The following is a 72089-nucleotide window of genomic DNA, read 5'->3' as shown; positions in this document are numbered from 1 at the left end:
GGAAATTCCAGAGGTGGAGGCAGGTGCGCAGTAGGAGTAAGCATCCCCTGTTGACCGGCCACACCCGCCGTGAGCCCTATATGTACTGATCAGGTAGACGGAACATTCATTACTTAAGTTCAGTATAAAAACAAAGGCCTAATAATTAGTATGAAACAAATACGTTAGAAATTTGATATTTATTTTTCCAAAAATTATTAGTTTGACAATTTATAATCAGCATTTCGTTAATCCTATGTTCGTTATAATGACCCTCCTCAACAAATATAACCAATCATTATGTCGTTTTTTTCACTGACATATTTCATACCAATTGTTAGGTCTTTGCTTTTATACTAAATTTAACGACGGAATGTCCACTTGATCAATATATAGTACTCACGGCAGATGTTGGCTTAGTAATGAAAACTATTCTGTGAATTGACTGTAAAATATAAGAATTTCTGTAATTTGTTGAAAAACAGATTGATGTCTATTACAAGTAGATTCAAGAATTTTCTGCAATTTATTTTGTAGTAAACGGAGATGAAGTTAATTGAAAATTATAAAACTGTTTGTTGAACTCCTGATTGCAGTAAGATTTGAAATTAAAATCATAAAAATCAATAACAAATGTTTGGCTACAATAAGTAATTTTGCAATATTTAAATTCCAAATCTTCATGGTTAAAAAGCATAAAATTACATAAATTTGGTTTTGTATACCAGGAAGTATTCCCTATGTTACAAAACTCGCTAAAATATATTTAGAAGATAAAAGTATAAATTAAAGGACATTTTACTTCATGGGACAACCACTCTTAGCAATTACATTCTACTTATTCAAAGACTATTTTTATATTTTTCAGAAATTCAATGTATGTTTATATTCATTGATAATTCCAGCATTTTTTTTTTCACTCTTGACCAAAAGCAATGTGAGACATTTAAATGGAATTGTGAAGCATTTATTACATCAAACATGTTCTGTTCTTTCATTAAAGTTGTGGTGGAATTAAGACAACGGAACATATGCAGCTTACGCCATTTTTATCTGTTACAAGCAAAACATTAGATGATAGATAATGAAATGGATTTGAGATGGATGTCTGGGAAAACATTGGTTTGAAATTTTAGTAGTTAAAAATTCAATTTCCTAGTAGTTAGCAATTCAATTTCAATCCACCTGAGCTATTTTCATATGCAAATTGTAAGTATTTGATCCAAAAGACAAATGATTTCAATTCCCAAATACATTTTTAGCTTGAAATTAATGTATTTCAGAATTTTCCATCCAATATTTTTAAGGAAACACAAATGTTCTAGAAGATATGGATATATTCTTTCAGGGGAACGGTCATTTGATTTTGGAGGAGGGGGATTGGCAAATTTTTTCGAGTCAGATTATTTTTCCTCATGCCTTTCTAGTTATTTCTAAGATGACAAGAGATATTTTTTTTTACTTTCTTCTTCACTGAAAAATGTTTAACAAGCAAAGAGGGGGAGAGGGTGTCCAAACTCAAAAAGCTTTCTTATTTATTTCTAAAACCTTTCAGTCCCTCCCCTAAACAGAAATCAAATGGTCGTCCCCTTTTTATTTATTTAAAAGCACTGAATAGAAAATTGTAATTTTTATAAAATTTCAAACTTTTACAAAATTATTTATCTTTTGGATTAATCACTGTGCTTTACACTGTGCTTACGAGCGTACCTGAGGTGGATTGAATATGAATTTCAATCCAATGTTTCTCAGACGTCAGCGCCTAATTGTACCCAACTATTTCATTGTGCTTCATCGAATGTTTTGACTCTTACAGATGAAAATGATGTAAGCTGCATATTTCTAATCTTGCAAGATAATGTTCCGCGGCCTTATCTGATTTTTTTTAAACAATTTGTCAGTGTTTTTTTTTTCCTAATTCTCGTTTTAAAAAAATGGAAGAAAAGAAAAAACATATATCGATTACTAAAACAGAATAGAGACAGATTTCAATGATAGAACTGTTACTAATGTAGTAATACACTATTCAAATATATGCTAATTGATCAAATGATACTTAGATGTATGAATAAAAATCATTTCTTTATTGAAACGAGAAAGAATTTGCTGCAGTTTCATGACAGTTGAAGTATGGATCTGAAACATAAACAAATCCTGTAATTGATTGATGTATTGAGTAAAAATGTCATTTGCTAATTGTCAAACAGATTTTTAAAATCAGTGTTTTTAGCAATATTACATCTTTTTTCTTTACCGCTCCTTACTTGGTATAACTGTTCTTTCAGCATCAGCAGTAACCAATTAGCTTGATCAAACAAAATTAGTTAAAATTTAATGCTCAATATATTAAATTTTATCAGGAAAATCTTCATTTCCAGTATGAACCAATATTATTTATTTAACAAATCTTAAAAAAATATATAACTTTCATAATTTCACGAAAAAGTGTTGCAATCCTGATATTTTTAGCATCATTTTGGGGTATAACTTTTTTGTGACTTCAGATATCAAGATATGATATATAGAGACGTTACCATATACCGGTGAAGAGCTTCAAATTTAGACCTTTACTCGGACTCAGGGCCATTGAGCAGTGAGGGATCTTTATCGTGCCTACGCCTGCCGAGACATAGGGCCTCGGTTTTTAATGTCCCATCCGAAGGACCCGCAACTTTCAAATCAAAGTGCTGAGCTCTTGGCGAAGGAACAGTTGCTACCTATTCTTTATCGATATAGGTCATTCGCGAAAGAGATTCGACCTCACAACCTTCCGATCACGGAGCGAGCGCTCTACCGACTGAGCTACCGTGACGATTAAATAAAAGTGACTTCAAATTCTCAAATCCTCAACTTCCCTCACAACCATACATTTTCAGTTGGGGGGCGGGGGGGGGGGGGCACTATCATCTACCAAAAATTCCCTGACAAGAAGAAAAAGGTCATCGGACGTTGTTATTGATTATTGAGGGGACACAAGCATATAGTAGCTATGTTTTCTACAGTATTCTGTATATCAGCAAAATTATTGGGGACACCCAACCGCGTGCCCTTCGGTCATGAATATAGTACTCACAATTTTACTTTGGGATATGAATCAACTGCTCCTAGAGAATGAATACCAAGTTTCAATTATTCAAGCATGCATTTATTTAAACATCAAATCGTTTTAAATGCTTCAATATTTATTTTTTGTAATTCTAAAAATTTCTTTTAATAATCTCAAATTTCCTGATGCATTTCTTAAAATAGATCAATGTGTGTGGACCAATCCAAATCATGAGAGAAAACTTGATTGTTTATGCAAGGAACAAATTCTAACTAACTTTGCTGTGCAAACATTTTTGGGTAGTTAATATTTCTTCTCATGCTAAAAAGGACAACTTTAGTTATGGAAGAATTGAACTTCGAAAGACATTTTTCGACATATATAGGGCAGGCAAAATAAGAAGAATGTAGCAGGCATTTAAGAATTAAAAGAACTGATGATCATGCAGAATTAAATTTAATGAATTTCCAGTTAGTTTGAACAGATGAAACATAAAGAATGTTAAAATGCTCCTAATATGAATAAAACTGTATATATTCTATGCCTGTTTGTAGAGCTGACTGTCCTAAAAAATTCCCAAGGCAGTGGACCGACAAAGCATATATGGTAGATTCCTAGCCACAGCTAGGGGACTGACGAGTTATGCAATATATCTTTTGATATTCATACTATAACAAGTCAGGTATTCTACATGAACAGCACTAAAGCTGTATTCAGAGGGAAATTCGAAGCAAAATATTTATATGTGGAATGACAAATGTGTTATGGATTATCATAAGTTTAGAACACACCTGGATAGATATATTCTTTCAAAGAAATTTCATTTATGAAATTGTTAAGATTACATCAATTTTTGGTGTCGGTATATGATACACAGTACACATTTATTGTATACATGTATCTGTTGCTCCTTATAGTATATTTGATGAAATGTGAAGAAAACGAACAGTATGTTTAAACGAGGATAATCGTTTGTAATAATTGCAGAAAAATATTTTAACCCCGCTTGCGCGGGTTGTGTATTTTTTTCCGACGCGTTGCTTGCAAAACCATTTTTAAAGTCATATATGGCGTATTTTTTGGTAAGTTCAGGTAACCAAAATTAAAAAGATCTTTCTATTTGTTTTATCATTTTGTATAAAAATAGGACTTTCCTGTAAACTACACAATTTAAATCAATCGCGTTTCAAAGATATTAAAAATTTAAAACAATAACCGATTTATTTATATAACGACTCCACATTTAAATAACAGACAAATTTAAGTCAATTTAAGGACGACGGACCTAATTAGAAAACCGCGCATATGCCTTAAATCAAATTGACTTAATTATGTATTGCAAAAGATAAAAAAAAAATACATTTTTAATTCTTTAAAAGATATTCAAACGTTTCCTCTCAATTCAAAAATATTGTAAATATTTCGATTTATATTCATTTGTTAATTTTATAAATAAATGATTTATTTGGCCAAGGTATTTTCATTGAAAATTGCCCTACACCTGAGTTTGACATGCCCCCCTGAAAAATCTAAGCCGATGACCGATTTATTTTTTGGCATAATTTACTGGTAAATTCTCTTGTTAATACTGTCCTTTAATATGAATAAAAATTCTATTGCAGAATTTTTTCAATGATCACTCTTATACCCTACACTGGCAATTTCCCATTACTTCCTATAGTAATTATCGATTTCCATCGCCAACTTTTGAAACGCTCCCCATTAAAAATCTATATCGATGACCATATGAATTTTTTTTATTGATTTAACTCACCAAATGTCACTTTACCTCATATTAAAATTTGATTAAAAAATCTATTGCAGAAATGAATTAGGTCCGTCGTCGTTAACTACAGAAACGTGAGGTTATTCAAGCTCAAAATCGGTGAAAATTTTAATTTGAAAGTAAGTAACATATATATGTATATTTACACTCAATCTCGTATTATTATTTTTCAAGCTCAGATACGCCATATATAGCTTAATTTAATAAAACAACTATGCCATTTATAAAAAAAATATAGATACATGTAGCATAAAACCCGTCTTATTACAAATCTTGTATGATTTAGTCAAGGACCATATTTCCTCTTTTCATAACTTGAGTAAATTGCTTAATTCAACTCTTTACAGAATATTTTAGGAAATAATGCATTCATTATATCACTTATGGATTTAAATTAATCAGATCAACATTTGAATTGTCGAAATACATCAATTGCATCCTCTCGGCTTCCGTACATCTTATATAGTCCGGAGTCCAGTGAATGATAACAAAAAAATTCAATATGAGGAAACTCCTTGCCATTAACGCTGATGATTACGGTTATAGTGTGCCACGTAACAAGGGAATGGTGGAGTGTTTCCAGGAGGGGGCCATCAGTGGGGTGACATTGATGGTAAATGGCGTAGCAGCAGAAGATGGAGCGAGACGCGCCAAAGAAGTGGGCATGCCTACAGGTACGATGATAGAGGGAGTTCGGTACGGCGGGCAGATTTCTATAAAATAAGATAAAATCAAGGATATAAACAGTATAAATATACATGTACAATTGAAACACGTGGATTAGTATAAACAATAGTCAAAGAAATTTAAATCTCTGTAGAGTTTAGATGCACGACGGCTAGACTATTGACTTTTTTCCCCATGTCATTAAAGAATTATAAATATTCTTTGATTTCAATTATTTCCGTGAAAAAATTAAGGATGAATGTAAAACGTGTTGTTTTATCCTGATAATTCAAAGTTAGAAAAATTAAGATCAACCATACAAGCTTGCCACTGTGTTAGTTATTTATGCATTTTCAATTAAGACTGAATCGAAGTCAATATTTAGAGTGAAGTTTATGGTTGAGATACGACTTTTAGGATGAACATTTTTTGCTTATCTGAGTTGAAAGCTCAAGTGAGCTTTTCTGATCACATTTTGTCCTTCGTCTGTCAGTCCGTCCGTCTTTTGTTAATTTCGACTTCTCTTCAAGTACCACCTGTCCAATTTCAACCAAACTTGCCACAAAGTATCTTTAGGTGATAGAAATTCAAATATTTCAAAAGAAGCGCCACTGGTGAAAACATGACATCTTTTAAAAATCTTCTTCTCAAGAACCACTGGGCCATAAAAAATGAAACATATCATGAAAGCTTAAGGACAAAGTGTGGATTCAAGTTTGTTAAATTAAAATCCTGGCCTCTGGGGGTAGGTTGGGGCCACAATAGGGAATCAAAATTTTGAAAGACCAGTGTTACAATTACTTTAGGCGTTGAACATCACAACATTGAATAGTTCTTTTCACTTCCAGTAAAGACTAGTAATATTTTTTATTCTCTTAATATTAGAAAGGAAATGTAATTCATTCACATTGTATTGAAATTAGCGAGAGACATATTTTATGAAAAGATAGGCACATAGGCTTCTTGACACAAAAGTGATGTTCATTCTTCATCCTTGTATGGATGTGTAATTTTATTTTATTTTATTTTTTCATCAATGCGAGAAAAAATTCTTATTCGTTTTAAAATATAATATAAATGTCACAGACTAGACCATTTTCGAGATACTTGTCTCCTTGTAATTCTTTTGTAATGAACACAAATCTCATCATCTGCAGCAACAATCATACAACTGTCAAAAACAGTATAAAGTCGATTATATTTGCATGTTTGTCAGAGTTTTGTGATTTGTATAGAAAAAATGGTGGTTCATGGGAATTTTGATTTTGTGGTTGATTATTTAGTGTGGTAGATATACATTATAGTGTAATGCAGGTTTTAATTTTTAACATTCATAGAGATAGAGTGCATGGGTTCGTGGGTCATTTCAAAGGGGAATAAAGTAAAAATCCCCCCAAAATTAGAGATTTAACAATATTTATAGATGTATGTATTTCATTGGTACATTGTATGTACATGTATTTCATTTTTCTATGGTTTTCTTTTGCCAGACATTTTGTCTGTCTGTGTTTTTTTTTTTTTTTTTTTTTTTTTTTTTTTTTTTTTTTTTTTGCATCTTTATTGTTTGTCTTCCTATACAACCTAACCTTGATCAGTATTTAAGGGTGTGTGTAAATTTTTGCATGATCTTCTGTCAGCCATTTTTTATCTTTTTTTTTTTTTGGGGGGGGGGGGTGTTGTTGTAAGGTTAAATATGTTTTATTTATACTTGCACTGTTTATTTTTGTGTCAAGGTATGCATCTAAACATAACGGAAGGGCATCCTATTGGAAAAATGTCCAAAACATTAACTGACGACAAAGGCCAATTTCTTGGAAGCTTTGGGTTTAGAGAAGCTTTAGCGAATGGAAAAATAGATTTGGAAGAGGTGATTGAAACATTAAAAAAATACGTAATACTCAACGAATTTATCTTTCTAACTCTTAAAATGGAATTCGCTTTTACTTTTCATTTTTGTTCTCTTCTTATCATATGAGGAAATACAGAAGGATGATCGACCATTACTAATCATCCAGTTTAATTGAAGGTGAAATGTGAAATGCAGAGCCAGCTTGACCTATTCGAGTCTTTGATGGGTCAAAAGCCAAGTCATGTTGACGGACACCAGCACGCTCATCTTTTGCCAGGTTATATATCGTTTATTTGTTTAGCATGACAAGTTGCTGAAAAGGAATGCATGGAAAACACTCGCAAAAAGTATCATATTGTAAATGTTAAATTTACAAGGTGGAGGTAAATGAAATTACATTGTGGAAAAGCAGAGGCATGAAGATTTATACGTCATTTTGTCTATCTGAAGTAGACGAATACCCCATGGTATCATTTTTTTGCATTCAATATCCCATTACAGGCATCTGCAAAATTTTTGGATTAGTGATGAAGGAAAATGGTGTCCGGAGTACGAGATGCCCGTATGAAGACCTTGAACCTGGTCACGTGTATTCCTGGACAGCGGACGCTGTCAAAGACCTAGACTCGTCTTTTAAAGAAGTTGTTCAACAAGCAGCAAATGCAAAAGTTGTCATGAAGGAAAACAATATTTGGTTAGAGTATTTTAATACTTTATTCATTTGTTTTGCAAATTACTGTAAATTAATGATATTTTGCTCCTCCTCTATTTTATTCAACTATCGTTTTTAGGGCAACTGAACGGTTCTTAGGACTGCAGACAATGGGCTCAGATATGACAGTGGAACGCCTACAACGACAGATAACCAGAGTGTTCAATTCTACAGGAAATGACGTCATAACATGTGAGTTGATGGTGCATCCTGGATACAAAACCGGAATGGAAGGCGGTTGTGGGGACGGCCCGGACGATTTCTCAAGATCACCACAGCGAGAGCACGAAATGTCAATCCTGCGATGCAAAGACATGTTAGAATTCTACCATACACAAGGAATAGAAATTGTCTCGTTTGAGCAGTGTTACAGTGCATAAATTTATTATTTTCTTTAAGAATTTCTTTAAAACAGACTCACTGCATGTCAAGCAATTTTATCTTCCGGCGTCTTTCTAAAGAATATTAAACCATCACAATATGCGGTTAAGTTTTTTTTACTAATACCTATATTAAAATAGAATGCTTTTAAAATTGTGAAAAAGGCAAACTCTGTATCCGTGTTATATATAAATCCCGGGGTGAGACTTGCAATCAAACATAGCATTTCAAAATTATTTTCTTTCTTGAATTTCTTTGATATCCAGTGCATTTGAAAACAATCGGCATGAGTGTGGTATGCAAAAAATTAACTCCTGGATCAGAATTATACACATGCAGGTTCTAAGATGAAAAGACTGATTGATTGCATGTTGTTCTACTTCACATTCGAGAATTTTTCACTCATAGAGAGACGTCACCATATACCGATGAAGGGCTTTAAATTTACACCTTTACTCGGCACCTAGGGCCATTGAGCAGTGAATGATCTTTATCGTACAAAAGCCTGTCGTGACACGGGGGGCTCGGTTGTTAAGGTCTCATTCGAAAGACCCACAACTTTCACTTCAAAGTGCCGAGCGCTTTGTGAAAGAACAATTGCTACCAATTTTTTATCGACTTAAGTCAGTCGAGTTTGAACCCACGAACTTCCGATCACAACAGCTACCGTGACGAAAAGAAACAAATAATATATATAAGGATGTAAGATATGTATTTTAAAGTCTACAAGAAACCTGGGGTCTCACATACTGTAAAATCACGTGTTTTCGTGGGGTCATATTTTCGTGGCTTGAAGAAAGAATATTGGTTTGTGGGGATTCGTGGGTCTCTTCATGCCTCGAAAACAACGAAAATTAAGCCCCCGCGAAAATTAGTGATTTCGCTATATATAGCTTGTGCATTCGGAGTGTTTGAATGAAGCTCCGATGGAGGTTGTTTTTTTTTTTTCTCAAAAGCAAAGTTGGTACAGATTAAAGTAATACATGTTTATATAATTACGATTCCGACGTTGATTAGCTCCAGGATTTTCATAGATAAAATTCATTCTTTGGTGTTAGCTGAATTGTTTATGTGTCCTAATTCAGTCAAAATAACGTTTCGTCTGTTTGGAAAGTTTAATCATATATACTTACTTGTATTAGTTTTACTTGTCAAACATCATAAAAGAGCATTTTTGGTCTATCAACCGTCCGTAAACAACTAAACTAAACATATCGGTTTTTGTCTGCTTTGCTTGCCAAAAAGATTGCAAATGGTCTTTGGATATGTACTGATCTTCGATCATTTGAACAGGGGAAAGGTCATTTTTAAGTCATATTTTTGTAAGGGAGAAACATTGAAAGCTTATTGTGTCACCATTATTTACATGTATGTCCCCGAGGTGCATTATGACCTTGACCCAATGCAAATGTGGACAAGTTCAAGTTCATTTAAACAAAATTCGCTTTTGTATAAAGCTTTGTAAGGCGGAAACATTAGAAGCTCAAATTGCTGATGACCTGAGGATATGTGTCGTGTCCTTAAACTGTAAATCAATTGATAAGTTCATGGTTTGGCAATAAAAGAATGAACTTCACGTAGGGTCCTTAATCTTGAAAATGTAGCTCACACCATCGTCGCAAACCATGGCCAAAATGTACGATCCTCTCCCATGTAGGAGAAAGCTATATGCGGACACCCGTACCGTGGTTTGAGACGATGATCTTACACTTGCTTAAAACATTTTGCATGGCCTTAAGGATGAGTCTTGATCTTGACTTCAATGTCACCGATAGAAAGATAACATGGAACGTTGGTACGTGTATTTCTGTGGAACTCTGGCGGATCGGGTTCGATTCCATTTATTATACCGTATATGGCCAATTTTTAAACCTTAACAAAAGTACAAACCAAATACACAGAATGACATAGAGATAGAATTAACGGAGAAATAACTTATCGAGAAAATAAAGACTTCTTATATTTTATTACTTAGTTTGGGGGGGGGGGGGGGATCCACGCTTCAGGTGCTAATGATTAAATCAACACACTTCATTAGTATAATTATATAAATACTATATGGAGAAATATTGCAGGCCTACATTTTTAATATTTAAAAAAATATATTTACGAGTTAATGATCACGTTACCGTCGACGTTTAATTATTGTTATTTATTGGTTACTTTTGTGATATTGAAACAAAAATAAATTCATTGTAATCTGATCATGAAAGAATCTTTGCGCTATCGGACTGATTTCCCCGCGAATATCAGAATTTGATAATTATATGTAATGTAAGTTCTTCTTTTTTCTTTCCTTTTTTTTAAAAAAAAAAACTTTTGCTACAATCAGGAAAAGGTAAACCGAGCGGTCTAAGTAAATTCCTTCTGTGCAATATTTAGGTAGCGTAAAAATCCAATGTTAACAAAATATTTCTATGGTAATCCTAGTCTATAATTTCATATTAGTTTCTCCTCTTCGTAATTTAATAAAACGCAATAACTGGTTACATATGTTTATTAAATCCAAAGTAAGATAAAATATAATCCAAAGAAAGTAAAACATAGTAAATCCAAAATATGAATGAATGAAAGGCACTACAAAATCACTTAGCAAAACTTCCAAAAACAAATCCTAACCAGTTTCTTCACAACAACAACTACTATATTTCTTTTAATTTTTAAATTATCCCGTTTATATATATTCTATTGACCCCTCTGACTCTCCTTACATTGTAACTCCTGATCTATTTAGCCTAGTCTAGACGTAACAAGTAAAATTGATGCAAAACATCAAATCGGCCGCAAACAAAATTTAGCATTCCAAAAAGTACTTTCACAATTTTAAAAGCATCCATGCAAGGAAAGCACAAGATATTCAAAGCTGAAAGAGTGATGATTTTTATTTCAAACTTTCTTCAAAGAAAATAAATAAATACATAATTTTAAAAATAAAATAAATAGAAATTTTAGTGCATTTGCTCATCAAATTGATTCATCGATGTAAGAAAGTCAATGATAAAAATTATAAGAATTTATTCTCATCAAAATTAAGAAGTGGGCCTATTTATTATTCTCAGATCTCAAGATGAACCATGTGCTGATACCCTGGATCTTTGTTACGTGATAATGCCCATGATTTCTGCAGAGAGTAGGCTATGCTGCACGGCGCGGTGCAAAATGTAGAAAAAATTACCCTTGTGTCATTCGCAGCTGTAGCATATTCAAAACAATTTTTACTAGTTGAGCAACTTTTCAATTTTTATTCACCATGCTTTTACAACTTCATTATTATCCGGAAAATCATATAGCGATTTGCTTTCATATCTTACACACTCCCAGGTTGGGGAGTACCTATTGTAAACTCTTTTTATATAATCATAAATTATCAATTATCTGAGGAGAAATGATAATGAAATTGAAACATAATAACAACAATTAAGACAGTTTAAAGCAAGCTTTTAAAGTATTTTACTCATGATTTTATACATGTTATCATTAAAGAATTATTTACTAACTAATAAAGAAATAACGCCTCATTTCCCCATGTGCACTTTCTAACACAACCACAAATAGATCGGCCGCTGCTGCGGCCGATAATAAATCACTATTCAATCGCATCATCTCGGGTCTTTCCGTCGGAGGTCGGAAAAATAACCTCGAGGTTGTTTTTCCGCTTGTCGGAAAGGCCCGAGAAGTTTCGATTGATCACTATCATCTCCTCGATCCTCCCATTCATTATGATCGGCTAACTTTCTCCTTCTTACCAAATTACAGATAACCCCCTTGACCAGTCCACAATCTGGGTTAAACCTCCAATAAATCTATATGTGTGACCAGTGTAGTAAAATGATACAAATAAACTAAGAATAAGTAAATATGACATAAAAGAAAAATATATAATATATGTACGCTACATTTATTATAGACAATAGAAAATAATCTATATTTCCAATCAACATGATCAACAGCTGCTGATCAAGAGCCTCAAGAGGGGCATGAAAGATACATTAGTAGACAAAGGCAGTAATCAATATAAGGACATTTGTGCATTTATTATTTTCTGAATAAATTTGAATTAATATATGATACATGGATCAAGAGATCAAAAACAGTGCAATATTCTGTTATTGTAATAGATGGGAAAATACACTGTGAAATGTACATGTACACATGTATATACGAGTTTTTACACAGTTAACAAAAACCCACATAAGTTTCCAAATTTATGTCACAGGCATGCAGGATTTCACTTTCTCACTGCGGGTGACACTGTATTACAATAACTCTCGAAACCTCTGTAGATCAGCAACAACATACATTTTCAATTAACTGGCTCATTTGACATCTAATGGCACCTTATTTATTAATTTTCAATGCAGGTACACCATGTCATCTATTCCCCTGATCGTTATATAATTTCTTGCCAACCTCCGTTAGGAAGTTCATTTCTTGATTTGATTGTATCATTGTGTAATATTCACATGCCATTATATATCCACTTGTTTGTTTAACTTGATGATAACAGTCAAAGTGTGCAAATAAAATCAAAAGTATTCGTATTAGCTCTTTGTTTGAATTCAAGCCAAAATACCCTTTTATCATGTATAATTTGGTTCTGTCTGTCCTTCATCCTAGCTAGGATCTTATTAAGATAGAGGGAAATTTTTTTCATAAATATTCAATATTCATTTTTTATTAAAAATCTGTTTACTTGCAAACTGCAAAGAAAAAGAAAAAGAAAAAAAAGAAAGAAAGAAAGAAAGAAAGAAAAAACAAAAAACAAAAAAAAAACAAATAAAACAAACAAACAAACGCATTTTAGTGACTTAGATGGTTGCAGAAGGCAGTTGATTATGAAAAGTAAAGCTGGTGGTCATATTTTTAGCCTTAGAAATCAGAAATAATTTTTCGTCATTTCAAATGACCTTGAACATTCAAAAAGAATTATAATATGATTTCAATTAGTGTTATTTAATGTTGTCTATATAGGTTTTAAGAATAATTTTGCATTCAATTTATATGAAAAATGCATGTGTATGAGGGTTGTTGGGAATGTTCGTGGAGTATGCCAATCTTCGTTATACTATCTTCAAAAAATTTAAAATAAGCACATTATCATATGTAAAAATATTTATTTTGTTTAGGTGTGAAGTTTCATTCCATGTGATCTAATAGAATTCATGTTATTTAATTTTAAAATCAACACGTTTTGTAACCACGGAGCAAACTCAACAACACTGTAACGTCAAAAACATATCGACATAAGGACTTCTAAAAAATACTATCCCTATACATTTCACTCAGTATTGCCCAATACCGGTGCACTCATTAAAAACGTTTCTCTATCACTTGAAATCTATTTAGTCAACAATTGTTCCAGTGGCACCATTTTGCTTTGTCAATATGTTATATTTTTTTCACTGCAAAAGTGTGCTTTCACAAGATCAGCATCTGTGAAGCACCAAACTCTTAACATGACGTTTATTATACTAACTTTTTAGTGTTTTTGATAAAATATTTACAGATAATCCGTTTTCTTACAGATCACCATCCTCTAAGCACAGTAGTCTATCATTCAAATACCGCTTATAACATGTAACACACATGCATGGGTCGTTTTTGACATTTCCTCCGGCATTTTCAGGATTTTTTTTTTTTTAGCTTTTTCAGAGTAAAACATAAAATTGTATGCTTAACTGCTGCTCCGTGTCGTTCTACAACGTCATCTTTTTGCCCTTTTCAATAAAGACAACACTTCTGAAACTGATTTCTTTCAAAGAAGCAAAATAATTAGTGATAATTGGAATCAGAAACGATGAAACAATTCCTAATTTGAACGTGTAGATTTTTTCCGTTTTTGTGTCATTTTACAGAAAATATGACTTCAGACATTATTTTGTGTCTTGATTGTAAATTACAAAATTTTGACCTGCTCCGTGATCCGATTTTCTATATAAGTTTGAATTAAACACGGTAGTTTTAAAAAAAAAATAATACACAACATTTGAATTTACTGTTGAAATATTTCTTCCAAATTTGGATATAATATGACGTTAATTAAAAAAAGTTATGACGGTAGTTCACGAACTTTCCGAACAACCCTCGTATTTGAACAAAAATATCAATGTTTGTTTGTTTGTTTGTTTAACGTTCCTTGGAGAATTTTTCACACATAATGAGACGCCAGCACTTGCCGGTGGAGGGCTGCAAATTTAGACCTGTACTCGGTACTTATGGCCTTTGAGCAGTGAGGGATCTTTTTTTCGAGCCAGCACCTACACTAGACAAAATTGCTAACACACCACCTAAATAAATTAACATTTTTCTTTTCAAAACTTGTTTATGATGTTTTTGATATATAATTATGTTACTTTAATAAAAATTGATACATTTAAATGCTTTAACTGAAAAATAACAACAATGTTTACTGAAGCGTAACCACTTCATAGAAAAAATTAAAATCATATCCATACTTTTTTAGTGGAATAAATTTCTAATTTTTTCTTTGTGGTTGTGTTCTTTATGTTTGTACTAATTAAAAACTCAGAAAAAAAAAGTTACACCGTATGCGGCGTTTGACTCTAGAAGAACGTGCTAAGGCAGCCAGTATGGTGTCTGCGGGGGGTTCCTTTGAAGAAATTTGTGAAAAATTAAAAGAATTAAATGATTATGAATTTCTCTGGTGAAAAATTGTTGAAAATGAATTAACGATCATAAAAATGTTTACAATAGATATCGACGGCGTTAAGTGAGCACCACACAATAATTTCAAGATTGTTCCACAAAATTTGGGCAACCGGAAGTTGGGTGGATTTGGTGGGGACACCAAGGCACTGGATGACTACTAAGCAATATGATAGTCAATCAGAATATATTATTTGATTTTTAAGTGGGAGACTGCTCCCGTCGCAACATCACGGACCACCATCGGTAATCACCAACTTCATATCTTGGCAAAAACGGTGCATAGTGCACGTCGGGAAATTGGTTTTCGGACAAGAGGCTTCTTTAAAGGTCTTGACATGACACCAAGACATTTGTTAATCCAGCTGTTTTGGAAAAGATGAGCTAATTTTATATACTAGTACCAATTAGGAAAATGATCAATTCACAAATGAGAATAATAAGTGGTGCGTTAGCAATTTTGTCTAGTGTACTGCTACAGGGAAATCGGTTTAGACGGTCTTATTCAAAGGACCGGTCTACGCATCCTGCAGTGCATGGGATTTGAACCTGCAACGTAACCATCAACCCGTTACTCTGCGACTCTAGAGCAAACGCTCTAACCACAGCACCACACATATACACAACGGTTGTACTATTCTGTACCATAACTTTTTAACAGTGGAGCTAGGGCTTTCTTATTTCACAGTTGTATTTCTTTGGGTACCATTATTTATAGAACATTGGAACCCAAAGAAAGGTCTAGTCACACGGAATACACCTGAGAAATATGAAAGCCCTACTCCAACCGTTAAAAGTTATGCCCAAGGTCAAGTCAAATCACAAGCTCAAGATCATGCGATCAGTAAATTACTGATCGCTTGATCTTGACCTTGGAGTTTGACTTGCATTTGAGAAACTTTAACCTTCGCTATGAGCTGAAAAAAGGGACATCAATGTTTCACATACACATCTTGGTTGCTTCCTAATGTGAATTTGATGAAATGTGAAGACAAAAAATAGTAATATTTCCCAACTGTCCATTTAAACACTAAAAAATATATTAAGCAATGAAAATAAAGTGTTTGTTTACTCTTGAATAAGTGGTTGTAAAAATTGCAGAAAAAAACAAGCTAATTCAGAGAATTTGTGTCCCCCACTTAGGAAAAAATGGAGAACATGCGCAGTCCTAGGAGGGATTTGCAGAATTATTAAATGTTTACATGTATATTGAAGCAAATAAAAAATGCCAATATGGATATAAAGATTTGATTGCTTATTCTTAAATATTTACATTTCCAATGTCTTTCTCCGAGATAAATCTACAAATAAGGTAATGGCTTTATAACCCCATAAATCGATTTGCTCAGCACGTGACAGAACTGCATGCTTTTTTTTGCTGCGTGTTGCTTAGTAATACACCTGGTGGGGATGCTGAGATTTCTTATTATTGATTTTTTTTAATTGAATCAAGGATCAGGTAAAAATGTAAATATTAGGAATAACTGTCTGTTTTTTTTTTTTTTTTTTGTTTTTTTTTTTGTTGGCTTTATGATGGTGATCAAACAATTTGCTCGCGTGATAATTTTACGCATAAACGCCTTTGGCGTTTATGCAAATTACCACGCGAGCAAATTGATTGATCACATCATAAAACCAAAAAAATAGACAGTTATTCCTCAGATATGTGTATAGAAGATTCTTTTTATATAGAATATTTATCACACTGTAATAAGGATTTTATGAGAAGTTTGATAACGCCAGACGTCATAACTTTTTCATTTCATATGTTTGAATATTATCATTTAGTTAATTAAAAAAAAAAAAAACATTAAAAAAATGAACCCGGGATCTCTCATTTGCTAGGGAAAATCATACCCATAGACTAAAGAGACACTTGATTGTACATCAAATTAAATACAAACATTAGGTCACAAATAGTGTTTATATTCACGTTCGATAATGTCAAAATTTTATATAATACATGGTGTATAATTTAGCCTTAGTTTACTACACAGTTCTATTAGACGTAATTAGAATAAAGTCCGCCGACAACCTGTATTATATGTATAATAACTCTCCACATGCCCCTGTGCTAAATAAAGTGCCAAGCGACTTAAAAAAAACGGGTCGGGACACTTTGAGAGGGGCGAGAGAGACCATAGGGAGTTATGGTATAAAATTGCATTGCAAAACCTCAAAAGCTTCTTGAGATATCGCCCGAAAACGAAAGTGTTACACACAGACAGATTGCATGAATTTACTACCCTGAACTTTGACCTAATGACCTCAAAATCAATAGGGGTCTTCCTAAGGCCACAGGGAGTTGTTATGTAAAATTTCATTCCAAAAGCTCGAAGGCTTCTCGAGATATCTTGCGGAAACGAAAGCGTTAAAACAGACAACATTTATGAATTTATGACCTTGACCTTTAATCTTTTGACCTCAAAATCAATACGGTTCTTCTTTTGGCCCTATGGAGTTGCTATGTAAAATTTCACAGCCAAAGCTAAAAGGGTTCTCGAGATATCGCGCGGAAGTGTTACAGACAGACAGAAATGCAGCTAGACGGACGGACGGACCCAAATTAATATCCCCCCTTTCAGTTGAAGCGGGGGACAAAAAGTTTAACGCGCTTGCGCAGGTTGTGTATTTTTTTCTGAAACGTTGCTAGCAAAACCTTTCAACCCTGTACATGTAAGGAGATGGAAGGCTATTATTTAATTGATTCTGCTTGATTTTTTCGTAGACTGAGGAACTTGGATGTTCTTGTACAATTTATTTCATTATGAAATATGACGACATTTGAAAACATTTTTTTTTAAATATTTCATAAGTGTAATTGTTTTCGATACAAAGATTTTACCTCTTTTCTATTTACTTGATATATTTCATGCTTAAGGCACTATAATGGAAATATTGGTGTATATTTAATTGCATAGAATAAATAGGAATATAATATTTTAAAATACCTCGTTATCTAAATGCCATCTCGTTTAAATTCATTTTCTTGTATACTTTTTCGTGTATTAAATAAGATATATATATATATATACTGTAATTAATAACACGATTTTCTTTGGATTGATATAAAACAAGAAAATGGTTCACTATAGTAATTTCTTTTCAGCCAAAAAAAATTAAACCCTTTTTGTATATTATCCTTTTCAATACCCTTCATGTATGAAATGCAGCACTGATAATACCATTTTCTTTGCTGGACTGATGGTAACATCATCACATGCCAAGATTTTCGGTCCTCTTCTCTCCCGACGGACAGAAAACCCTTGACTTGCGAAAATGATGTAACCTAGATATCATATTCACTTAATCATTAACCAACCCCCACGTCAACCCCCTTTCGCCCCCCCCCCCCCCCCCCACCCACACACACACTCACTATAACAGTCTGTTCAACAACTGAATAAATGCATTTAAAAAATCAAACATTTTAAACATTTTATGATATTTCAATCCGAGCTTAAATTCCTTCGGATCTTAGAAACAGGTCTTTTATCGAAATGCATTAAAGCTCAAGCTTGTTCTAAATGTCATAAATAAAGGCGCAGTGGGTATGAAAAAATTGTTTTTGACTGACATTTTTCTGAATTATAAAAACAAAAATGCATTTAGATAGTATAGGACCGTCGTACGTATTACTAATCATGTATAATTTAGGCCATATTTCCTCTTTTCAATTTAATTGTTCATAACTTGGGTAAATTGCTTAATTCAGCTAAAATCTTTACATTCAAAATAATCAGTAACATTTGAATTGGTGAAATACAGATCGTTTGCATCTTCTCGGCTTCCATATATCCTTTATCAGGGATGATAAAAAAAGGTTCAGTATGAGGAAACTCCTCGTCATAAACGCTGATGATTTCGGTTATAGTGTTGTACGAAACAAAGGAATAGTGGAGTGTTTCCAGGAGGGGGCCATCAGTGGGGTGACATTGATGGTAAATGGCGTAGCAGCAGAAGATGGAGCGAGACGCGCCAAAGAAGTGGGCATGCCTACAGGTACGACGTACAAGGACTTTGGTACGGCGGGCAGATTTCTATAAAATAAGATAAAAAAAGGATGTAAATAGTATACATGTGTACATGTATAAGTGTATGAACAATAGTCGAAGAAATTTTAAAAATCTATAGAGTTTATACATATGTTATATACACGACAAAAAGACTTTTGACTTTTTCATTCCATATTAATAAAGGATATTGAATATTCTTTGACTTATATTATTTCCCTGAAAAAATTAAGGATGAGTGTTAACAGTTTTTGTTTTATCCTGCTACTTTAAATTTTTGAAAGATCTACCATAGACGCCTGCCACCGTTTTATTTATGCATTTTCAGTTAAGACTGAATTCGAAGTCAATACAAAGTGGAGTTTAGTTTAAGGTGAAGAGATAGATCTAGAATTTTTAGGTTGAACATTTTTTGCTCATTCGAGTTGAAAGCTTAAGTGAGCTTTTCTGATCACATTCTGTCCTTCGTCTGTCTGCTGTTCGGCTTTTAACATTTTCGACTAACCACCGGATCAATTTCGACCAAACTTTTAAGGTGATAGGACTGCAAGTTTTTCAAATGAAGAGACCATTAGTAAAATATCATGACATCTTTTAAAAATCTTCTTCTCAAGAACCACTGGGCCAGAAAAAAATATATAATGAAAGCTTATTGACAAAGTGTAGATTCAAGTTTGTTAAAATCATGACCCCTGGGGGTAGGGTGGGGCCACAGTAGGGAATCAAAGTTTTAAAGACCAGTGTTACATTTACTTTAATAGGCGTTGAACATCACAACATTGAATAGTTGTTTTCACTTCTAGTAAAGGCTGGTAATTTTTTTTTAATTCTCTTGATATTAAAAGGAAATGTAATTCATTCACATTGTATTGAAATTAGCGAGAGACGTATCTTATAAAAAAGATAGGCACATAGGCGTCTTGACACAAAATGATGTCCATTCTTCATCCTTGCATGGATGTGTAATTTTATTTAAATGCAAGAAAAAATTCTTATTCGTTTTAAAATATGTCATTTGATTATAATAAATGTCACAGACTAGACCATTTTCGAGATACGTTTCTCCTTGTAATTCTTTTGTAATGAACACAAATCTCAGCATCTGCAGCAACAATCATACAACTATCAAAAACAGTATAAAAAATAGAAAAAAAAATCATAGAAAAAAGTATAGAAACAGAAAAAAAATATAATAATGGTGGTTCGTGGGAATTTTGATTTCGTGGTTGATTATTTAGTGGTATAGACATACATTATAGTGTAGTGCAGGTTTTAATTTTTAACATTCATGGAGTGCATGGGTTCATGGGTCATTTCTGAGGGGGAAAAGTAAAAATATCCCCGAAAATTAGAGATTTAACAGAGATAAATAGGAGTATGTATTTCATTTGTCTTTGGTTTTCTTTTGCCGGCCTTTTTTGTCTGTCTGTGTTTCTGGCATCTTTATTGTTTGTCTTCTTATACAACCTAACCTTGATCAGTATTTAAGGGTGTGTGTAAATTTTTTGCATGATCTTCAGCCAGCCACTTTTTATTTATTTATTTTTTTTTTTTGTGGGGGTTGGGGGTTGTTGTTGTTGTAAGGTTAAATATGTTTTATTTATACTTGCACCGTTTATTTTTGTGTCAAGGTATGCATCTGAACATAACAGAAGGAAATCCTATCGGAAAAATGTCCAAAACACTAACTGACGACAAAGGCAAATTTCTGGGAAACTTTGGATTTAGAGAAGCTTTGGCGAATGGAAAAATAGATTTGGAAGAGGTGATTGTAACATTAAAAAATATTTTAATACGAAAATCTGTCTACATGTACACTCATCTTCGTAACTCTTAAAATGGAATTCCTTTTCATTTTTGTCCTATTCTTATCAATGAGCATTTAAATACAGATGGAAGTTCGACCATGACTATAATTATTCAGTTTAATTGAAGGTGAAATGTGAAATGAAGAGTCAGGTTGACCTATTCGAGTCTTTGATGGGTCAAAAGCCAAGTCATGTTGACGGACACCAGCATGCTCATCTTTTGCCAGGTTATATATTGTCTATTTGTTTGGCATGTCCAGTCGCTGAAAAGCAATGGCAAAAACTCGCAGAAAAGTATCATGTTGTAAATTTTCAGTTTACTAGAGGTAAATATGAGGAAAATCAGGGGGACCCACTGAAAATTTAAACTGTTAAGCAATGAAGGAAACGAAAAGTTTTTTTTCCCCAAAATTTTGTTGCATTCAGTATAAGATTACAGGCATTTGCCAAATATTTGGATCGGTGATGAAGGAAAGTAAACGAAATTTTTTTTCAGAATTTTGTTGCATTTAGTATAACATTTCAGGCATTTGCGAAATATTTGGATCAGTGATGAAGGAACATGGTGTCCGGAGTACGAGATGCCCATATGAAGACCTTGAACCTGGTCACGTGTATTCCTGGGCAGCGGACGCTGTCAAAGACCTAGACTCATTTTTTAAAGAAGTTGTTCAACAAGCGGCAAATGCGAAGGTTGTCATGAAGGAAAACAATATTTGGTTAGAGTATTTTAATACTTTATTCATTTGTTTTGAAAATTACTGTAAATTCATGAAATTTTGCGAGAATGCCTTTTTCCCTGAGTTGGCGTGAAAAGTCTTGTGTACAATAATTCCAACAAATTTTTACTAAGGAATATCGGTTCCGATTCTTCCATTTAAAAACACCCCTGTCAACGAATTAGATTTTACAAATTAAATCATTCTTACAAAATTGACATTTCATTGATAGTGCAAATTTTATTGAAATGGTTTATTTTCTAGATCACCTGAGTCACTCAGGTGACCTATTGCTATCTGTTTTCGTCCGTCGTCGTGCGTCGTCCGTCGAGTGTTAACATTTGAACATTTTCAGCTTCTTCTCTGAAACCGCTCAACCAATTTCATCCAAATTTGACATATAGCATCTATGGGTAAAGGGGAACAAAAAATTTGAATTTCGTGGTCCCTGCCCCTTGGGGCCTGAGGGATAGGGCCAAAACCACCAAAATTTATGCCATCTTTAAAAATCTTCTTCTTTACTCCTGGACATCAAGCAGTCAAACTGTTGGCATAATTGTAATAAGCATTGAGCCCTCTACCAAAACTGTGAAATTCATGGCCCCAGGGTCAGGGATTCTGGTTTTAGGGCGGGGCTCTATTTATTATATAGGGGAAATGCATAAATTCTTTCAAAATTTTCTTCTCTGTTCCTGGGTATTTTTCAAACAAAGAAAGTGCATGGTTATGATAAGGAAGAATGCCTCTTCAAAATGTGTGAAATTCATGGCCCCAGGGTCAGGGGTTCTGGTGAAAGGGGGGGGGGGCTGTATTGATTATATAGTGAAAATGCATAATTCTTTCAAAATATTTTTTTCTACTACTGGTTATAAAGCAAAGAAAGAAGTGTATAGTTATGATGAGCAAGGGTGCTTATTCCAGAATTGTTAGCTAAATATGGCCAATGGGTCAGATGCTCTGGTGTAAGGATGGGGCTTTATTTATTTAATAATAGAGTGAAAATGCATTTCTTTGAAAATTTTCTATGCTTCATGGCATATTTAAAGCAAACAGAGAAAAGTGTTAATATGCAAGGGTATTTGTACCAGAATTTTGAACACCTGGACCATTTAATCAAGTGTTCTGATCCTGGCCAGTGCTCTATTAACTTATGTTCTGCTGAGCAAAGTTATTCCCCTTTGCCATTCACCTTTGTTAACAAATCACTGTAAATAATGTATTTGAATGCTTAATAGAATAAGAGAATTATGCAAGAATATTTATTGTATAATACAAAAAGTACTTTCATAGTTTTAATGATCAGGTAGACTTGGAAATAATAGATGAATAAAATTGGTACAAAAATAACATCTTTTTTAATTGTTCTTCAACAGCTCAAAGGCCAAGAGAGGCCAACGTGAGAAGAAATAATATGGGGTTAAAAAAATAGACAGTTTGATAATAGTTTGGTAATAGTGATAAATGGGGGACAGATTGATACTAAACCAATTATTTTGTTTATGCAAATCATACTGTTTTTCTTGCTTTTGGACAACAAAGCTTCATTTATCAGTTTGTGGATCCTCTAAATTGTTGTATTGTACTCAGGTGACCGTTAAGGCCCTTGGGCCTCTTGTTTCCTTTTGTTTTATAAATATTTCTTAAGCTCTAACAGAGTTAAACACAAAGCGAAGGGCTGTTAACCCTAATGTTTATTAATAAGAGGAATTTTAAACTCTATTGATCTCTATCTTCATCTATCTTTTTATTTAACTATTTTTTAGGGCAACCGAACGGTTTTTAGGACTGCAGACAATGGGCTCAGATATGACAGTAGAACGCTTACAACGACAAATAACCAAAGCGTTCAATTCTACAGGAAATGACGTCATAACATGTGAGTTGATGGTGCATCCTGGATACAAAACCGGAATGGAAGGCGGTTGTGGGGATGGCCCGGACGATTTCTCAAGATCACCACAGCGAGAGCACGAAATGTCCATCCTGCGATGCAAAGACATGTTAGAATTCTACCGTACACAAGGAATAGAAATTGTCTCATTTGAGCAGTGTTTCAGTCCATGAATTTATTTATTATTTTCTTAAAGAATTTTTTTTATTAAAACAGAGATTTAATATATTATATTTAAGATTGAAAAATAACTGCATATATGATAAAGTGTTAATTTACAATTAAATTTTTAATTACAAATTAAAATTATGGAGTTATTAAAATTATACAGTTATAATGAATTTTAAATATAATTTGAAAACAGTTTTCCTCATGACAAATAAGCCATGTACTCATTAACAATTGAAAATTGTCGGTCAATCTTCCGTCCGTAAACAATTGAACAAATCAGTTTTGCCTGTTTTGTTTGCCACAAAGATAGCTTATAGTATGTGTATATGTACTTACCCTTGATCATTATAATTAAAACAAGAGAACGGTTATTTCTAAGCCATATTTTTGTAATGGAGAACTATTGAAAGCTTTTTGTGTCACCTTTATTTGTGTCTTCGAGGTGCATTATGATCTTGACCCAATGCAAATGTGGACAAGTTCAAAACTAGATGCTGTCATAAGACAGTAATACCCGCACTAATGTGTTTGCCTCTAAATGCACATCCCTTCATATATTGGGATAACCAAGGAAAAAGCCAAAATAATTATATAATTTACACAGTACATGTATTTAAAATGCTCAGGTGACCATTTGACCCATGAGCCTCTTATAGGTATTTCATATATATACTTAACTCATTATCAGTATAGAATTACAGAATTTATTTAATGATGTATATAATCATATAATTAGGTTTTGATAAAAAGGGGGATATAAATTTTTGGCCCATAATTGGAACATTTTACATTTATTTTCTAAACAACAAATATTATTTTAGTGCAAAGCGTTTCTGATGAACTTAGATGCCAAATTTCAGAATCGAACAAATCGTGCAAACTTTTTTCAGTATTTGGGTAGGCAAAAACCTGCTCGAAAAGCCACACCCAATCAATTTTGCCCCCCCCCCCACACCCACACACAATCATTTTGCCTGTTTTTGGAAATAGGCTTAGATAGCAAAGTTATGTTAAAAACATTGTTTGTAATGATAATTTTAAATTTGTCCTTATACTATAAATGTGTACACCTTTTTATTTAAATTTCTACATCACATTGGACTTGCGTCACCCTACTAGCACTAGCTTTACCATTATCATTTGGATTGCACATGTGTACACATCATTATGTATACATGTATCAGTAGGAATTAATTCATTGTGTGTTTTAATTGGATTATACTTCATGAAGTTGACAGTACCTATGACAGTCAGTAAGTAGTTTAGGTATAGATTGGGGTAAAATAATCTGAAATGCAAATGCTCAGGTTAAAGTTTAAAAAGGATCAAAGATCATCGGATGCAACAATAGACGAATTTCACATTCTGAAGAGTTGTCATTCTCGTTGTCGACGTTACATTCATTTTTTAGTCCTTTGTAAGTTATAGGCGCAGATCCAGCATTTTTTTTTCCGGGGGTGTGGGGTGTGTGTGTGTGTGTGTGGGGGGGGGGGGTGTAAGTCCACCCCAGTCAAAAAAAAAAATCCAACCAAGAATTTCCTGAGGACCCCCCCCCCCCCAATAAAAAAAAAACAAAAGAAAAAATACAAAATAAGTAAAATCCTTTGCCAACAGATAGCCTAAAAAATCCCATTTCGTGGTGGTGATGGCGGGTCCATGTTTTCTGAAAGGGGGGGGGGGGGGGGAGAGTCATTTTTTATTTGCTTCAGCATATACTTTAAATAACTAATTCCGGGGGGGGGGGGTCCGATCTCACTAGCCACTGCCTGTCCCTGAAATGACAAATAATCATGTGACTCAAAATAGTTGAAAACTTTTCAATTTGACTATAAATAATTTTGTTTCTTGTGTTACTATGCACATCTAATGGTATAAATGTTATGAAGGCCATCCCCACTCTCTTGAACTGGAAATGTTCACAATATACCTGCGTCAAATTTTAAAGTGCATCAATGATAAGATTGCTTGACATTCCATTCATGACTTTGGGTCAGCCCACCCTCCTAGAAGTAGAAATGAAAATCATTCAGAGAGATGCACCATTAAACTATTTGTATATATTCACATTTTTTATGTCAAAACAAAGCATTAGTTTGCATGTATGAACAAAAGGGGGTCTTGGAAGGGGAAGGGGCAAAGGGAAGGAGTTAGCTCTTCGTGTCTTAATTGTTGCAAACTCCTTAAATAAATGTTAACCTCACTTCTGACTTGTCATTATTATTTTTAAATGGCGGTGTCTCCATATGAGTGAAAAATTCTCGACAGGGACGTTTAACAACAAACACAATATACATGACTTGTACATGTTTATTATTCAGACATATATAGTTCTGGTCATATCTCTAGTTTCAAAGCATGCTAGGATTTTTTACCCCTTGACCTTCACGTTTTACTTAATTTTCAAAAATTTTAACTTTGGTGATTACTTTTGAATGACATATGATAGGGCGTGCATATTTGACACAATATGCCATAAATAATGGCATCCCATCCACTAAGACACCGAAAGCAGGGGACCACAATTCTTTGAATTTGCTTGTTAGTCATATTGATATGTAAACATCCTCATATAGTGTAGATTGAAGTTTTTTTTCTTGAAATCATGACCTCCGAGGATAGGGTCAGGCCACAATAAGGGATCAAAGTTTTATATAGGAATAAAAGGAAAACAATCTTCAATTCTTATCAAGAACAACAAGACCATGATTAGACATATTAATATGGAAACATTCTCAAGTAGTGTAGATTCAAGTTTGTACAAATCATGACCCCAAGGGTTAGGGCCATACACATGAAAATGCAAATTTTGAAACCATTTTGCATATCCACAGGACAAAACCAATCATCTTCCAAATGATTAGGCTAATGCATAAAATATAAGGGAGGTTCTGAGAACCAGGGTGTTTTAATATTTAAAAAAAACACAATTTTTGACCCCATTTGACCCTTAGGGTGGAAATGAAAATTCTGAAACCATATTGCACATCCACGGGACACCACCAACCATCTCCCAATAGATGATTAGGCTGCTTTGTAAAATGTAAGAGGAGTTCAGGGAAACAGGTGCTTTTTGCATACAAAACGTCATTTTTCGACCCCCATTCGACCCTAGGGTGAAAATGAAAATTCGGAAACCTTACTGCACATCTACAAGACACCACCAAACTTCTCCCAGAAGATAATTAGGCTACTTTGTAAAATGTTAGAGGAGTTCAGGGAACCAGGGGCTTTTTGCATAAAAAACGTCATTTTTCGACACCCATTTGACACCCAGGGTGAAAATGAAAATTCCGAAAACTGAACATCTACAGAACACCACCAACCATCTCCCAAAAGATGATTAGGCTACTGTGTAAAATGTAAGAGGAGTTTGAGGAAGAAGAAAGTGTGACAGACGGACGAACGGACGGACATGAGTAACAACAATATACCCGAACTTTCTTTAGAAAGTGCGTGTATAATCATTTTAACAAAATATGTATGTTGTATAAAGTTTTGTAAGGTGGAAACATTAAAAGCTCAAATTGCTCATGACCTGAGGATGTGTCGTGTCCCTAAACCATAAGTCAATTGATAAGTTCATGGTCTGGCAGTAGAAGAGCGAAATACATGTACGGTCCTTAATCTTGAAAAGGTAGCTTACACTTCCTTGAAGTTTGCTCTAGAGTCGCAGAGTAAGGAGTTTCGCAATCCTTACGTCGTGGGTTCGAATCCCACTGTGGGACGTGGAGACCTGTCCTTCGGATGAGACCGTTTAAACAGAGGTCCCGTGTTGCAGGAGGTGCTGGCACGATAAAGAACCCTCATTGCTCAATGGCCCTTAGTGCCGAGTAAAGGTCAAAATTTGCAGCTCTCCCCCCGGCAAGTGGTGGCGTCTCCATATGAATGAAAAATTCTCGAGAGGGACGTTAAACATCAAACAAACAAAACAAACACTTGCTTGAAGCATTGTGCATGGCCTTAAGGATGTGTTTTGACCTTGAGATAACGTCTATGTCACCGACAGAAATATAACATATGCATGGTAAATTTGTGTTGAACTTTGGCGAATCGGGTTCGGTGCAATTTCTGAGTAGAAGGAGGAATAAAAACTTGTCTAAAAAAAAGTAACACTGTCAAAAAATATAATTTTTCATTCATAAATGCATGCTGCCTTAGTCAACAAAATCTGAACCGACAGTGTTATATTCAGTATTTTGCTTTTCTGAAATACGAGCTCCCCTTCCCCCTCCCCCTTTTTTTCCTTCGTCTTCTATAAAAACTTGCATATGCAGAAATTGTTCAAATTTTGCCAATTTGCACAGTGGCCATATTGTTTTCAATATGGCGAATTTCTGTTCAAGAGATTATATAAGAAAAAGAAAAACAGTGAGAGTTTTAAAAAAATCACCAATTCGAAATAATTTCTTCCTTATTTGGTTTATATTTAGTGTCCTGGATCTGTTTGCAGAATAACAGAAAGTTAAATATTCTTTTGAGAATAAAATATAAATACTGAAGCGGAACTTCATTAAATTGATATAGAAAATGTGTTGAAATGCTAGGAACGCCTTTTCCAAGTATACAAATTTAAAAAAAAAAAAATGTCATTTTCTGGCAGATTTCTTCTTCATCTTGAGCGATTTCGAAGATACTGAAGTTGTCCTTTCAGTTTCCAATTAAATATGATGAGATAGTTCCTTTTGGACTCGAAAATCACATTAAATTTAAGCCAGAATTTTGAAAAAAAAAAAAAAATAAATAAATAAAAAAATAAAAAAAGAACGATCGAGACTTTCAAGTGGGAAAAATACTGCTGTTTTCGCCGTTCTGGAAAAATAAAACACTTGTGGCGTATACTTGGTGTGTGATCTGCAGGAATCAGATGTACATGTACGTTATACGAAACATTTTTAGTGCTGACCACAGCTGGACATAGTTTACAAGTTACGCAGATAGGAAAATGTAAAATTTTCATCAATACCTTGCCAAATTGTAATATTTAATCCGCTTATTTTAATAGATACCTATAGGATAATAGGTTATATAATTATGCAAATTATCATACTGGAGTTTCAGTAGATAAATGGAAGAATTGCTTTCGCTCACGGTGCACTTCAACTATAATTTATCTATTTTTAAATTTTAATAAATCAGTAAATAAAAAAAATATGCGACATATCAATGATTTTTTTTTTACTTTTCCAGATTCCTATCGAATGCGACTCAAATTTAAATTCTCCCTCGATCTTTACCTGTCCAGTATTTATATAACACGTACACGTACCAATGCATGGTCAAATATTCTCCGATCCATGGTGAATTCTGGCTTGTTCCAAAAAATATCGTTCTTTTAAGGTAGTCCGATCCTCATGTTCTAAAAATCAGTCGTCGAATAATTGAAAATGCTCATAAAAATGTCTCTGAATTCTCAAAGAAATATGTATTTACCCACGGTAATTCTTCAAACTTCATCTTTAGAGTTAATCATATTATATAGGGAAAATTAGTAAATATCCAATAAATTTTCAGGAAATGAGAATAAAAACACCTACTATGCATTTTCTAATTAAAAATTGATCAACAACTACGTATTAGGATGAAAAATTATAGGTATCCAGGCTTTTGAGGAAAATTGCATCATTTTTATACTTAATATACGGTACTTAAATTCTTCTGTTTACTTCAATCATTTTATAAAGCATAGTGTATAAACATTTCCTATCACTGCAAAACGCTATAAATCGCTTCTAATTTCACTTCATGCTAATAATTGTTGGTATCTAAGGCTAGATTAAAGAATATTTGATTTCTTTAAATATGTAATTTTTGAAATATACTTTTATGGGACACAAATATCAACTTTTTATAAATCTGATTCTAAGAACTTTAAAGAACATTGAATCACATTGAGACGCACAAAATAAAAATTGTTGCATAAAAAGATTTCAATTTCAAACTTCATTTTAAGACTTTTTTAATTAAATTATAAATTAAAGAATTATCCTTCCTGGCTGACGATCGGATATCCTTAATGATATCTAACTAAATAGCTTAAAATCGTGTTACATTTTCATATTTTAACCACATTATACATGTTAACAGGGACGCATATACTAACATTTAGTATAATGTTTTGCACCGTTGGTGAACTCACCCTTAATTTGTAATTCACGGGCTACGAGTGGAATCCTATAGCTAGTTCTTTCGTCAAATCCGCGAAAAAGTTTCCCCATATTGGGAAAATTCCTCGAGGGGTTTCCCGGAATTAAGCGTTATCTACATGTATGATACATTATGATAATGATTAACTCAAATCAGAGACGTATACGTCTCTGCTCAGACAACATTAAAAATGTTCACGAATTAATGATCACGTGACCGTCGTCGTTTTATTTATTGCTTTTAATCATAGGCGCTCCCCAGCTTAATTGTTAAAAAAATATATATCTACTATACTATAAACATGTTTATAGTATAGTAGATAGATAGATAGATAGATATATATATATATATATATATATATATATATATATATATATATATATATATATATATATATATATATATATATATATATATATATATATATATATATAATATTTTTTTAACAATTAAGCTGGGGAGCGCCTATGGTTCTTATAGACTTAAATGAAATTTAAAAAAAAAATTATTGTAATCTCTCATCATGAAATAACCGTCGTATCGGACTGATTTCCCCGCTAATATCAGAATAAGTAAGTTCATTCACTGCATGTGTCATTTGTTTTCACTTTTGCTACAATCAGGAAAAGGTAAATTTGCCCCCAAAAGAGGGTAGGCAAGCACAAAAGCATAACACAGATCTATGCAGACCCTGTATTTTTTTTTAATTATAAGGTACATGCATGTAGCTGTGTGCGTGCGTATGTGGGGAGGGGGGGGGGGGCATTCTAGATAAATAATCTTTAAGCACTCACCTTAATTGATTTCAAGTATGTACATTTTCTTCCGATTTTTTTTTTTTTTTTTTTTTTTGAATAGATGATTCTTCACACAAAACTTAAATGTTTCTTTGTATATCTAATATCCTCACATGCAGTAATTAGGCCTATAAATCCTTTGTAACTTGTAACTTTGTAACTGGTTTGTCACTTTGTAATTATTGTTTTAAGATTCATCTTGAATATTATGAAGCTACCCATAAATTGAAATATATTTTTTAAACTACAGAAAGACTGTGGCATGCCCATATTAGTTAGGAGAAAAACATATTAAACGTTGATGACCGAGAAAAGGGACACAACTCAATTTATTTTCGACCCATTTACTGGTCTCATCCTCTGGTAACTTGAAGAGTACCAGTCAAGTGTCGACCTAACGGTGAACCTAGCGCTCCAGGCTAGTTAACTAATAAAACATGAGGTATGTATAAATTTTCAATGATGTACCTTTTAATTATTCATTCTATGGCTTAGATTAACATAATGCATCAATGCTGATAAAGTATTGAATTAAAAAACACCTTTGCATTAACGGAAGTGGTCAGCATCATCGCAGTGACCGACGGACAACTTCCGTCTGGTATCTTGATCAAAATCGAAGCAAACATGCAAAAATGGCACTTTGTTCCAGGAAAAATGGTTTCTTAATACTATTCACATCAATGTATCAAAGCTTGTTTTGCAATTGCGAAATAATGGATAGGCGTTTAATCAATGCATTCGAAAATTTTCTTGATCCGCTCCTAGAGTGCATACCCTTTACTTGTCATGTGATAGTCATATGACTAGGGAGAGAAAAATAGACACACGAGGAAGTATGTAGAGAAAAACAAAATGTCAGAAAAAACACCATTATTAAGGTAAATTCTGTTATATCTTCTAATCTGAACTACAAGCTGGTCACCCTTGCTTTAAAATCGGATGCATGAAAATAGATAGCATGAGTAAACCATTATACACTGTTATAAGCAAGTTTGTTTTAGTATGTCTACCACTGGCACTTGTTTTGTGTATATGGCACCCCTCCTTTTTCTTTCCACAATTTCAGGCACCAGCCCCCACTTCAAGCTTGTATTTTACTAATTTATCAATCATTGGGCCTATAATCTACTGTCGACTTTAATACACATGTACATGAATTTAAAGTTGTGACATATATGTATAATTATATGACATGTATGCATAAATGTATAATTAATAAATCATACATTTGAATATCATAATAATTAAAGCAGCTTACAACAAACATTATTATGAATTATGTTCCTTATCCCTGTTATCTGGAGCTCTGACGAGGTGTGCTGATTACAGAAGCTATCTCCAAAAATTTCTGCTTTTGAACATGCCCAAATCTTGTGGTAATTTTATTATGTCAACTGCAAACGTCACACTTTGAATTTCCTGAAGTGTTTTTTGAAATATGTTAATAGTTACCATCTTCGCTAGCCAAGGGTTTCTGATACGCTACTCTCCTCATAAGCCCTTGGCATACGGTGTTAAAACAAGAGGCCCAAGGGCCTTAATGGTCACCTGAGTACAATACAACAATTTAGAGGATCCATAAACTGAAAAATGAAGCTTTGTTGCCCAAAAGCAAGAAAAATAGTATGATTAGCATCAACAAAATAATTGGTCTAGTATCTATCTGCCTATCTGACTTTCCAAGTCATTAAATCTATGAAAGTACATTTTCATTATACAATAAATTATCTTGCATAATTCTCTTATTCTATTAAGCTTTCAAATACATTATTTACATTGATTAATTATCAAAGGTGAATGGCAAAGGGGAATAACTTTGCTCAGCAGAATACAAGTTAATAGAGCCCTGGTCAGGACTAGAACACTTGACTAAATGGTCCAGGTGTTCAAAAATCTGGTAAAAATACCCTTGCATATTAAAACTTTTACTCTGTTTGCCTTGAACATCCCCAGAAGCATAGAAGATTTTCAAAGAAATGCATTTTCACCATAAAATTAAATAAATAAAGCCCCATCCTTACCCAGAACATCTGACCCATTGACCACGAACTCACAATTCTGGAAGAAGCACCCTTTCTCATTATAACTATACACTTGTTTCTTTACTTTATAACCAGTAGTAGAAAAAATATTTTGAAAGAAATTATGCATTTTCACTATATATAATCAATAGAGCTCTTTCCCCCTCACCAGAACCCCTGACCCAAAGGCCATGAGGCATTCTTCCTTATAATAACCATGCACTTCCTTTGTTTGAAAAATACCCAGGCGCACACAAGATTTTGAAAGAATTCATGCCAATTCCCTATCTAATCAATAAAGCCCCGCCCTAACACCAGAACCCCTTACCCAGAGGCCATTAAATTCATAATTTCTGAGGCAGCCATGCTCATCATAACTATGTACTTAGTTTATTTAATATCCAGGAGCAGAGAAGATTTTCAAAGAATTAATGCAATTTTACTATATAATCAATGGAGCCCATCCCTAACACCAGAACCCCTGACCCAAGGGCCATGAAACAATTTCTGAAAAGGCAGTCATGCTCACCATAACTATGTTCTTAGTTAGTTTATTTAATACCCAGGAGCAGAGAAAAAGATTTTCAAAGAATTAATGCAATTCTACTATATAATCAATAGAGCCCATCCCTAACACCAGAACCCCTGACCCAAGGGCCATGAAACAATTTCTGAAAAGGCAGTCATGCTCACCATAACTATGTTCTTAGTTAGTTTATTTAATACCCAGGAGCAGAGAAAAAGATTTTCAAAGAATTAATGCAATTCTACTATATAATCAATAGAGCCCTGCCCTAACACCAGAACCCCTGACCCAAGGGCCATGAAATTCAAAATTTTGGAAGAGGCACTCTTGCTCATCATAACTATGTACTAAGTTACTTTATTTAATGCCCAGGAGCAGAGAAGATTTTCAAAGAATTAATGCATTTTAACTATATAATCAATAGAGCCCCACCCTAACACCAGAGCCTCTGACCCTGGGGCCATGAAATTCACAATTTTGAAAGAGGCACTCTTGTTCTTCATAACTATGTACTTAATACCCAGGAGCAGAGAAAATTATTGCAATTCTACTATATAATCAATAGAGCCCTGCCCTAACACCAGAACCCCTGATCCTGGGGCCATGAAATTCAAAATTTTGAAAGAGGCACTCTAGCTCATCATAACTACATATATACTAGGTTAGTTTATCTAATACCCAGGAGCAGAGAAGAAGATTTTCAAAGAATTAATGCCTTTTCACTATATAATCAATAGAGCCCCACCCTAACACCAGAATCCCTGACCCTGGGGCCATGAAATTCATAATTTTAGAAGAGGCACTCTTGCTCATCATAAATATGTACTAACTTAGTTCATTTAATATCCAGGAGCAGATAAGAAGATTTTCAAAGAATTAATGCATCTTCACTATATAATCAATAGAGCCCCGCCCTAACACCAGAACCCCTGACCCTGGGGCCATGAATTTCACAATTTTGGTAGAGGACTCAATGCTTATTACAATGATGCCAACAGTTTGACTGCTTGATGTCCAGGAGTAAAGAAGAAGATTTTTAAAGATTGCATTATTTTTGGTGGTTTTAGCCCCACCCCTCAGGCCCCAGGGGGGCAGGGACCATGGAATTCACAATTTTTGTTCCCCTTCACCCATAGGTGCTATATGCCAAATTTGGTTGAAATTGGTTAAGCGGTTTCAGAGAAGAAGCTAAAAATGTTCAAATGTTAACACACGACGCACACTGCACGACGCACGACGCACGCCGACGGACGAGAACGGATAGCAATAGGTCACCTGAGTGACTCAGGTGACCTAAAAAGTTGGGATTTTTTTCTCAAGTTGTGATTGGAGTTGATCGACATCGTTCGACCAATCAGAAATTGTTTTTTGTAAATGATGATATTTGCGTTCGGGATATATCTTGACTCTTTAATATCGGGAATGAAAAACGCAAGTAAACAACGATCCGTAAGATAACATGCCATTCTATGAATAGCTACATGTATATGGTGTCATCCAATATCTTTAGCTACGTGCAAAATATGTGATTAAGAATCTATACTGAAGATGTAGATTTGCATTTTAACATGTTTAAATAACAAATTAACGTAACTCAATACCTTCTTTTTAATTATTCTTTAAAAACATTAAGTTTTTAGCTCACCTGAGCCGAAGGCTCAATTGAGCTTTTCTGATCACTTTTTGTCTGTAGTCCGTCTGTCCGTCTGTCTGTCCGTCTGTCCGTCTGTAAACTTTTCACATTTTCGACTTCTTCTCAAGAACCACTGGGCCAATTTCAATCAAACTTGCCACAAAGTATCCTTGGGTAAAGGGGATTCAAGTTTGTTCAAATGAAGGGCCACGCCCTCTTCCAAGGGGAGATAATTAAGAATTCGTGAAAAATTAATGGCATCATTAAAAAATCTTCTTCTCAAGAACCACTGTGCTTGAAAACATGAAACTTATGTGGAAGCATCCTCAGGTAGTGTAGATTGAAGTTTGTTCAAATCATGACCCCCGGGGGTAGGGTGGGGCCACAATGGGCGATCAAAGTTTTACATAGGAAATATACAGGAAAAATCTTTAAAAATCTTCTTCTCAAGAACAGCAAAGCCATACTTGGTCATATTTATATGGTAGCATCCTCAGATAGTGTACATTCAAGTTTGTTCAAATCTTGACCCCCGGGGGTCGGGTGGGGCCACAATGGGTGATCAAAGTTTTACATAGGAATATATAGGAAAAATCTTCAAAAATCTTCTTCTCAAGAACAGCAAAGCCATGATTGGTCATATTTACTTGGAAGCATCCTCAGGTAGTGTAGATTCAAGTTTGTTCAAATCATGACCCCCGGGGGTAGGGTGGGGCCACAATGGGCGATCAAAGTTTTACATAGGAATATATAGGAAAAATCTTTAAATATCTTCTTCTCAAGAACAGCAAAGCCATGATTGGTCATATTTACATGGAAGCATCCTCAGGTTGTGTAGATTCAAATTTGTTCAAATCATGACCCCCGGGGGTCGGGTGGGGCCACAATGGGCGATCAAAGTTTTACATAGGAATATTTAGGAAAAATCTTTAAAAATCTTCTTCTCAAGAACAACAAAGCCATCATTGGTCATATTTATATGGTAGCATCCTCAGGTAGTGTAGATTCAAGTTTGTTCAACTCATGACCCCCGGGGGTCGGGTGGGACCACAATGGGCGATCAAAGTTTTACATAGGAATATATAGGAAAAATCTTTAAAAATCTTCTTCTCAAGAACAGCAAAGCCATGATTGCTCATATTTACATGGAAGCATCCTCAGGTAGTGTACATTCAAATTTATTCAACTCATGACCCCCGGGGGTCGGGTGGGGCCACAATGGGCGATCAAAGTTTTACATAGGAACACATAGTAAAAATCTTCTTCTCAAGAACAGCAAAGCCATGATTGGTCATATTTATATGGTAGCATCCTCAGATAGTGTACATTCAAATTTGTTCAAATCATGACCCCCGGGGGTCGGGTGGGGCCACAATGGGCGATCAAAGTTTTACATAGGAACACATAGTAAAAATTCTAAAAAAAAACCCAATTTATTAAGAATAGCAAAGCCATGATTGGTCATATTTATATGGTAGCATCCTCAGATAGTGTACATACAAATGTGCTCGAATCATGACCCCCGGGAGTCGGGTGGGCCACAATGGGCCATCAAAGTTTTACATTGGAACACATAGTAAAAATCTTTAAAAAAAACTATTTGTTAAGAATAGCAAAGCCATGATTGGTCATATTTATATGGAAGCATTCTTAGATAGTGTACATTCAAGTTTGTTCAAACATGACCCCTGTGGGTCGGGTGGGACCACAATGGGTGATCAAAGTTTTACATAGGAATACATAGGTTTAATCTTTAAAAATCTTCTACTCAAGAACAGCAAAGCCATGATTGGTCATATTTAAATTGAAGCATCCTCAGATAATGTAGATTCAAATTTGTTCAATTCCTGACACCCCCCCCCCCCCCCCCAACCACTTTTATACAGGTAACTCTCGAAACCTCGAAGTCCGTGGGACCGAGGAAAAACTTCGAGAGATCAAGAGTTCGAGTTTTCAAGAGTCCGGAATTTTCCGGGTTTGTTGACAGGTTTTAAAATTAGTCTTACCGGATGTAATAATTTTCATGCAGTGCTTACCTTTTACACGTGGTTTTTATAAAACAACGATATTTTTTCGTAATTCAGATGAATATTTCATTAAACCGAGTAAAGCAAAAAATGTATATCTTCATATCATGTATATTTATTTATTCTTTGTAATACGGACATCATACTACGCATTCGTTACATGAAAACGACATTTTACAGCGTCGTATATAGCTTTGTCTATTCCAAACATGATCATTGAACACAGTTCTGTAAGTATTTGTCCAATAAAAGTCGTCATATTGACATTGAGGCTGTTTCTGCTTTTTTCATATTTCGTTTAACTTTGACACTGACTCGAAATAAAAATTAAATTGGTGTTTTGTCTTTTAATAAATTACTACTTTTCAATGACACTGCGTCTCCAAATTATCTTAAAACAGTCGATGATAATTATTTTAATAGCATATAGGCAAAATATGATTCATTATAAATCAATTATCACCTTGCAGCATAAGTGTCACCTGAATAAACATCCTGTCCCTCGAGACCCGCGTCTTGTGCCTGAGGCCATTTAAATGTCCAGGTAAAGGTGCTAATTATATAATCTTGTATACACATAGCCACTTCGAGGTATCGAGGGTAAATTCTAATAGAATATGCATAGCGGGACTGCATTTTGACTTCGAGGGATCAAGGGTTTCGAGAGATCAAGAGTTCGAGAAATCAAGAGTAAATTTGCTTAGTTATATAGTGGAAAAATTCGGGACCGGAGACTCACTTCGAGCGATCAAGAACTTCGAGAGATCGAAGTTCGAGCCATCAAGAGTTACCTGTATTTAAACTTTTCAACCTTTCAAGATTGAAGTGATTTCTGCTTTTTCCTAGCCATAGTGCTCAGGTGAGCGATGTGGCCCCTGGGCCTCTTGTTAAATACGCTTTTTATTTCTGTTGATGACGCAATCCGTGCGAACCTTGTAAGATTCGTGATCACGTGACGAAAACATTCCCGTCTTTTGTCAGCACCGTATGCCAAGGGTTTATGAGGAGAGTAGCGTATCAGAAACCCTTGGCTAGCGAAGATGAATAGTTACATGCTTCATACACATTTGTATTGTGCAATTCCAAATAAAAAAAAAAAGGCACAGTCTAAAACCTGTTTATTCTTGTAAATAGCTTGACAGTTGTACTAAACATTTCAATATTAAAATAACCTTTTGTCTATCACAGTAAAAAAAAAATTCTGCATGTAAACATACCTAAATCTTTTGGTACCCTTGTTAATTGCAAGCATCACACTTTGAATGCATTACAAATAAATAACAGCTACATTTGTAGCATATCTTCACAACATCAGGGGTCCTGAGTCAACACGATGCAGTTTGACCCCTAGCTGACAGATTTCATTCGATATCTTTGGGCTTGCTTCTCTCATTGAGAAGCACCAATCAAATTGTAGGAGATAGATAATATAATCAGAAAAGAATCAGTTGAAACCTAAAATGCATATCTTATGCATAGTTTATAACTGAAAGGCTTAATGTGATTGGTTGAGAGATAAGAAAAACAATCAAGATTTGTAATTTTCATGAAAGATGTCACTGCAGTCAGCCCACAAGATATTGAATGGAATTTGTCAGGGGTCTAACGGCAAAGTGTTGACTCGGGACCCCTGACGTTGTGAGGATCAATGCATTTGTAGTTCCAAACCAAAACTGGGACAGTCTTTTGAAACATACAACTATTTTTCTTGCTTATATGTAAATTTATAGCTAAACAGCATACTAGAATAAATCAATAACTTCAAGGAAGGTAAAGGGAAAAAAATCAACATTTACAAAAAATTTAGACCATTGCCTTGAGATGAGCAAAATAGTTGTGTAGCATTAATGTACAGGTATACCAAAATATTGTCCTGGTGATTAGTTTCACAAGAAGTCAGTTACCAGTACAGTAATCTGGAATGTTTTTTTTTTAATATAGTTTAAAAATTAGCATTCAAATTATTTAACTCATTTTAACGGCTTTATAAAAGGTTTTTTGAGCCTGTTGAGAAGTTAAATTTTGTATAAGTGATAATTTTTGTTGAATGAAATTTACATTTATTCCCAACAATAATACATGTACAACAATAATTAATTTGGAGAAATTATTTTTTATAATTTTTTGTAGAACAAAAATGAAAATTATACATATCAATATGTATCATATGATACACAAGTAAAAAATACTGAATTTTAATATGTCTTGATGCATTTTTTGTGTATTGATTCTCATCACAGCAGTGCAGCAATATGTATTTAAAATGAAGCTTAAATGTCAGCCAGAAAGTATTTTTAGAATCAGACCAGTTCTGATTTTAGATTATGACAGTTGGTATGTGGAAAAACCCATCTTGTGATTGGTATTTATAAATATGATAAAAAGAAAAGTTGTGGTATAATTAAGTTACACACTCCTCAACTACGATGCCTGAAGTTCCATATTCAAAGTTTAAAGCTGAAGAAGCAGCAAGGTACATCTTTCTGTATCACTGTGTTTTATTTCCTTTTAATCATGTTAATATAATTAATCTATTCATGTACATGTGTGTCAGTGTGCATAAATTTGTTTAGAAATTGATACCTGGTTGATTGTGTACGTGATAATTAGTGTTTTCTTTAACATGATTGGTGCATACATGTACATTAAGCCTGCAGTCTAAATAAAGCATACTGATTTTAATGATCAATGTTTTGTAAAATTTGATGATTATTAACAAGAAAAGAATATTTGGATAAGTCATGGTTGAATTCAGACAGATTTAAACTTGATATGCACATCTACAATGTATGAGTAATAAAATGGAATTGCAGACCATTAACATATGAGAGAGAACTGCGTGGTAATAGTACACTCAAAGTGAGTGGCTCAGATTTAGTCAAGATGCTTGCACTTGATCAGAAGATACTTTAATTTGTATGGTAAAATTATGTCATCGTCACAAGCCAAGGGTTTCATAGGAAGCGCAGTGGCTGAAAACCCTTAATTTGCTTGCAAAGATGTGAAAATGTGAAAGTCAGTTCAATGGGCTTATAAATGGAATCCTTTTTGGTACAGGGTTCTCTTTCCTAATTTGAATTCAAATGAATTGAATAATTTGAGAAAGTGCCCAAGTCAAAGTGAAAGGCAGTTCTTTGGCAGTTTTTTAACCTTAACAGTTCAATGCTTTAGCAGTTCTTAGACAGTTTACTAGCCTTCTCCTCTGTTGGTGGCAGAAGGTTTTTGCATGCTAATCATTAGGCAGTTTTTATTAGCAGTCCACCATTTAAGCAGTTGCTAGGCAGTTCATTAGCAGTATCTTAGCAGTTCCTAAGCAGTTTTCTTGGCAGTATCTTAGCAGTCAATAAGAAGGTTAAGGTGAACTGCTTAAAAACTGCTAAGGAACTGCTATATACATATAAATATGAAAATATAAGAACTGCTTAAAAACTGGTAAGAAACTGCTATAAGCAGTTTACTTATAAGGAAATAACTCCACCCACATATGAATATGAAAATGCATAAAATTTATCCTTCCAGGGTGATTTATTAAAAAAAAAAACATTACATATGAGAATTTAGCTTAGTATTAAAATGAAACATTGTGTAGTTGAAAAATAAACATAACTAATTTTCATTTCCCTCTCAATTATCGTAAGTAAATTGTTTGAAATTTGACAAATCTACAAATTCGACAAATGGTTGACCATTTATGAAAAATGAATATGACAATTAACAAACTATATCCCATTGCTGAAATTTTAAATGACAAAACTGAAATCATCCTATCAGCATTACAATTGTTGAAAAATAATATAACAATCTAATGCAAATTCAATTTTTCTAACAAATATTTCAAAAGAAATACAACCCTTTCAAAACACTAAATTATCCACACATTGATAGGCATAGTGTAAAACAAATGGTTGACAATTATTGAAAATCTCTCAACACTACAAAATATACATTGCTAATGTTTTTTTTTTTTTTGTTAATTTCCTACCTAGGTGTATACACATTTAGATGATCAATATACAAACACTGGTATCAAGCCACATGTAGGTATTAATGTTAATCCAACATCACTCAGCATCACTAATTTTTGAACCAATACAAAAACACTCTCAAAAAATCAATTTCTGCAGATGGCATAATCCCAAAGAATATACAATTTGAACAAAACACCAATTCATTTTAATATCCATAAACAGGCAAAATGCAGCGTATACTTTTTCCTGCACATACGGAAAGGTCCATGGCCTACAGTGCTCACCTGCCTAACATGAACAGAAATGAACTTCTCCAAGTCCAATTAATGCATGACTTCACTCTAGCCATCAGTTCAATCAACCTTAAATTCACATTTAAATATAACATCTTCACAGATATATCAAACAAACAGTAGCCTTGTTCTGAAAGGCTTTTAATATAACACCCCTTTCCTTTTCAATCAGAATGCCGAATACCTCCTAAGACTTAGGTGGGAATTCTTTTAATCTTTGTCACGTGTGGAAAAACTTCTTGCAATTTATGTCATTTTAAACTTAGCTGTTCTGATGATGACTCAAAGTATTCCTAAAATATATCCACTCGGAAATGTGCCTGAATTAAGTAAATTAATGTGGATTTTTTTTTTTTTTTTTTTTTTTTACACATTCACAGACAAACTTCAATTTGAAAAGTGAGGAATTATTTTTCTGCAGATGTAGAAGTTCCTTTTACAGCAATTTGAGGCACTTTAAGACTTGGATGTTTGGATGCTATCCTCCTCGAATTTGTAATCTTGTTTGTGATGGTCATATTGAATTCAGCTGCTGTCAAATTGGTCCAGCTGTTCTGTTCACAGTGGTAGCGCAAATATTCTGTATTGAAAAAATATACATATATACAATTTTTATTGTTTCCTTGGTCATATTTAGTGCTATATATATATATATATATATATATATATTCAAAACTTGTACCATTCATTCTTAAGGACCCTCTATCAATATTAATGTAAATGTTTTCTGGAGATTTAATTAGAAAATGATATTAAGTATATATACTAAGCCTAGCTGTTCCATTTTCAATAAAGGAGAACTTGTCATTTACCTTCAGGAAAAAATTTCAAAGACAAAATAGTATTCATGAACACAAATCTCTGTTGCTTATTTAATCAGGAATAATACATGCAAATAAAGTGTTACATGTATAAATTTTGTTTTTGGCCAATTAAAATCTTTGAGTTCATTAAATACAAACTAATACATGTAATATGCTGCAGATTTATGGGCAGAATAATCTAACTGCATAAAAAAGGAATCGGAACTCTTTAGTGTGCAGTGTTTAGAGGATCATTGAAAGACAGAGCAAATCTAGTCATAAAATTGACAAATTTGGGAAAATAAGTTACATTTAATGCAGCAAATTTTATACATCTTTATATAAAAAAAAAATAATAATAATATGGTACCTTTGATAGCTGACACCTTCAAGGCATCAAGTGGTGGCCCATTTAACACTTGTCCTTTGGGAGAATTTTCTTTTTTCTTCCTTAGTCCTAAACCTGAGGAGGAAGACAACTCCTTACGACTAAAAACTAATTCTAAAAGGCCATTCAGCATTGTGTAGGTGGGCTTCTTAGATGCAGCAGCCTTTAATTTCAATTCCCTCTCCTTTGGTTTATCAACAATCACGTTTCTAAATCTTTCAGGGTCTGATGGATCCTTTATCAGCATTCCCATATTCTAAACAAAGTTTAATATTTTGGGGAATTTAAATCATTTTCTATTTCTTATAAACAAACATCTTTTCACTGAACATGCTGAAAGATTTTTTTTTTTTACTTAAATAAAAAAAGGAACAACAAAGTCATTGACTGATTTGATTTTTGAAACTCCAGAGAGGAAAATTAAAGCAAGAAACATTTAATTTTCAATGTCTCTTTTTTTTTTTGGTTATTGATAACATGCATCATGTCATGCATCAATAAAAATGTTTTGTTTTACATTCTGTATAGAGTATGGATGTTTTTTTCTCATGCAATGGTCTTGTTCTATTTTTACTTTTATTGCAAGACCAGTGAGGCACATTAACAGAGCATTTCAATCATAGTAATATTAAAAATCACTTTAATTACCTTCATTGGTCATTCCTTGTAGCTCACTGTCATTGCAACATTAACACAATGCTAATACCATTCAAAATAAAAATAATTAAATAAATTTTCTTCAAAGTTATAAAACAAAAGTATTCTTAATAAATCTTGTGGTTTCAACAAAGACAGTGGACACAATTTTGGAAAATTATCCATGCTGAAAACTTTCTGTTATGAATAATTCAAATTGCAGTAATATAATGAAAAAAATAGCATTAACTCAAGTCAGATTTCCACAAATTAAATTCTCATTCTTGTTCTCATATTATGGCTCATCAGGTTATCTTTAAAAAACTTTGCTTGCCCTCTCCCAACTTAGGATAAAAACAATTAAGTAATAGTATGTAAGGAAAAATTTTTTATTCAAAAACACTGGCGATTTAGATGAAGTTAAAATATAAACTGATGGATTAAGAAAACTTAGGAATGAATAAAAAAGTTTCCTAGAGGTTAAAAAGTTAAGTTTTAGTCAGCCAATTGGGAGAGGGCAAACATTTTTTGAAAGATGGCCTCACTGTAAAAAATAATTTTCCATTTAACTATAAAATACATTAATTAGAAAACTATAGATGACACATTTACACTGACAATTTTTCTTATAAAAATGAGAATGTAAATTGTAAAATAAACAAGATTTGAGTATTAAGATTGTGTTAAAAACTTTATGGCACTAAAAATGGAACTAGTTTCCACACTAACTATCCTAAAAACATTTCAAAATTATTTGGGTAACAGGCAGTTTCATTCATGAAGAATTAGCAAATACCTTTGAAATGACTGGTGAACTTTCAGTCTCCAGACTGAAACTTGACATTCTATCAGAATCTGTTGGGCTATGATTGATTGATCTTGGACCCATAGTAGAAGCTTCATCACCTAGAAGGTAGGCTATTTTACGCAGCACTGTGCTCGCAATTGAAGCCTCCCTTGGGGTAATACCTAGTACTTTTTAAAAACGAAAGGAAAATATAAGGCAATAAATACAGATGGCTTTGAATAGCACAAAAGAACAAAATTATAGAAAATACTTCAATTATAAGCTCAGATTTAATCTATATATGATAAAAAAAAAAATGTACTTACAAACACAGAGATTATGGGCCTGCTGCAATTGAAGTGGTGCAGGTGCAAGTTCATTGTCCAGTTGCTCAGGGAAACTTCTCTGTGCATTGGCCCCAAAATTAGTGGACTCGAGCTCTGACTGACTGCATATTGGGGCAGCATTAGAGTCTCTCTCATTCCAATCAATAATGTTAAATGAGTTTACAAATGTCCCGTCCCACTGACTTTCTCCATCTTTAATGGGTGAAATATTCTCAAAAAGAAGTGAAGAGCAAGGACCCCTTTGTATACCTGATTCTTGTGCAGCCAACTGAAGACGTGGAGACCTTCTTGGGGTTTTTAATTTGGTTAGCATTTTCCTAGGGGTTGAATTTTGCCTTGGAGGTGTAGATTCATAGTACGATGGGGTAGGTCCACTTTCAGAGTGTAACAAAGTGGCATGGTGTGGCTGTGTCACTTCTCTTGGTGTTTCTCTTGCAGCTCTATCAGTTTCTAATGGAAGGGTAACTCTCTGTGTGGGATCATGCACAGCTGACTTAAGTCTTGGAGATTTCCTTGGGGTTTCTAGGATGGTGAGCATTTTCCTAGGGGTTGAATTTTGCCTTGGCACATAGTACGATGAGGTAGGTCCACTTTCAGAATGTAACAAAGTGGCATGGTGTGGCTGTGTCACTTCTCTTGGTGTTTCTCTTGCAGCTCTGTCAGTTTCTAATGGGAGGGTAACTCTCTGTGTAGGATCATGCACTGCTGACTTAAGTCTTTGAGATTTCTTTGGAGATTCTAGGATGGTGAACATTTTTCTTGGGGTTGAAATTTGCCTTGGCACATAGTACGATGAGGTAGGTCCACTTTCAGAATGTAACAAAGTGGCATGGTGTGGCTGTGTCACTTCTCTTGGTGTTTCTCTTGCAGCTCTGTCAGTTTCTAATGGGAGGGTAACTCTCTGTGTAGGATCATGCACTGCTGACTTAAGTCTTGGAGATTTCCTTGGAGATTCTAGGATGGTGAGCATTTTCCTTGGGGTTGAATTTTGTCTTGGAGGTGAAGGCACATAGAACGATGGGGTAGGTTCACTCTCAGAGTGTAACAAAGTGGCATGGTGTGGCTGTGTCACTTCTCTTGGTGGTTCTTTTACAGATCCAATTTCTGGAGACACTTGCTCCTTTTCAGTCAGTGTGCATGCTTTTGTGTTTGGTTTTGATGATGCAAAGCTCATTTGTGCCACAGTAATTTCGTCCTCCTCACCCAATAATGCACTAATTTCGGCCAATTTCTGAGGGTGAATACAGGATTTCTTGGTAGTTGAAGTGGAAGGTTGATCTGTTTTTTTAGCTTTTTTACTTTTCTCTGTGCCTTTCACTTTGTCTTCTGTGTCACTCTTTTTTACTTTTTTTGCTTTTGGTTTTTCTTCAGTCAGGCTCTCAATAGCCTCTGCTAATTTGGCAGCAGAATCCCTTTTTTTCCCTTGGTCCTGCAGCTTGTTGATAATGCTAAACAGAGACGTTCCCGAGTCAAGATCTTTCTGGCCCTTGTTAGCCAATTCCACAGCTTTCTTTTTCACTAAATAAAGGAAAAGAGTTCATATTTCAATTTTATAATTGTACTATATGTATCATACAAAACAAGATTTATAAAATAAAATTCAAATAATGGGTGTCCAGTCAACTCGTACACAGCAACCCGACTCGTACACAAATAGCTGCAATAATGTAGGCTCCGACGATTTTTTTTTACCTGATATTTTCAGGAGAGGGCTACAATTCCACTGTATCTCCTTAATGGTGCAAATATATTTTTAGATAAGGCCGACTACAGGCAAAATAAATTGTTTTTACATTCAACTTACTTCCAATGACGGAAATTTTATTCACCGTCAACAACATAGCCCTTTACAGGTGAAAACAATGTAAAATAACTCGGCATGTTTACCATTTGTTCGCCTCAGCAGCCTTGACAGTTCTCGCGTGATGTACTGAGACTTGCGCTTTAAATTCAGAATCACTTGATAGAGTAATTATCGGTGTTGATAAATTTTTGTGTTTTATGGTATCACTTACCATCGATAACTAAAAGCATTCCACTTGATTTTTTCTTTTGAAAACAGCGATATTTATGCTTAAAATAAGGGACATCCTAAAAGAACTGCTCCCTAGATCCAGAATTCTCATTGGTTGTACCAAAATAAAATTGATCAAGGTCAGTAAACATGGCGGATTAATTCAAGTTGTGATGTTGACATACAGGAAAAATAACCAATATATGGATTGTTCTGTAGATTTTTTGGATAAATTCATGTCTTGCATAACTACATTTTATGAGTTCAGGTAAGATACATAAATAAAATAGCCACTTATTGATTATGGATTATGAAGATTCTAAGGAGTTGTAGACCCCCCCCCCCCCCAAAAAAAAAAAAAAAAATTGGAGAGGACTACATTATTGCAGCTAGTACACAAACTGAGGAGTAGTACACAAAGAGTTAACTGGTATACAGAACTGAAATCAACTCGTACAAAAGGTTTTCCTGTGTATAAAATGAAGATTTAATTTGTACACAAGATAAAAACAAACAGTCAACAGTTTACTCGTACACAATGTTTTTCTTACAAAATTTTACCTTCATCATATGCAAAAATCAATTCCTATACAAGGACATCATAAAATATATTGTATTATATAGTATACATTTTCCGTAATACTTGTCGAATAAAAAATAAAACTTAGATCTAATAAAAAACAAAAAATAAACTTATTGTTCGATCTGCTAGAGGAAATTCAAGATTCTCACACCTTAGTGAACTTGTAGGAATGAATTTATAGAGGCATTTTTCAAGCAAGGATATCTGATATTTAGTGGATGTTTCATAATCAACGTTTGTTGCAGATCCTAGAAACCGTTGGGCTGTACGTGTTGCTTTAATAATTATTGTTTGAATTCCTAGGACAGGAAGTTGTTAAATGTTTATAGGATACAAATTACTTTATTTATTAACATTTCCTTTTTCAAATTCTGAGTTTCCTTATTTTAAAAAAAGTTTAAAAATGTACAAATTGTAAATAAAACCTTGTGTTCAAGTTCACTTTCGATCTGTATACAAGTTGACTCCTTGTGTACGACTCGGTCTGTGTACGAGTCGGGTACGACTGTATATTCAAACAGTGCCCCCCATGCCCCCTTCCCGCGGACATTTGCTTACTTAAGATTTTCAGTCTATATTGCATCAAATCGTAGAACATCATCCCATCTCCCGCTGTTTTTCTCAAGTATTTTACCAACTCATTCCACCCATTCCAAAAATTTAAACTTTACGTACCAAGATTCAGGCAAATCACTGTGCCTTCGTACAAGACATCTCTGTATTCTGTCCTGCCATCTTCCGAGAGATCTTCTGTTTCAAAGGGCACAGTACATCGTTCTCCGGGTTTTAATACTTCTTTACATTGTACCTTCGAACTATTTACTGCCGTGATTTGATTGTCGTAGTCAAAGTGAATAACATGGAAATCCATGACGGATGCAAAAAAAGGCGCACTTTTGTAATAACATCCGGGATATTTTGCTTTCTACATGGTTCGCTTCTAGAGGTTTTGACCCCTCATCGCCTGGACATAGTTTTATCAAAATACAAAATATTGGAGTAAATATTTATAATTTTTATCATATGAATTCTTTGAAATGAAATTTTCTTGTCAACGTTCCTTTGATCATGTTGATTGACATATTTACACATCGAAAAAAATGGGACCGAAACATTCTAGGTGCGTACTCCAAACTTCACATGCTCCTCTCCTATACACTTCCGGTAATGATGTAACTTGCAAGTAGAGAAAACAGTCCAGTTTAAGTTTACAAAATGCACAGTGGCGACGAATTTTCTAAGACAGGTCTTGTAAGGTCAGGAGAAAGGGAAGATGAGGTGTGTAAAAGTTTAATTATTAATTAATATTATGATAACATTTCATTTGCAAGTTGTAAACTTTCTAACAACGACGATTAACGCGATTTCATCTACATCTATTGATCTAATGTAAATTTATATACGATACATAAATTACAGATTCCAGTTGGAAGAGATCAGCCATCTACTACAGATATTGTGACAGTTATTGAGCATAACACAGATGCAGTATGTTATACACTTTCAAAACATAAGTTAAATTCATACTACTAGCCCCCCCCCCCCCCCCCCCCCCCATCAGCATTTTCTAATTTTACTTCTTATTCAAAGAATGTGTTAAAAAATAAAGCAGGAGGAAGTTTTATAACATTTTTGCATTATTTGAAGAGAAGTGGTTGTTTATTTTTACTGCTTTTTAATTTAACTATATAATATTGTTATATTAAAAATATTATTTTTGATTTATTTGTTTGGGGGAGGGGTGGTTAACAGGAATAGCTAGCTAGAGTATATGTCAGAAATTATGTGTTTTTGATAATTATTATTTACTACTAGTTTATGATTTGAAGGTTCCAGCTGTGATAGGGAGGGAGACAACGGTATCCATGCTGCTTCAAGAAAATGTACCAGAGGTATAATTGCCATCTTAATTTATATAACGTATTAACCCAATTTAAGCTTAGAAGTAGCTTCTAAAATTTAACAGGGTCTACTTAATACATGGAACTAGGTAACATTACAGAAACTGTACTTGCATGAAAAACTTTGAATTTCTTAACCCTTTTTTTTAACTTAATTTCAGTATGCTGACCACCTCATAAAATTGTTTTTATTTAAATGTAGATTCTACCAATGGAAGAAACAGTGACCTGCATAACCGTAAGTTCTTTGCTCTTAATGAGTTAATGAATCATGGCTGTTATCACAAATCACAAGGACAAATTTTAAAAGCCTTTTAGAACTATTCAAAAAAAAAAAATGGTGTAAAATAGGGGTGAAATGGTTCACCACGGTATCGATTCACCATGGCATTTTTTCTTGGTTAGATAAACAGTGCAAAATCTCTACTTTCGTTTAACAGTCAAAACATTCTAATCAATTTCTTCTAGTCAACTTGCATGTAAATTAAGAGACTAGATTTAGTAAAAGAAAGCATAAAGCAATGTTGAATTTGTTTCCTTCTATCAAAATGTAACACATCAAAATTAATAGTACCAAGACAAAATTATACAAATATGTATTGAAGGAGGTGTATTGTTTCACCCCTAGTGTAAAATATATTTTCCCAGCAGATGCATTCTGTATTAATCGGGCTAATTCACAGGACTGTTAGTGCTTTCGGCTCATGCCTCAGAAATGATACATGTATGAGACCTGTTTACCCATATTGTTGTCTCTCAGTATTTTTTATTAGATTTCAAATTCAAATGTTTGACCTGTATTTGTCTAAGAGTTAGATAAACAGCAATACTATAGCATATTTTTTTTGTTACATTCAGTTTTTCTTTTTTATTTGCTTTGACTTTACTTGTTTAATCATATTTTATTTCTTGTTTCAGGAAGGAATGCAAGATGAGAAACAATCAAAAAAAAGAAAAAAACGAAGAAGAGTACAGCTTGAGGATTTTGTTGAAGAGAATATACAAGCTCCAGAGAATGAAAATGTTATAGAAACTGAAATACCACAAATAGTTAACATAAAGGACAGGTCTTTTGACTTTGATTTTCAAATGCCATTGGAAAATGAGGAGGAATGTTCTGATAATGACCAAGATGTGGAAGAAAATGTTGATCTAGAATTTGCTGATGAAGAAATTTCTGTGCTTCAAGAATCGGTTGTTGAGGCTTTGAATGAAATAGTACCAGATGTGCTGGAGGCACAAGAAGATTCAACTTCCAAAGATTACAGCTCTGAACCTCTCTATGATGGTTGTTCCCAAAAACTTGGCAGTATCATACTTATCATCTGTAGCCTCAGCATTAGATTCAAACTGTCTGATGAAGCTCTAAACCATGTAATCAACCTTTTGTGCCTTGTTTTACCCCCTGCCAACACAATGATTAAAAGTGTGTATGCCTTGAAAGATTACCTAAAAAAGTTTGTTAGTTTTCCTTCCATTCACTATGTATGTTCATGGTGTGGAACTCATGTTGCTAAAGAAGATAAAGTTTGCAAAAATAATCACTGTCTGAAAGATCTTACACAATTAGGAGCCATTGGCTACTTTATTCAACATTCCATTATTGACCAGCTGGCACTTATGTGCAAAAGAGAGTCTTGGCTAAAGAAAGTACAAACTCACAGATTTTTTCACTACAGCAACAAAAAAGAAAAGAACATTTCTGATGTTTATGATGGAACAAATTACAAAACAGCATTCAGAAGTGGTTTCCTTGATAATCCTAATTCTTTATCATTTTCATTTAATACTGATGGTGTTCAAATATTTAAAAGTTCAACTCTGTCTATGTGGCCAGTTTACATGCTTGTTAATGAATTACTACCAACAGATAGGAAACTGAAGGAAAACATTATTTATTATGGATTATGGATAGGATTGAAAAAACCACAAATGTGGAGTTACTTAAAGCCACTGCATCAGGAGATGACCAGATTGGAAGATGGTGTGCTGATGAATGACAAACATGGGAATAACTTTTTAATGAAAGCTACAGTGTTAAATTGTGTCTGTGATCTTCCTGCAAGATGCATGGTTAGTAATAGCATGCAATTTAATGGAAAGTATGGATGCTGGTTCTGCCACCAGCCAGGGCAGACATACACCACCAATAAAGGAGGGCACGTTCACATATATCCTTTTCAAGAAGACAATCCAAAAGGTCCATCTAGAACTGCGGAAAATCTACAGGAGGACGTAAATAATGTTGTAAAGAACATTCATGAACGGAAATCGGATTTTGTAGTGAGAGGAATAAAGGGCCCTTTTTGGTTCATGTTTATGAACCAATTCAATGTGATCCATGGCTTTGTTGTGGATTACATGCATGGAATTTGTGCAGGTGTTATGAAGATGTTGCTAACTTTATGGTTTGATAAACAACACAAGGATGAAAAGTTTTCATCCATAACAAACAAGGTTCTAGTCAGTGACAGATTAAAGTCAATTCAACCAAATTTGCAAATAACCAGACCACCCAGAAGTTTAGACGACATGCCACACTGGAAAACAGCAGAATTCCGTAATTTTCTCTTTCTTTGGAGTTTGCCAGTTCTTGATAACATTTTGCCTAGAGACTACTACTTGCATTTTTCTTTGCTTGTACGTGGCATTTACACCCTCTCTAAAGAGAATATTTCAGAAACAGAGTTGCAAAATGCTGAAATGTGCCTGATCAAATTTGTTGAAAATTTTCAAATTATGTATTCTGAAAGATTTATGTCAATGAATGTCCACCAATTATTACACATTACAGATTCAGTGAGAGCAAATGGACCTTTATTTTCAAACAACTGCTTTGTTTTTGAAGATTTAAATGGCTATATTTTGAAAAACATTCATGGACCAACTGGAGTAGAAATGCAGATTATAAATGCAGTTACAAAGATGCAATCTATTCCTACTCTTAAAGAAAAATTCATTGGAGAAGGTTCTTTAGAGGAAACTTTGGTGGAAAATATCTTGCGTCCTAATTTTCTGCATAATAATATTTGTATTGAGGATGGAATTTATTTATTGGGACAAACATGTCCAAAAACTTTGATGCAGGATGAATACTTGGCAGTGTGCAAATTAATTTCCACTTTTTCCCCTGAAGTCACCGAATACAGGAAGATATATATGACTAGGTTGTCTAGTGCTGTGTATGCTGCATCTTATGAACGTTTGAAAAAGCGCAATCAGAGCACAGTGAAATATTCAGATGCTACTGGATCCATACAATTTGGAACTGTGAAAACTTTTGTGCAGGTTATAGATACATTTACTGATGAGACTGTCAATGTTGCTTTGATTGTGCCTCTTTGTTTTGGTGAAAGTGTATCATATTCATCTCAGAAACCATGCCACAGAGTTTTGACTGTCCATAATGCAGATATAATTGCAATACAGATTGACAAGATTTTGAGAGTGTGTAATTTACTTAAAATAGGCAACTCAACATTTGTCACTGAATTTCCAAACAAGTATGAAAAAGACTAAACGTTAATTTATATAGGTAATTCAACATTTTACTTGCTGGCAGATTTTTTGAAATTGAACTTCTGAAAATAGCCATACAATCATAAGATAATATTTTTTATATTCATGCATAAATAGAGAAATAGTTGACCAATTTAAACTTAATGTGGTGTCATGTTGAATCAACACTTGTTTCTTTAAAAATCAGGAAATAAATACATACTATTTAATGCAAATTTCTTGATGACTTATGTTCATGTAACTGACATGTACTGAATATAAGGAATACAAAGAGAAGCAGGTTTATAGATATAAGTTCCCTAAAAAAAGTTAAGATATATTTCCTTTTTTTTTTAAAAAAGTACATTATTTGAAGAATTAAAAGTATTATTTAAGATAAGAATGTATGAATTGAATTAAAAGGGCTAAGTTGCAAAATTACTAGTAATCTTTTAGCAGTTTTGAGAAACTGCTTGTTTGACTGCTTAAGTTTGTTTAATGCTGAACTGCTAACAGAAATTCTTAGCAGTTTCTTAACCAGTCTCTTAGCAGTTTTAAGGAATGCTAAGACTAAGACTGTTAGGAACTGCTTAAAAACTGCCTAAAAACTTCCAGACTGCCTAATAACTGCTTATAAACTGCTAAAATAAGCAGTTCACTTTGACTTGGGTGACAAGACTTTGAAACATTGATGACTTGTATTATGTTTTACTGTACATGGTAGGTTTATCCTCTCAATTCACATCTTTATGAAACAATTTGATCTCAAAATTGAAGAATTTTTATAAAGAGCAGTGGAAAAATTCAATATGGTTTTCATTTGGGAAACTTTACCTTAAAGGGGGGGGGGGGGGATCAATTTTCAATTGGGTTAATCATCAAAGGGATCTGTTTGATGTATTCCAACCAGTCCAAGGAGAGGGTCCACCACCAGATGTCAGAAAATACAGAACATATATGTACCAATTTCTCTTAGACAGTTTTTTTGTATATTGAAAATGCAAATTTAAAATTTTCTGTTCAATCTGCTGTAGAAAATGATGCAGATTTCTTGGATTGCCTTTGTAGTGAGTGCCTTCAATGCACTTTATTTAAGATTGCTTGAGAAATTTCCACAAAAAATTTGGGATGGTGCACATAGCATAAATTAATCCCACAAAGATATAAGTATACATCTACATGTACATGTACAGGTATTTCTAACATCGGACAGAATGAATAAGCATTTGCTAATTTTCTTTTGATAAATATGATATACATGTATTATGTTTTTACTTTTCAGTAATCAAGGGGGATATGGAGCACAGCCACAAGGTGGGGGATACCCACCACAAGGAGGATATCCCCCTCAGGGAGGGTATCCTGGAGGTGGAGTGCAACCACAAGGAGGGGGATACCCAGGAGCATACCAAGGAGGTGGTCCCCCACCAGCTGGAGCTTACCAAGGAGGTGGTCCCCCACCAGCCGGGGCTTACCAAGGAGGTGGTCCCCCACCAGCTGGGGCTTACCAAGGAGGTGGTCCCCCACCAGCTGGGGCTTACCCGCCACAAGGTGAGGTCTATATCAAGCTTTGGTACCAAATGAATATGGATACCGACAGTGATGACTGAAAAGTCAAAATGATAAAAATAATAATATTAAAGGTTTTAGAATGTAATTCATTTTAGATACAATACTGTTATTTTTTATGTTATATTGTTATTGTAAGGTTTGTAATATAATGTAACTGTAATGTCAATTTCTTAACAGGAGGAGCTCCCCCTCCTGCAGGGTCTGTTCCAAAGTATTCAGGGGAAATGCCAGATGATGATGTCATGGATGACCCAAACCGAGGAGAAACACAGCCTACAGCGCCCCCTTTGGAGAAGATGGATCACATAGGAGGTTACAATAATATCGGCTTTAGTGCCCGTAAGTTTAATTATTATATAGCTAATAAATAGTCTATAATAAAAAACTACTGTAAGTCTAGAGAATTTTAGTGTTCGATCAATATCTTGCAGTTTTATTGAATGCTGAGTTTGCGTTATGTATAGTGTGAGTATATCCCGAAATATTTACATTTGCTGTGTTTTTCTATTAAGCCAACTGAAACTGATTTGAAAGTCATTTTTGTGTATATGCACGTGTAGAAATATACACTGTGAAACTCGCGCTAAAGTGACATCACAATGAGGCTACAGAGACGTAAATAAAATGTAACGATAAAGGACAACAAGAAATCCAAATATTGAGTATATTATTGCTGCTTTTAAACTTGTAAAATGTAAATATAAGGAATGTTTTTAAGTTTAGTGTGAATTATTGGTGTGTAAATCACAGATTTGCACGTAGGCATATTTTTCATGAAGTGCTAGCGCGCTTCATAAAATATGCCTATGTGACAAGTCTGTGTGATTTACACACCAATAACTCACACAAAACTTAAAAAAATTCCTTAAATATTCCGAATATGAGCGTTCAATATAGAACACCCTGTTGTAAACAAAAATTGTTGTCTGGTGAACCGCTTAATGACAATATATGAAGAGTAGTGACAGCTAGGTAAGATTTGTGTATTTTCACACAAAATTGAAATTATTAAAAATTTAGTACCTATTAGCCCTAATAAAAACCTCAATAAGTAAAACATAACGATGTTACGCTTTGTAGGGTCATTGGAATGATGTGATATTGAACACTTACAGGAAAATCACTGATATTGGACAATTTTAATTTGAATACCAATACTGAAGAATTCTCTTTAATTTTAGGTTATTTAATTGAAATAATTGATATAAATCAATGGAAAATGTTTCAGCTATTAAGTAAAGGAGTTATTGAACTTATATTGGTGAATATTGGCACTAGGCTCTACAAATGCACTCTCAAGCTTGTGCATTTGTACAGCCAACTCGTGCCAATATTCACTAATATAAGTTCAATAAACCTATAATATTAATTAATTGCACTGTATACCAAAATAAAGTAATTATAGATAATGAAACTGAAATCCCATGCTTAAAAATATCCCTCTTAGACTTTGGCCTTATCTTTTTCTATTTTAAATGAAAACACCCTTTCCTTAATACGATTAGAGGAATATTTATATATGATTATCTTTAGTGCATTAAACTCTGTGCATAGATTAATACATATGTATTTTGCAATAAAACTTTTAAAAAGTTTGAATATTTAACAAAAAAAAATTTTCCTTATGAGTCCAATTAGGAAAAGTCAATAATTTGAGTTTTTTTAATCAGATCAGTTCTCAGCGAATTAAATTTCCTTATTCAGACCTTCTTCCTCCACCATCATATGATGAGGCCACAAAACCCCAGCCACCAGAGGAGAGACAGGCCATCCAAAAGTAGGTCACAAAAAAGTCAGGGGAATCTGACAAAGAGTATTTATTGGATTCATATTGAAAGATACATACATATATATATATATATATATATATATATATATATATATATATATATATATATATATATATTATACAATTAATTACCCCTTATGCGGTCAACATGGTAAAATAAGGACCCGAGACCTGGCCCACGAGGTGACCTGACCTGACCGAGGCCGCGTAGCGGCCGAGGTCAGGTCAGGTCAGCGAGTGGGCCAGGTCGAGGGTCCTTATTTTACCATGTTGAACTCATAAGGGGTAATCAATTGTTTTATTATACCGATATAAGTTAAGGCAATTTTTGTAAGCTTAATTACTAAAATAATCAATTACATGTATAAGACCTACGAACTGTTATCAGTGTTTCATCGGGATCGGGATTCGCTAGTGAAGTTGTTTACTTTTCGGCTGCTAGTCTTGTAAGTTTTTGCACCGCCGAATTATTAAAACACTCTGTGATTGTCAATAACATTGCATTTTTATAAATTCACAGATACCATTCCCGACTACAATGACAATCTGGTGCAGACTTTTACTGTACAAGAGAGCCGAGTCTGCGTTCGTTGAATTGTAACGAAAGTTAATTTCAATGAAAACGATAAATGTTATGACGCATCTAAAGGCCAATCGTGTTCCGTATCCTAAAAATACCATACATATTTTTATAACGGCAATTTTTGTAATGTACAATCATTACTGTATGCATATTTTTTTTAATTTGAATGGAATTTGGATTAACAGGTCATTTTTAGCGGTCATTAATTTTATTGACCGGTCATTATACCCCACGTGCAATGATTCCTAGGTCATTATTGCTGTAAACGGTACTTTTTGGAGTCATTATTGAGTTTAAAAGCCTTCTAACAAGCCAATCAAATTTGAGTATTCTTAATAGAGGTATAATAAATATATATATATATATATATATATATATATATATATATGAACATGTGCATGGTGTACAGGTACATGTGCTTTGCTGAAAATACAATGTGTATTGAATAAATATGTTTTTCAATTTTTTTTTCTGGCAAAGTTTGTGGATGGTCACCAAAATTTACATGTCCTGTGGAATCATTTTAATATGTGGGGTCAGTGTTGGTAAGCCACCAAAAGTTTTCTGGCTTGTGGGTAATTTCATGGCTATCTCATATACCAAAGACTCAGTGAATGGATAAATTGATGGAAATATGTTCATGGGGATGTAAATTCTTGGGTAAGGGTGACTCATGAATTTTTACTTACATTGGTCCCCCACTAACATTTTGCGAACAATATCATGATTCCACAGTATTTATTTTCAGATTCAATACTATGGGAAATTGTAAGCAAGTGCCTGTTAAAATAGTGAAAAAAATTATCCTTGTGGGGAAAAACTGACTATTAATATCAGTATTATGCAAACTTGTAGTGATTGTGTCTGTTTGGTAAAATTTCAAGCTCAAGCATGATTTTGCATATATTTTTTCCCATTTACAGGTAGTATTTGATTTTTTATATCAGTCATGAATGCATAATGAATTAAATATTTTCAGTGTCCCCACTATTACAGAACAGGATGCCAGGGAGGCACTTTTAGGTTATGTGGCAGAACACTGTTGCTATGGTAAAGGGGCTGCCGAAGATCTCAGATTTACTGACCTCATATCCACAAGCGCATTTCACGTAGGTTAATTTCTGAGATCTTATATAGCATGGCTTATCATCTTTCTGTAGTCGGAGGTCAAATTTTTATAGTCAGTGTTTGCTTCTTGTAATACAGAGAAAATCAGATCTCATGTACCAGTATATTTTTTTTTATTTTTTGAGTTCTGTGTTTATTTTTAGTATACTCTAGAATCCTTTGGAGAAGGTAGATCTACCTGCTGGGCATATGAACCATATTCAGGTATGATTTTAATGGTTGTCCTTCAGATTTTCTCTACAGATCTGTCTCATCTTCATAGAAGCAACAGAATCAACACAATTTTTTTTTCCTTTAAATTTTTTTTAAATTAAGTTTTAATTTATTGGTCAGTGCAATAAGATTTCAGATCTCACTTTTTTTTTTTTTGACAAGCACATGAATAGTCTACCCATGTGTTTGATGCACACACTGTGACCTTGTGAAAATCGACATTAAAATTATTTAAAATACATGTGAGTAAGAATTGTTCTAATGAAAAGTATTATTATCAATTTGTTTCACATGTATATTCATGTCCTTTGTATTCTGATGGATATACCTATATATGATCTGGTATGAACATCTTTATTTATAAAGAAACATGCATGAATGGAAACATTAATAGCATTGTTTTAAATAAATTCTCTAAATAAATTGAACTTGAACTTTAGTGATGTTCATGTATTTTAATCACAACTACCGTTATTATCGGCATAATTATGAAATATTTTTTAAATGTAGTAATACTCTACCCTCTGATGCAGTCTGAACTGTTTTTAAAGGACTTATCGCATGTTTCTAAATTATTTGAAATTAAAAGCGTAAAACGTTCCTTATGACCACAGTTTATAAATTTTGTGTTTTTACTGCGGATAAACCGCGGTAATTAACCAATTATTGACTCAAATGAAAACCCCTGAATTAAAAATCTAAGTTAATTAGATAGCGATCACGTGACCCTGTGACGTCAAAGGCGACAATGGCTGATCAGCTCTTCACGTAAATCTTACTAAAATATACGCGATACAACCTGAATTTTCTGCGTTGTGGACGACCAAATCACTGATTTTATCGATATGAAATTGAATATCCAACCTTATATTTTAGAATTGTCAGCAAGAAATAATCTGAAAAATCCGTTAGCATTGTAAAAAGAGCAGCGACGATAGCGAGAGAGACGCGGCGAAGACGAAGAAACTCCCCGTAACAACACAATTTGATTTGTCATTTTATCACATGTATGAACTTATTTATTCACAAATTTAAATTACATAACTTTGTTATTCTTCGTTTTTAACATAATATTAACTTATGCAAGTATGCCATCATATGTTTTGTAAAGGATGGCGGTCTTGAAAAATAATTTTCCGATCACGAAACATTGCCGTAATCAGACCTACAGATCCTATTTAAATGTTTCGAATAAAAAACGAAAATATCTCAAAATTCTTACACCTTAGAACTAGTTAATGTTTCTATTGTAATTGAAAATCACGTTAGGAATTAATTTTTTCAGCATTTTTCATAATTAAGCTGCATTTGTCGTTGATAACTCCGTAAATAGTGTGCAACTTCTCATCTCTCTATCACTGAATTGTCGCCTATGACGTCAGAGCAGTATTTCGCCGAAATCCGACTGAAATATGCATATTGCTGTATTTGATTTTCAACTCTCAATATCTCTTAAAATACGCTTTCAAAAATGTTTATTGTATTCAGAATTTTAATAAACAAGGTTGTAGATAATATTTTTCATAAAATTAAGATTTTTGAAAAATCATGCGATAAGTCCTTTAAATACTGTTCTTTGGTAAATATATTTTTTCAAACCATACATCGGTACTTTATTAACCATCATCCTTTTCTTAGGTTTTTGAACTCCAACATGCCTTTAAAAAATTTCCATTACTTATTGATGTGTAAAAAAAAAAATTAGTCAATTATTAAATTGAATTTTTATCATTCTCTGATAAAATAATCTGGTTAAAATAATATTTAGTGCGTGTAATATTTAAAGTGACCTTGTTGAATTTACTGATATTTTGAATCATACTTGATATATTTTTTTCAAAATTTTCTTCAGGCCAGCCAATAGATGGACCACACAATGGCCCAGCTCCAGGCCCCTGGGACATACAGGCCTCACCCCAAACAATGTTTCAGAACTCAGAACAAAATTTTGAAGTGCCACACACCGCTTCTGTCAAAGTAAGATTTTTTTCTGAGGAGGTCACAAATGCATTAACAGTTTAGAGGAAATTTTGTTAAGAGGAGAAGAGGGTTATGGAAAAGCATACTTTATGTACATATACTATAAACCAACTTTTATTTGCGTGCAAGAAATATATATTCACGAGTTTCGCGACCTACTTTTACTCACGAATATTAATCGCCGCAAACCATTTATTTGCTTTGTATTTGTATAGAATGTTTCCACAGTCGCGAAAATTAATCGTTGCAGATTGATTTCAAAGTGACGAATTGCGACTAAAAGTTGACGCAAATAATAGTTGGTTTACAGTAATCCCTGTTACGAATTTCTCTGTCATCTGGTGCTGTTGTACTCATGATTCCTATACACCTATATACGTATATTTTCATTACATGGTTTTTTCCCAAAATTATGCAAGTGATGTATATGTATTGTTGTTTGATGTTTCTTTTGTTTTTGGCAAATGAAATTTTTTTTTAGCAAGGTAATTTATTCAAAAATTTGATGAATGCAATCTTTTCATAGTAAATAATATGCACATGTGGTTTAGGAATTGACAGATATATTTTTTCAGTAGATAATTATTTATTAACTCCACTCAAATTTATTTTCATTGTTTACTTACAGTAAAATACAGTAAATGTACATGTAACACATTGAATGTAAATTAATAAAAAATTACTTTGTTTTGTAATTTCTCTTTTAGCCCTGTCATGATTGTTTTGCCACAGGCTATGTCAGATGTCACAGATGTTTTGGCCGTGGGAGGGTAAGTCAACAGCTAGCATTCTTTTCTCCAGCTCCAGATTAAACAAAGATTGTTTTCAAGCAACTCCAAGAATTTTACAAATATTAATTCTAGATCGACATAGAAAAAGATGAAATGTTTGAACTTAATTGTAGGTAAGATGCAACCATTGCCATGGAAGTGGTCATGTGACTCGTTACCATAATGGCGAACACAGGCATGAGCGATGTCATTGGTGCCATGGATGTGGAAGACGAGAGTAATTTTACCCCTTTATTTCTGTTTATTCAAATACATTGAAGTACGCCATCTCAAACTCTGATATATCAAATACTACTGATTTGGTGAAGTGATTTGAAAGTCCAACCAACATTGTCTTTACATGATTTATACACTCAATATCTAGAATTCTCGGATATATTGAAGTTTTTTTCTTGGTCCCATCAAGTTAGAGATAACGAGGTTTGACTGTATTTCAAATATAGTGCATATTATCTGTTTGAGATACATCATGTAGCTTTAAAAAGAAAATGTAAATTGTTATAATTGTCTGGGGTTTTTTCCTGTAAAGTAAGATTTAGTGTCATTGTGTCAAATATATACATGGACATTGCAAATCCATGTCTTTAATAATACTTGCTGATTTATTAGGTGTTACACTTGTCATGGACATGGAATGGTGGTGTGCAAGACATGTGCTGGGCTTAGAAACTTAAAATGCTATATCAAACTTACTGTCAAATGGTAAGAAGACAAACATATTATTCATCTGTCAAACTTACAGTGCTCTATCAAGCTTAACAGATGGTTAGAGGACACAAATATTATTCATCGATCTATCAAACTATGTAAAGCTTAATATGGTTTAAATGGTTAGAAGACAAAAAATGATATTCATTAAAGTTAACTTAAAGTACTGTATTAAGCTTACAGTTAAATGGTAAGAGAACAAAAATATTCATCTAGCGATTAATAAGTTACGATGAATTAGACCAGGCAAATTTTAAGATGGAGTCGGTTACAGATTACTTGCTCATATACAGGACAAACCATGTCAACGATCACATTGTGGAGCGTACCCCTCTCCCTGATCATCTGATAAGAAATGTGTCGGGACAGATTGCTTTTGAGGAAACTAATGTCAAGGTAAGGTTATGGTGGATTGAAATTTGGGGTAAATATGATGTTTTTTTTAATTTCAGGGTTTAACCCAGTAGAGCTTTTCTGTGCATAAATAATCCATCAGCTGTTAATTAAAATATGTAATAATTGCTCAAATGTGCACCATCTTTAATCTCTGAATAATCAAAAAAAAAAACTGGTTACAAATATTCTTGAAAGGGGGGAGGGGAGTGGAATTTAAAGGGTTTGAGAGGAGGAAGTATTCATTATATTTTAGTAATAAGTCAGCAAAACCAGCAAAATCGGAATGAATCATTTTGTAAAAATGGTAATGGTGAAATTTCAGGCTTAAAAAGATTTTATTTTTTGATTTACGTAGGTTTGGCCAATCAACCACTTCCATGAAAGAGAAATTAATGAAGCCTCAGTGCGCTTGATCAACAATCACCAGTTCCCCTCTGAACGTATTCTGATGCAGGTATGTATTTGTCATCAGTACAGCAACAAGTCCTGCATGTGCTCACATTTTTTTTAAATACAATCGCTATGTATGTCAACATCAAAAATGAATGCAATAATTAACTTTATATACATGTATGCTTGCAGTGGTTTATCTGGTTTTGAAAATAGCACATAGCAGAATAGTCTAATCCACACTTTGCAAAAGTTGTGTTCCTTTGCGGGGTCAACCAGAAGGTCAACAGGGAAAGAAACTGTTTTCATGTCTTTTCATACTACCAAACATTTGAGCATGCTCTGATGAAGAATTTTCTTTCAATGTGTGGGTTGCCCCATGGGCAATCAAAATACAAGAGGCAAAGACTTTTTTTACTCTCAAATGACAAAGTTATATACCAGAAAGCTACAAAGTTTTTTTCACCAAATATGCCCACCTGGTACCAAGGGACATAACTGTTAGAAAGTGTGGATTCAACTTTATCTCCAGAATAAATTCAGAATGCTCTGAGCAAAAAAATAAAATGCAGAAATCTTTCTTCAATAATGATACATGTACCTGTGATCTTTCCTCAACAATATTTGTTTAAATATATTTGTTATTTCAGAGACACAGAGTAAGAATAGTGCCTGTCACCCAGTGTATGTACAAATGGAAGAATACAGAGTCAGACTTCTTTGTTTACGGATTTGAACACCACTGTTATGCACCAAACTACCCTCAAACCTGCTGTTGTGGGTGTTCAATCCTGTAATCAGTCTGTCACCAACCAGACTAAGGACAGATTATTCTATCATAATATTCTAGAATATTCTCAAAAGTGCTAGAGTAATGTAGTGGACAGATTTTTTAGATCACCTGAGTCATTCTGGTGATGAATTGCTATCCAATTCTGTCCAACCCCCCCCCCCCCCCCCCCCCCCCCCCCCCCCCCGTAACATTGATGAATATTTTCACCTTCTTTTCAAGCTTTGAAATGGCTGAACAAATTCCAGTCAATTACATTTAGAGCATCTATATGTACATGTATATGTGAATCACCATGTCTGCTCATATACATGTACCAAAATGTATACCTTTCTAACAATAGTATAATGGAAAATGATAAGACAATTGTATGGAATACAAAGCTTATCAGTGAATAATTAAGATCGTTTTTGCAAGTTTAAAGTCATTTTTATTTCAAGAGGGAAACTTTTTTGTATTTTACCCTCATGTAAGAGAAACATAAAATTAAAAAAAGAAAACTTTAGGGTAGCCATATGATATGTATGATGTAAAGACATATATTTTGTATATATGATGTAGAAACAATCAGATGAAAATCATATTCTTTGAGCCACTTAAGTAAATCACTGCTTTGGAGTAGCATCAAAGGATATGATTTTCATCAGACTGGATGTAGAGATAGCTTATGTCTTTAAAGGAATAGTGAAATGTTCATGATACCCAGGTTACCACCAGGGCCAATTTTCCTCTTGCTTTTATCTTATAAATGTTTATAGTATTGGTGTAATTATTTTAAGTGCAATATTATTACATACTGTGGAATCGTTAGATTTCATGGTGGCTTTATTTTCGAGGAATTCATGGGTACCTCTCATCCATGAATAAACATCCTCCACAAATTAATAAACTATGCTCACAAAGTCATATTTCCATTTTTAGGTATATGAGAATACACGAAATTATGCCCTCAAGAACCTTTAAAATTTAAGCAATCAACGAAAATTGGCCCTCACGAATTTTAAGGATTCCACAGTATGGACAAGTATTTTTAAAAAAGATTGATAATTGAAAGATTCACAGATTGAATTAAAGGTTGTCAGATATATTGATTGATGTGTCTCTGAAGGTTAAACTTTGTCTGCATTTACTGCATCCCTCCAGCTATACTATATACCTCGGTGATATCCTGTGAAGGACTGTTTCCCAGTCCGGGCAGTTTATGAATCTATTTCAGTTAAAATTGAATACATGAATCAGCCACATACTGTATACAGGGACATTTTCGCCCCCGTTTTATTTTCACCCCTTTCGCCCTACTCATCACTGGGCAAATTTAAAATGGGGCGAATTCAAAGAACACAATATAATATCATAAACAGAACTGTGACTGGGCGAATTAAAAATGGGACAAAATTGAAAGTGTGAAAGGATGAAAATAACACGGGGCAAAAATTACCCTGTATACAGTATTTAAATTTTTTTTTTTTATGTATTTGCCATAATGATAATAATAATAGTATTTCGTTGCAAGAATAACCTTTTTTATTATTTAAAAATTTATAATGTATAAGTTAGATTATAGGATTTAAGACTTTACTTTTTAGACACATTGAAAATCTCTTGTAATTTGAAAAGTTTGATACCTGCGCATTTAGTTATCAGCTGATAATAATTGTTTGGCATTTCAAATTTGTGTGTGATATGATACCTGCAAGAGGCATCTGCTGAAAGTAACTGTACAAACAAAACGTGTTATCATCACATAAAACCTTGAAGTACTAGTATATCTGTACAATACATGTACATGGATGGGAACAGTTGTGAGTTATACCTTTACAAAGTATATTAAGGTCTTCGTATGCTTACATAAACATGTATTATATAAATAGTGTTAAGTCATGAAAGGTTGTTGTTATGTTGTTGTGTTGTAAGAAAAAAGCAATATAATTGTCCTTTTTAATCTTGCAGTATTTATATTTAAGAGTTATTCTCTGTAAGACTTTCCCTCATATGAGAGCTGTCAGATGGCACATACAATATTTTTTTACAGCGTGAGTAGAAACAAGGTATCATGGTTTTGTGTAAGTGATCAATTTGGTATTTTTGGTCTTTGTTTGGGATCACTAAAGATTCAAAGAAGCTGAAAATCTCAATTTCCAAATTTTTCTGTGTAAGTCCATGCACCTAAGACACATAGCTACCATATTTTATTTGATATATGTTCTGAAGTTGGCCCATGATAATGAGCAAAGTTTAATTTAAAAAAAAAAGTCTATCTGTGACTGTGCTTGCTCAAAAGTGTAAGTACATGTACTTGCAAAGAATTGGTTATTGGAGAAAATTGTCTGTTTGTATTGACCCCATATTTTGTGTATTTTTGATTCTGCTTGTTTATACATTTAATTTTTATGTTACAGTAAAAGCTAATAAAAACTACAAAATAAATATGTTTTTGTAATTTGTTGAAAAGAATGGGATTTTCTTGCAAAAAAGAGTATATGACATTTATAACAAGTTATACTGGTCGAAATCTTTTACAAACAGCTTATAGATTTATCATTAAGTGTCTCTTTCAAAATATAATGATTTCGACTCTTACCCTCCTTATGTGAATGATGTATACTATGGTTAAGATTGAGTTTTCTTGATTTCATTAATTTTGTTCTTTGACATCAGAGACTGCTTTGGGGTGGGGGTGTTAAAATACCTTTTTTCAGCAGACCGGTGTTCCTTAAATGTAGATTTTGAAATGCACTTGTCAGGCAACATTACATACATGAATTTCAATATCAATTTGTAGATAAATTGGTGATAAAAGTTCGGGATTAGCATCCGACTTTCAAGTCGGTGTAGTGCAGGAAAATGATGATATAAAATATGATCATTTTAACTTCATGTAATTTCAACCTATAATGATGAAGAAAATTTAATTACGATAATTGTGAAAATATATCATAATTGCAGTGTTAACGTTCTGTAAAATATAGTAATCTCTTGTTACAAACTTGTTCCTCTACTATCATCTTTTTCTTTAAATGGCAAATAGTTCTTTGTTTTTTGTTTGTTTTGTTTTAAGCTCACCTGAGCCGAAGGCTCAAGTGAGCTTTATTGATCAAAATTTGTCCGTTGTCATCGTTGTCGTCGTTGGCGTTGTTAACTTTTCACATTTTCATCATCTTCTCCAGAACTACTGGGCCAATTTCAACCAAACTTGGCACAGAGTATCCTTGGGTGAAGGGGATTCAAGTTTGTTCAAATCAAGGGCCACGACCTCCTCCAAGGGGAGATAATTAAGAATTAGTGAAAAATTAATAACATCCTTTAAAAGTCTTCTCAAACACCACTGGGCCAGAAAAGATGGAACTCATGTGGAATCATTGTCAGGTAGTGTAGATTCAAGTTTGTTAAAATCATGACCCCGGGGGTAGGGTGGGGCCACAGTAGACAGTCAAAGTTTTACATAGGAATATATAGTAAAAATCTTCTTCTCAAGAACAGCAAAGCAATGATTGGTCATATTAATGTGAAAGCATTCTCAGGTGATGTAGATTCAAGTTTGTTAAAACATGACCCCCGGGGGTAGGGTGGGGCCACAGTGGAGGATCAAAGTTTTACTTAGGAGTATATAGGAAAAATCTTTTCAAGAACAGCAAAGCTATGATTAGTCGTATTAATGTGAAAGCATCCTCAGGTAGTGTGAATTCATGTTTATTCAAATCATGACCCCCAGGGTAGGATGGAGTCACAAAGGATGATCAAAGTTTAACATAGGAGTATATAGGAAAAATCTTTAAAAACTTCTTCTCAAGAACAGCAAAGCTACGATTGGTCATATTAATGTGAAAGCATCCTCAGGTGGTGTAGATTCAAATTTGTTCAAATCAACCCCCCCCCCCCTTTTAGGGGTAGGTTAGGACTACTTATGCATTTAAGGTTTTCAATACTAAACTGATTTTTGCTTATTCCCTAGCCACAGTGCTCAGGTGAGCGATGTGGCCCCTGGGCCTCATTTTTGGGGTGGGTGGGTGGGTGGTGGGGTGATCAATAAGACAGTCCAGTTAATATGTCCCTTTATTCGTTTTATATTGCCAAAAGAATAAAGATATGTTTTTAAAATATCTGTGATTGGATCAATCCAATTAAAATTTGACCTTTCATCTCGTTCCTCTTTTGATATGTATTTGGCGCCCCTGAAATAGATAAAGAGCGAGATGAAAGGATGTTTACTTAACTTAATTGATAACTTTGTTTATATCTCTGTTCGGATTAAGGATATTTTTGAAAAAAATCAATTATTTTTTTTAAGGGGCTGCGAAGGTATAATGTATATAGTACAAGAATCGCACATATATATTAATAAACCATTTGAGTACTAGTATATTATTTGATATTTTTATTAGCTCACCTGAGCTGAAAGCTCAAATGAGTTTTTCTGATCACATTTTGTCCGTGTCCGTCTGCTGTCTGTCCATCTAGCTGTCAGTCTGTCTGTCCATCCGTAAACGTTTCACATTTTGAACTTCTCCAGAACCAGTGGGCTAATTTCAACCAAAGTTGCCACAAATCATCCTTCAAGGGATTCAAGATTATTCAAATGAAGGGCCACATCCTCTTTCAAGGGGAGATATTTAAATGTTTGAGGGATCAAAGTTTTAATAGGAATATATAGAAAAAAATCTTTAAAAATCTTTTCAAGAACAGCAAAGCCATTATTAGTGATGTTATGGAAGCATCCCCAAGTTGTGTAGATTCAAATTTGTTCATATCATGACTCCCAGGTGTACGATAGGGTCACATCTTAAAAAAATCTTCTGAAGAACAGCAAATCAAAGACATGATTAGTCATTTTGATTTAGAGGTACCTTTAGAAAGTATTAATTTAGATATGTTCAAACTACAAACCCCGTGGGACCTACGATGGGGGATCAAAGTTTTGCATAGGAATAAATAGGAAAACACTTTTTAAAATCTTCTCAAGAACAGCCAAACCATAATTAATCATATTGACATGGAAGCAACCTCATGCAGTGTTAATTTAAATTTGTTCAAATCACTACCCCTGGGGGTAAGTGTGTGATCACAACTGGGAATCAAAGTTTTACATTGGAATATATATAATTTAAAAAAAAAATGTTCTTCTTAAGAACAACAAAACCATGATGTGTCATTTTGATAAAGAAGCATTCCCAGTTAGTGAAGATTCAAGTTTGTTCAAATCATAACCCCAGGGCGTAGTGTGAGGCAGCAATGGGGGATTAAAGTTTTACACAGGAATACATAATATGAAGAAATCTTAAAAAATATTCTCGAGAACAACAAAGCTTTGATTAGTCATATTGATGTGGATGCACCCTCAGGTCATGTAAATTCAAGAAGTTTGTTCAACTCCAGAGGTAAGATAGGGTCACATCTTTAAAAATCTTCTTCTCAAGTACAACAAAACCCTGATTATTTATTGATATGGAAGAATTCTCAGGTAATGTTAATTCAAATTTGTTCAAATCATGACACGGGGGGGGGGGGGATGGGGTCACAATTGGGGGTCAAAGTTTTACATTGCAATAAATAGGTAAAGAATCTTTAAAAATCAAAATCCTCTTCTCTATAACAGCAAAGCCATAATCAGTCATATTGATATTGAAGCATCCTCAGGTAGTTAAGATTGAAGGTTGTTCAAATCATGACTACCGGAGGTAGGGTGCGTGCACAATGGGAAGATCAAAGTTTTACTTTGGAATATATATGAAATCATCTCATAAAATCTTCTTCTCAAGAACAGCAAAGCCATAAGTCATATTGATTTGGAAGCATCTTCAGATAGTGTAAATCGACTCAAGTTTATTCAAACTATGACCCCTTAGGGGTAGGATTGGGCCACAATGGTGGATCAAAGTTTTAAGAAGAAAATATATAGGAAAAAATCTCGAAAAATCTTCTCAACAACAGCAAAGTCATTATTAGTCAAAGTGATATGGAAGCATCTGTGACCTGATCATGACAATGAACACACAGCGGGTGTGACAAGCAGTGAGGAATCATTTTTGTGCCAGCACCTACTGCGACAAGGAACCTCGGTTTATAGTCACATCGGGTCCCGCAGTGGATTTGAATTCGAACCGGTGACCCAAGGAACAGCTCTACTCCGCGACTCTAGAGCAAACGCTCTAACACAGCGCCACGCGGGCGACGAGCTCTATTGGTAAAATCTTGTGATACTCAATCCATCAAATTAAGACGTCATTTATTGATAGGTAAATGACTGACAAACTTCTGAATTTGCATCCGGCTAATTCAAGTCTGTGTATGTAATGCAAGAAATTAATGAAGATATAAACTATGGTAATGCCATCCTTTGATAATAAAGACTAGATAATTGCTTAAAACGTTTCCTTTTAGAAAAAATTTAATATAATTGCGTATTAACTTTCTGTAATCATTATCTCTTCTAACAAACTAGTCCCAAGTTCAAACTAGTCTGAAAAGCACAAGAAACATCTAGAAACCTAACTAGAATTCGAATTTTTAATTTCAATTGGTACTATTAAGATCGTTTAAGCTACTGATATAACTGTTCTTTTAAAAAAAAAGTCGCCTCAAAGGTAAAGGACACAACACTATTCATTAAAGGCTTGTGGAAAGGGGGTAGGCGAAAGCTCATAGGCTCACTCAGTTTCAAAGGAACAGTATATGTAAAGAAGCTGAAATTGTTAAAATTATTGATATTAAGACACTCAGTGTGTGCATCTTTTGTCAAGAAATAATATAATCAAGAAGAAATCGGTAAGACAACGTGTATTAATCTCTCCCTTATCGCGTTTAGGTATAGATATCATACATCAGTGCCAATAAGCAAATTAAGCATTAAACATTAAACATTAGCAATAAAGTTTTTGAAAAATCCTTTCTTTAACAGATGATAAAAAATCTAACAAATGTTGTAGTGTAGACACTCCTTTTGGAAATTTTTTATTTTTTTTCCCTTTAATTTCAATTTGCAAACTGAAAGGTAAATGAAATAATAAGAGCAAAATGCATGCTTAATAAACGGACTTTACGTTAACAGATGCATATAAAATAAGACATATACCCGAAACCCAAAAATTACGACAAAAAGTATCGATGCTTTAAATATTATTTCTGGTAAATTGTAAGTTGAGTCAATTTTAGAGCACACCTGTAAGTTCCATTGAAGTCTATACAAATGATTAATACAACCGGAGTATCAAAAATACTTTTGTAGGTTTAAGCAAAGATCAACGGACGTTGCAATTACGAGTTCATTACAAATTTATCAATTGCCTTAAAAAATAATAAGCAGAACAAGTTATATAAAAGATTTCTTTTCATGGTTAAAATGGAGGGGATTCCAACTGATTATATATTTAAAAAAAAAAAGAAAAAAATATTACGTCAAAGTGGGTTAAAGTGATTAAGGGTCTCTCAGATTACATGTAAAGGTGTACATATAAAAGTGAAGGAATGAATTGTTCAACGCTGTCTTCGAAAAATTACGACAGTAACGAACAGATCGATCTAATTGACTTAGAAGACAATTGCAGAACTGAAGTTAAAAAAAAAGGAGATAGACATTTAAATCGGTGTAAAGAAGTAAATATGGATCTGAGGATAAATCTGATCATTTTAACGATTTTCTTGTCTCTTTCCATTCTTTTCAACTTGTCTGTCTGTGTACGTATCTTAAAAGACAAGATGATGAAAATGAATCATCAAAGTGTAACCTACTTGATCATCAGTACCAACGAAATAATTGTAGACGTCGTACTAATGTTTCTACTCTTTTGGACAGGAGACCGTTTCCTATGTAAGGCATTTCTATACATATACCCGATCGCACGACTAATTACCTATTTTCTGCCCCTGAATCTTTGTTTGGAACGACTCTTAGCTGTCTATCCAAGTAAACGAAACATTTTTCAAAAGTTCAGATCTGGACGAGGAAGATGCATGTATTTGTTCGTCTCCGTTCTTCTGGCTTCGTTAATTTATATACCTCTTGTGTATAGGGTATGAGTCGAGAGAAAAACACCTGTAAAAATCAGGTGTAATTATACAGAACGTCACCTTATGAGTAGATATTCCAGATTTGTAATTGCAACATTCTCGATTCTGATTCTAGAAATTTACATTTTCCTGCTGAAAAAAATTAAAAACCAGTCTAAAAAGTTAACAAGCAAGCAACATGAGCAACCAAAGCAACAAATCAATGGCGCTACTATAAAAAAACATGACCAACTCTACGCCAACCGCTGTTATGCAGAATGATAAAGAGATACACGCAACAGTCAGCGAGCAAACAAGAAACCAGACAACTAGGAAAGAGAACAGGGATTTAATTACAAGCATCCAAAATCATAAAAAGAAAAAGAACTTGACAAATTTGTCAATTGCTTCAAAAACTGAAGATAGACCCACCGTAAATAAGCTCCATAGCTCCTCAAGAAATCCTACATCACAGTTAAATCAGCGTGTATGGCAAAAGCGAGCTCACAAAATGTTGCAATACGCGATTCTTATAATCACAATACCATCCATCGCTAACATTATTATACAGGTCATTATTTGGGGGTTGCCAAACAGCGACAACAGAGCATTGGAGTTAATTGCAATGGTGTGGATTCTTTTGCCATCCTTTTTATATTCTTTGCTGTTCACAGTTACTATCAAGGGCATTTGATGTTGTAAAAAACGTCCATAAAGTTTGATATCAGATGACACTATAGTCTGAGATAGGTGTTAGATGACCTTATGACCATTAGTTGAATGCTAATACTTAAAACATTTCATGCGAAAAAAGGAGTGACCACTGTTGAACACTCTGACTCTGTAAAATCTTGCAGAGTTGACTATAGTTGACCATCCATTGTTAAAAAAAGCTCTCCGACACTGTTTGAATTGGGTTTGAAATGACATTATCATAGATTGGGTTTGCAGTGTTATAACTCTTACAACAATCTAGATTTGAATCAAGGAACGTTTGCCACTGTGTGTTTTGTTAGAAAGTGGAGAATTTTGAATTGAAACAATTATTTTAACGAATGATTCAGCTTGCGCAATCCAGGTACATGTAAGTACAAAAATTTAAAGGTTTGTTTTACAAATTTTTAAAAAAGATACTTGAAAAATAATATGCCGTAGATAGTATTGTTCCCTATATACTGTACTAGATGAAATCCCGCGCAAGCGCGGGGAATTGAATTTATACAAATACCGACAGAAAATATATTGTAGTTTCTACTGACAGCCTACAGGCTTATAGCAGGAAGAAATACTTTGTTCAAAATCCCGCATGAAGTAGATGTAATTGTCTCCACCCCCCCCCCTTTTTTTTTGTAAAAGCTTGAAAAATAACAATTTCATTAATTGACATTTATTTTGAAACCTGTAATACTATGTTATGGATATTGCACTTCAGATGCTCTTATTTCATTTCCGTTGCGGATAAAAGCAGCGAAATAAGCGAATATGCACATGTTACTGATAAATTGATTTTTTTTGGGGGGGGGGGGGATTCACACGTATTTGGGTCTTGGTTTATAAATATGTACTTCACTTTTTTTTTTAAATATCAATAAGGTACATACATATTTATAAACCAAGACCCATGTACCTGTGTTAAAAAAAAAAAAAAAAAAAAAAAAAAAGGCTTTTAATGCTCTATGAATAGGCCGAGTATTTGATACAAAAAACTGA

General features: G+C 33.8%; 3 protein-coding genes across 5 annotated transcripts; all 3 read left to right on the top strand.

The window, feature by feature from the left end:
• The first annotated feature begins 5301 nt into the window (after positions 1-5301).
• On the top strand, positions 5302-8517 carry LOC133194783 (carbohydrate deacetylase-like). Its single transcript, XM_061330690.1, has 5 exons — positions 5302-5485; positions 7211-7344; positions 7504-7603; positions 7828-8020; positions 8118-8517. Exons 1-5 carry the CDS (start codon positions 5314-5316, stop codon positions 8416-8418), a joined length of 900 nt encoding a protein of 299 aa, XP_061186674.1. The 5' UTR covers positions 5302-5313; the 3' UTR covers positions 8419-8517.
• A 10390-nt stretch (positions 8518-18907) lies between these two features.
• On the top strand, positions 18908-23822 carry LOC133195885 (carbohydrate deacetylase-like). The gene is made up of 5 exons (XM_061331858.1): positions 18908-19087; positions 20730-20863; positions 21034-21133; positions 21433-21625; positions 23389-23822. Exons 1-5 carry the CDS (start codon positions 18916-18918, stop codon positions 23687-23689), a joined length of 900 nt encoding a protein of 299 aa, XP_061187842.1. The 5' UTR covers positions 18908-18915; the 3' UTR covers positions 23690-23822.
• Positions 23823-31022: 7200 nt separating this feature from the next.
• Positions 31023-64811, top strand: LOC133195883 (protein SSUH2 homolog). 3 transcript variants are annotated; one of them, XM_061331857.1, is made up of 13 exons: positions 31023-31070; positions 53339-53607; positions 53806-53967; positions 55333-55405; positions 56980-57109; positions 57272-57332; positions 59194-59318; positions 60029-60091; positions 60226-60329; positions 60722-60814; positions 61114-61216; positions 61572-61670; positions 62257-64811. In XM_061331857.1, exons 1-13 carry the CDS (start codon positions 31066-31068, stop codon positions 62401-62403), a joined length of 1434 nt encoding a protein of 477 aa, XP_061187841.1. In that variant the 5' UTR covers positions 31023-31065; the 3' UTR covers positions 62404-64811. The 3 variants fall into 3 exon arrangements, with proteins under 3 accessions (XP_061187841.1, XP_061187840.1, XP_061187839.1); XM_061331856.1 differs by lacking the exon at positions 31023-31070 and adding an exon at positions 31449-31509; XM_061331855.1 differs by lacking the exon at positions 31023-31070 and adding an exon at positions 39224-39311.
• Positions 64812-72089: the final 7278 nt, after the last annotated feature.

Source organism: Saccostrea echinata, unplaced genomic scaffold (genome assembly GCF_033153115.1).
Source record: "Saccostrea echinata isolate AGI-Se365-2 ecotype Australia unplaced genomic scaffold, CSIRO_AGI_Sech_v1 ptg000029l, whole genome shotgun sequence".
Lineage (NCBI taxonomy): Eukaryota > Metazoa > Mollusca > Bivalvia > Ostreida > Ostreidae > Saccostrea > Saccostrea echinata.
The sequence above is the reverse complement of the archived record's forward strand: the minus strand, read 5'-3'. Positions and strand labels throughout refer to the sequence as shown.

What these genes read in the sequence shown, in the direction of transcription:
- LOC133195885 (XM_061331858.1), top strand. Translation starts at nt 18,916, where the DNA reads ATGAGGAAACTCCTCGTCATAAACGCTGATGATTTCGGTTATAGTGTT. An exon ending in GCATGCTCATCTTTTGCCAG is followed by an intron (nt 21,134 to 21,432) that starts GTTATATATTGT and finishes ATAACATTTCAG; the next exon opens with GCATTTGCGAAATATTTGGA. An exon ending in ATGAAGGAAAACAATATTTG is followed by an intron (nt 21,626 to 23,388) that starts GTTAGAGTATTT and finishes ACTATTTTTTAG; the next exon opens with GGCAACCGAACGGTTTTTAG.
- LOC133195883 (XM_061331855.1), top strand. Translation starts at nt 39,265, where the DNA reads ATGCCTGAAGTTCCATATTCAAAGTTTAAAGCTGAAGAAGCAGCAAG. An exon ending in CATGGATGTGGAAGACGAGA is followed by an intron (nt 60,330 to 60,721) that starts GTAATTTTACCC and finishes CTGATTTATTAG; the next exon opens with GTGTTACACTTGTCATGGAC. An exon ending in ATCAAACTTACTGTCAAATG is followed by an intron (nt 60,815 to 61,113) that starts GTAAGAAGACAA and finishes GCTCATATACAG; the next exon opens with GACAAACCATGTCAACGATC.
- LOC133194783 (XM_061330690.1), top strand. Translation starts at nt 5,314, where the DNA reads ATGAGGAAACTCCTTGCCATTAACGCTGATGATTACGGTTATAGTGTG. An exon ending in GAAAAATAGATTTGGAAGAG is followed by an intron (nt 7,345 to 7,503) that starts GTGATTGAAACA and finishes GTTTAATTGAAG; the next exon opens with GTGAAATGTGAAATGCAGAG. An exon ending in GCACGCTCATCTTTTGCCAG is followed by an intron (nt 7,604 to 7,827) that starts GTTATATATCGT and finishes ATCCCATTACAG; the next exon opens with GCATCTGCAAAATTTTTGGA.